This window comes from Hyla sarda, chromosome 6 (assembly GCF_029499605.1).
Source record: "Hyla sarda isolate aHylSar1 chromosome 6, aHylSar1.hap1, whole genome shotgun sequence".
In the NCBI taxonomy this organism is placed as follows: Eukaryota; Metazoa; Chordata; class Amphibia; order Anura; family Hylidae; genus Hyla; species Hyla sarda.
This window is the reverse complement of record NC_079194.1, coordinates 139,668,260-139,740,259: the sequence shown is the minus strand read 5'-3', so window position 1 is coordinate 139,740,259 and position 72,000 is coordinate 139,668,260. Positions and strand designations below refer to the sequence as shown.

At 44.6% G+C, this 72,000-nt stretch overlaps 3 protein-coding genes across 7 annotated transcripts in view; 1 reads left to right on the top strand and 2 right to left on the bottom strand.

Moving 5' to 3' along the window:
• Positions 1-23,222: 23,222 nt before the first annotated feature.
• Positions 23,223-29,001, top strand: LOC130276215 (uncharacterized). 2 transcript variants are annotated; one of them, XM_056525249.1, is made up of 4 exons: positions 23,223-23,461; positions 24,378-24,657; positions 27,196-27,287; positions 28,534-29,001. In XM_056525249.1, exons 2-4 carry the CDS (start codon positions 24,383-24,385, stop codon positions 28,770-28,772), a joined length of 606 nt encoding a protein of 201 aa, XP_056381224.1. In that variant the 5' UTR covers positions 23,223-23,461; positions 24,378-24,382; the 3' UTR covers positions 28,773-29,001. The 2 variants fall into 2 exon arrangements, with proteins under 2 accessions (XP_056381224.1, XP_056381223.1); XM_056525248.1 differs by having other exon boundaries at positions 23,236-23,419; positions 28,534-28,993.
• Positions 29,002-39,814: 10,813 nt separating this feature from the next.
• On the bottom strand, positions 39,815-47,509 carry GPX1 (glutathione peroxidase 1). The gene is made up of 2 exons (XM_056528354.1): positions 47,263-47,509; positions 39,815-40,409 (listed from the first exon to the last, which is right to left on the bottom strand). The coding sequence occupies exons 1-2, from the start codon at positions 47,479-47,481 to the stop codon at positions 40,044-40,046; spliced, it is 585 nt and encodes a 194-aa protein (XP_056384329.1). The 5' UTR covers positions 47,482-47,509; the 3' UTR covers positions 39,815-40,043.
• A 21,490-nt stretch (positions 47,510-68,999) lies between these two features.
• The window catches only part of RHOA (ras homolog family member A), a 53,137-nt gene continuing 50,136 nt past the window's right edge, over positions 69,000-72,000 (bottom strand). For all 4 annotated transcript variants that reach the window (XM_056525243.1, XM_056525245.1, XM_056525246.1 and 1 more), the window contains exons 2-5: positions 71,502-71,659; positions 71,290-71,410; positions 70,922-71,052; positions 69,000-70,539 (exon numbers count right to left, since the gene is read on the bottom strand). In XM_056525243.1, coding sequence (XP_056381218.1) covers positions 70,366-70,539; positions 70,922-71,052; positions 71,290-71,410; positions 71,502-71,659 — 584 coding nt within the window. In that variant the 3' untranslated portion in view covers positions 69,000-70,365. The remainder of the gene's footprint in view (positions 70,540-70,921; positions 71,053-71,289; positions 71,411-71,501; positions 71,660-72,000) is intronic.

The following is a 72,000-nucleotide window of genomic DNA, read 5'->3' as shown; positions in this document are numbered from 1 at the left end:
GTGCATATTTCGGTAAGAATTACACCTTATCATTATTCTGTAGGTCCATATGATTAAAATGATACCCTACTTATATAGGTTTGATTTTGTCGCACTTCTGGAAAAAATCATAACTACATGCAGGAAAATGTATACGTTTAAAAATGTCATCTTCTGACCCCTATAACTTTTTTTTATTTTTCCACGTACAGGGCGGTATGAGGACTCATTTTTTGCACCGTGATCTGAAGTTTTTATCGGTATGCTTTTTGTTTTGATCTGACTTTTTGCTCACTTTTTATGAATTTTTTTTATGGTATAAAAAGTGCCCAAACACGCTTTTTTGGACTTTGGAATTTTTATGCGCGTACGCCATTGACCATGCGGTTTAATTAATGATATATTTTTATAGTTCGGACATTTACGCACGCGGCGATACCACGTTTTTTTTTTTTTTTTATTTACACTGTTTTATTTTTTTTTATGGGAAATGGGGGGTGATTCAAACTTTTATTAGGGAAGGGGTTAAATGACCTTTATTAAAGGACATCTGCAGCGGTACAAACACTTATCCCCTATCTTCAATATAGGGGATAAGTGTTTGATCGCGGGAGGTCCAAACGCTGGGGCCCCCGGCGATCTCCTGTACGGGGCCGCGGCTCTCCCGTGCAGGGGGCGAGCCAGCCGCAGCATGACGTGCAGCCAGCACTCCTCCTCCATACCTCATTCATGCATCCCCCTAAGAACTGTATGGGGACGGGGAGGAGACGGGGCGTCACCGTCGACCTCTAGGTCGACGCTACGTCACCATGGGCGCTAATGCTGGCGCCCTGTTAGGGAGATCGAGGGGGGGTCCCAGTGGTCGGACCCCCGCGATCAAACACTTATCCCCTATCCTGTGGATAGGGGATAAGTGTAATTCCGCTACAGTTGTCCTTTAACACTTTTTTTTTTTGCAGTGTTAGAGGTCCCATAGGGACCAATAACACTGCACACACTGATCTCCTATGCTGATCACTGGCGTGTATTAACACGCCTGTGATCAGTGTTATCGGCGCTTGACTGCTCCTGCCTGGATCTCAGGCACGGAGCAGTCATTCGTCGATCAGACACAGAGGAGGCAGGTAAGGGCCCTCCCGGTGTCCTGTAAGCTGTTCCGGAGGCCGCGATTTCACCTCGGCGGTCCTGAACAGCCCGACTGACTAGCCGGTATAGTTACACTTTCACTTTAGAAGCGGCGGTCAGCTTTGACCGCTGCTTCTAAAGGGTTAATATCGCGGCAATGTGTGGTATTAGCCGCGGGTCCCAACCGTTGATGAGCGGCGGAACCGACGTGATGTGACCCCGCTTCATATCGCGCGAGCCGGCGCAGGACGTAAATATACGTCCTGCGTCGTTAAGGGGTTAAGGACCCAGCCAATTTTCACTGTAGGACACGGCCATTTTTTGCACATCTGACCACTTTCATTTTAAGCATTAATAACTCTGGGATGCTTTTACCTTTTCATTCTGATTCCGAGAGTTTTTTCGTGACATATTCTACTTTGTTAGTGGTAACATTTTGTCGATACTTGCATCATTTCTTGGTGAAAAATTCCAAAATTTGATGAAAAAATTTAGAATTTTTTACTTTGAAGCTCTTTGCTTATAAGGAAAATGAATATTCCAAATTATATATTGATTCACATATACAAAATGTCTACTTTATGTTTTCATCATAAAGTTTGACGTGTTTTTACTTTTGGAAGACATCAAAGGGGTTCAAAGTTCAGCAGCAATTTTCCAATTTTTCACAAAATTTTCTAAATCAAAATTTTTTAGGGACTAGTTCTGTTTTGAAGAGGATTTGAAAGGTCTTCATATTAGAAATACCCCACAAATGACCCCATTATAAAAAGTGCACCCCTCAAAGTATTCAAAAGGTTTGTTAACCCTTTAGTTGTTTCACAGGAATAGCAGCAAATTGAAGGAGAAAATTCAAAATCTTCCTTTTTTTTTTTTTTTTTTTTTTAACACTGGCATGTTCTTGTAGACCCAGTTTTTTAATTTTTACAAAATTGTAACTCAATTTCTCTCGAGTAAGGAAATACCTCATATGTATATGTCAAGTGTTTGGCGGGTGCGCTAGAGGGCTCAGAAGGGAAGGAGCGACAGTGGGATTTTGGAGAGTGAGTTTTTCTGAAATGGTGTTTGGGGGGCATGTCGCATTTAGGAAGCCCCTATGGTGCTAGAACAGCAAAAAAAACACATGGCATACTATTTTGGAAACTACACCCCTCAAGGCACGTAACAAGGGGTACAGTGAGCCTTAGCCTTAAAAGTTTTCCCTCAAATTTTACATTTTTGCAAGGGTAATAGGAGAAAATTTGTAACCCCATCTCTTCTATGGAAATACTCAATGTGTGGACATCAAGTGCACTGCGGGCGAACTACAATGCTCAGAAGAGGAGTTACATTTTGCATTTGCAAATCAAATTTTGCTCCCATGAGTCACTGCGGGCTGTGCCGGCCTCCCAGCCCGGAGTCGGCTACTCCCCCAAAGTTAACTACTTATGCGCATGCGCAGTACTACGCAAATAGCGTAGGGCTAACGCTAGGCTCCTATCGCTGCCTACGTTAGCCCTATGCTATTTGCGTAGTGCTGCGGCATTCTTGTGACACCGCTAGTGCAGTGTTTCCCAACCAGGGTGCCTCCAGCTGTTGCGAAACTACAAGTCTGTCCGGGCATGCTGGGAGTTGTAGTTTTGCAACAGCTGGAGGCACCCTGGTTGGGAAACACTGCGCTAGTGGGCACATGGATCAGTGGGCACATGGATGGGTGGATCAGTGGGCTGGTGGGCACATGGAGAGGGCTGATGAGCTGGGAGGAGATAGCCACAAGGGAAGGAGCTGTGGGTGTTACTTTATTATAATTTATTATAATTTCCTGGGGGGGGGGGAAGAGGAGGGGAGACAGCAGCAGCTAACAGCAAGCTGGTGCAGGGAGTCATGGGAAATGTAGTCTTTATGACATGGCTGCTTACTGCTACAGGTGGCAATTATAAGAGAATGGCTGGGCCAAATTTGACAAATGAGGTATCGTTGGAAAGGTCTTTGAAAGAGCTATCAGATGAGGTAAACTTTTTTTTAAGTACCAGCGCTCCGGAGTACTCCTTTAACACCTCACAGGTGTTTGACAACTTTTGGATGTGTAAATGATTTTAATTTTTTTTCACTAAAATGCAGGTTTTTCCCCAAACTTTACATTTTTACAAGGGGTAATAGGAGAAATGCCCCCCAAAATGTGTAACCCCATCTCTTCTGAGTATGGAAACACCCCATGTGTGGACGTCAAGTGCTCTGTTTGCGCACTACGATTCTCAGAAGAGAAAGAGTCACATTGGGATTCTGCAAAGCAAATTTTGCTGAAATGGTTTTTGGGAGGCATGTCCCATTTAGGAAGCCCCTATGGTGCCAGCACAGCAAAAAAAAAAAAAACACATGGGATATTATTTTGGAAACTACACCCCTCAAGGAAGAACGTAACTAGGGGTACAGAGAGCCTTAACACCCCACAGGTGTAAATTATATATATATATTTTTTTTTTTCAACTAAAATGCTGGTTTCCCCCAAATTTTACATTTTTACAAGGGGTAATAGGACAAAATGCCCCCCAAAATGTGTAACCCCATCTTTTCTGAGTGTGGAAATACCCCATGTGTGGATGTCAAGTGCACTGTGAGCGCACTACAATTCTCAGAAGAGAAGGAGCCACATTTGCAAATGTTGCTGAAATTGGGGGGCATGTTGCATTTAGGAAGCCCCTATGATGCTAGAACATGAAAAAAAACAAAAACACATGGCATACTATTTTGAAAACTACACCCCTCAAGGCACGTAACAAGGGGTACAGTGAGCCTTAACACCCCACAGGTGTTTTATAGATGTTCATTAAGTGGGAAGTGAAAAGGAATTTTTTTTATTTTTTTTACACTAAAATGCTGGGGTTACCCCAAATTTTTCATTTTCACACGTGGTAAAAGGATAAAATGTCATTGTAAATTTGTAAATACATTTCTTTGGAGTAAGGACATACCTCATGTCTGGGCGTAAACAGCATGCACACTGGTCTCAGAGGTGCCGGAGATCAGTCAGGGTCCTTGAGCTTTGCATTTCTCCTCCCTAACCTGTTGCCTCAAATGCGCACCCTGCTCAGGTGGAGAGAGAGCGCTGCGCATTTGAGGCAACATAAAAAGTCCCGGAGATAGTGACTCAGTGACCCATGACCCATTTTTTTGAAAAAATACCCCCAGAGGTCTAATCAGTTTGTTTGTTTTTTTTTTTTTTGTTTTTTTTTAATGAAACATCAGAGGGATGCTGGTATAAAAGTTGTCCACGTACACATGGTAACCCTTATCCAGCAATGGGTGCACAAGCTCCCAAACACCCAGAGTGGGGGAACATTCTGGGGGTTCAATACGGGAATCTCGTCCCTCATACACTCTAAACTTGTAAGTGTACCTGGAGGTACTCTCACAAAGTTTGTAGAGCTTCACGCCATACCGCGCCCGCTTCAAGGGAATAAACTGGCAGAACATGAGTCTCCCCTTTAAAACTGATAAGAGACTCATCTACTGAGAGCTCCCTGAGCGGTACGTAGGCCTCTGAAAATTTGGCCCCAAAGTGATCGATGACCGGCCTCACTTTGTAAAGCTGGTCATAGGTGGGATCACTTCAGGGTGGACATGCCTCATTATCTACATAATGAAGGCATTTCCGAATGGCCTTGAACTGCTTCCCTGTCATGGCCATACTGTAAAGCGGGGACATCCTATCCAAGTCCCCGCTTTACAGTATGGCCATGACAGGAAAGCAGTTCAAGGCCATTCGGAAATGCCTTCATTATGTAGATAATGAGGCATGTCCACCCGGAAGTGATCCCACCTATGACCAGCTTTACAAAGTGCCTGACTGGGGAATTTTTTTAACTTTTTACCCTACCTTTTCCTGGGCTGTATTCTTTCCCTGATCTATGGGGGGCTTCTTTTCTTCTGTGGGGTCTCCGATCTCGGCAGAGGGGGGGTCCCTGGTTTCCTCCAGCAGCTCTGACCGCTGACTGAACCCAGCCAGCTGCGGGAAGATGCCGTTAACCCCTCCCTTGCCGGCTGCTGTAGGCCGGACGATAGCCGATCGTCCGACCAATAGCAGCGATCCTGGGAGGGTGACAAAATTGCCACCTCCCCATAGATACAGGAGGTGATTGGGGGTGTATCCTACACCCCCAATCACCATGTATCTCCAGGTCAGCGGGTCACCCATGACCTGCATGACCGGAAAAGATGCAAATCGCAAGTGTGAATTCACTTACGATTTGCACCAATCGCCGACATGGGAGGGTCGGATGACCTCACGGGGTGCCTGCTTATCGATATCAGCAGTCACCCTGGTCCGATTCCTACCCGCTGCGCAGCAAGGACCGAAATTCCCTCGCCCGTACATGTACGTCATGGGTCCTTAAGTACCAGGGTCCCATGACGTACCGATGCAACATGTGTCCTGAAGAGGTTAAGGACCTGTAACTTCGCTCATCTCTAGAACGTACCCTAAAAACACTACACTTACACAAAATAAAAAGTAAAACACTACATATACACCCCCTTACAAAGTCTCCCCCCCCCCCCCCCCCAAAATAAAAAGCGTCTTGTACGGCAGTGTTCCCAAAACAGGGCCTCCAGCTGTTGAAAAACAACTCCCAGTATTGCTGGACAGCCATTGACTGTTAAGGCACGCTGGAAGTTTTGCAACAGTTGGAGACACCGTTTGGGAAGCACTGGTGTAGGGTACTTTGGTGGCGGAAGCAAATCCCCAATTTAGGTCTCTTGCATTGGAACCCTGTCATATTTCAAGGCAACAGTTTAGTGCCACATGGGGTATTTCCGTGCTCGGGAGAAATTGCGTTACAAATTTTGGGGGTCTTTTTCTCCTTTTACCCCTTATGAAAAGGTAAAGTTGGGGGCTACACCAGCATGTTAGTGAAAAAAAAAAAAAAATTTTTACACTAACATGCTGGTGTTATCTCATACTTTTAATTTTCACAAGCTATAAAAGGAGAAAAAGACCCCAAAATTTGTAACACAATTTCTCCTGAGTATGAAAATACCTATATGTGGGTGTAAAGTGATCTGCGGGCGCACAACATGGCTCAGAAGTGAGAGCGCACTATGTGCATTTGAGATCTAAATTGGGGATTTGCACAGGGGTGGCTGATTTTACAGCGGTTCTGACATAAACGCAAAACAAATACCTACATGTGACCCCATTTTGAAAATGACCCCCCTCAGGGAACCTAACAAGGGATATAGTGAGCCTTAACACCCTGCGGTGTTTGACAAATTTTCATTAGTTAGAGGAAAATAATTTAAAAACATAATAAAATTCGCTAAAATGCTGGTGTTACCCTACATTTTTCATTTTCACAAGGTAAAATAGGAAAAAAAAGCCCCCCAAAATTTGTAACCCCATTTCTTCCGAGTAAGAACATACCCCATATGTGGATGTAAAGTGCTCTGCGGGCGAACTACAATGCTCAGAAGAGAAGGAGCGCTATTGGGCTTTGGGAGAGAGAATGCGTCCAAATTGAAGGCCATGTGTGTTTACAAAGCCCCCATGGTGCCTGAACAGTGGACCCCCCCACATGTGACCCCCATTATGGAAACTACACCCCTCACGGAATGTAATAAGGGGTACAGTGAGCATTTACACCCAACAGGTGTCTAACAGATTTTTGGAACAGTGGTCCGTGAAAATGAAAAATTTAATTTTTCATTTGCACAGCTCACTGTTCCAAAGATCTGTCAAACACCAGTGGGGTGTAAATGTTGACTGCACCCCTTATTAAATCCACTGTTCTGGCCCCATGGGGGCTTTGTAAACACAAATGGCCCCTGACTTCTATTCCAACCTAATTCTCTCCCCAAAAGCTCAATGGCGCTCCTTCTCTTCTGAGCATTGTAGTTCACCATCAGAGCACTTTGCATCCGCATATGGGGTATTTCCATACTCTGAAGAAATGGGGTTACAAATTTAGGGGGTATTTTTCGCCTATTATCCCTTGTGAAAATGAAAAATTTAGGGTAACACCAACATTTTAGTGAAAAATAATATATCATTTTAAATTTTCACGTCCAACTTTAGCGGAAATTTGTCAAACACCTGTGGGGTGTTAAGGCTCACTGTACCCCTTGTTACATTCCTTAAGGGTTTAATATTCTAAATAGTATGCCATGTGTGTTTTATTTTTTGTTTTGTTTTGTTTTTGCTGTTCTGGCAAAATTTGCTTTCCAAAAGCCAAATGTGACTCCTTCTCTTCTGAGCATTGTAGTGCACCTGATGTCCACACATGGGGTATTTCCATACTCAGAAGAGATGGCGTTACAAATTTTTGGGGCATTTACTCCTATTACCCCTTGTAAAAATTTGGGGGAAAACCAGCATTTTAGTGAAAAAAAATCTGACAATGGAAGAACGGAGCACTCACCCATACTTGCTTGTAGTAGCTTCTTTAATATTCGTTAGAACATGCGGGATACAGCGTGCAGGGAGGCAGGTGGTGGAGACGCGAGGGGATGGGAATGGGTATGTTTTTATCAGGAGCAGGTTGCTGCGGTTACACAGGTAAACATAACGTGACCAGTTATACAAAATATAATGTGTTTAAAAACAAGCTCTTGTTGTTGCTCATAAGAAAAATTGGGAATTATTATACCAGTGGTCCTACTTCGTTTTTATCATTTAGTCCAAGTGGACCTATAGCATTAGTGCGGGTTATCCATCTGGCTTCATTGCGTAAAAGCTGTTTGTGTTTGTTCACATTACGTTCTGTGTGTTCTACTCTTTCAACAAATGCAAATGTGAATGAGCTGGGGTCACTATTGTGGTAAGTTTGCATGTTAGATATCCAACGGGTTGCGCCTATGCCTGTACGAAGGGAGCGAATGTGCTCTCTAATCCTATGGAACAGAGGTCTGATAGTTTTCCCTATATACAGGGTGGGCCATTAATATGGATGCACCTTAATAAAATGGGAATGGTTGGCGATATTAACTTCCTGTTTGTGGCACATTAGTATATGTGAGGGGGGGAAACTTTTCAAGATGGGTGGTGAACATGGTGGCCATTTTGACGTCAGCCATTTTGAATCCAACTTTTGTTTTTTCAATAGGAAGAGGGTTATGTGACACATCAAACTTATTGGGATTTTCACAAGAAAAACAATGATGTGCTTGGTTTTAAAGTAACTTTTTATTCTTTCATGAGTTATTTACAAGTTTCTGACCACTTATAAAATGTGTTCAATGTGTTGCCCATTGTGTTGGATTGTCAATGCAACACTCTTCTCCCACTCTTCACACACTGATAGCAACACCGCAGGAGAAATGCTAGCACAGGCTTCCAGTATCCGTAGTTTCAGGTGCTGCACATCTCATATCTTCACAGCATAGACAATTGCCTTCAGATGACCCCAAAGATAAAAGTCTAAGGGGGTCAGATCGGGAGACCTTGGGGGCCATTCAACTGGCCCACGACGACCAATCCACTTTCCAGGAAACTGTTCATCTAGGAAAGCTCGGATCTGACACCCATAATGTGGTGGTGCACCATCTTGCTGGAAAAACTCAGGGAACATGCCAGCTTCAGTGCATAAAGAGGGAAACACATCATCATGTAGGCCACTGGATATGCAAAATTGCTACATGATGATGTGTTTCCCTCTTTATGCACTGAAGCTGGCACGTTCCCTGAGTTTTTCCAGCAAGATGGTGCAAACAAGATGGTGAAAACATTATTTTGCTCAAAAAGGGCTAAGAAAATATTAGCAAATGCTCATGATATGGGCGTACCCCTAGCTGTACCAAGGCAATGTCTGTACCATTGGTTGTTATATTGGAAACAGTTATTATGTTATATAAAAGAGACTGCTTCAGAAATGAAGCAAATTAATTCATGGGACTTATTGGAACTCTTCAAAAACTCTTCGAGAGCCTGTACATCTGCATCATGTGGGATGCGGGTGTACAGGCTCTCGACATCAATGGAGGCTAATGTGTAGCCAGGTTGGCAGTGAAAGTCAGTGAGTGATGCTATTAAGTCTCCTGCATCCCGCACAAATGAAGGAATGTAAGGCAGAAGTGGGGAAACCAACCAATCAACATAGCTGGAGAGAAACTCAGTAGATGAGCCAATTCCGGCCACTTTAGGGCAGCCGGGGGGGGGGGGGGGGGTGTTAACTGATTTATGAATTTTGGGAACTAAATACCATTTTGGTTTTGAAGGATTCTCTGGAAGTAGGCGTTCTGCTAGTTTCTCACTTAGTACTTTAATTTCGGTATGCCTACGTAGCAATGACCTGAGATCACGAATGATTTGATGGGTGGGATCCTGTTTTAATTTGTTAATAAACTGTGGTGTTACCCAATTGATTGGTGGCTTCATGTTCGTAATCACTTTTACGCCAAACTACAATGGAGTCTCCTTTGTCTGCCTTTGACACTACTATATTGTCCCTCTCAGCAAGCCAGCATAGGGCTTCTTTCTCTTTAACTGAGATGTTCGGGTTAGAACTGGGATAGATCAAGGCTTTAACTTCTTTGCAGACATCTCTGCAAAATACATCTATGGGGCTGGGAGGCCCTTGGTGTTACATAGTTTGTAAGGTTGAAAAAAAAGAAAATCCAACCGAAAACCCTACTGTGTTGATCCAGAGGAAGGCATAGAAACCCCATGAGGCTGATGCCAATTACTCTGACAGAGGAAAAATTCCTTCCTGACTCCAACAGGTGCAGATAACCAGACATGGTGAAAGGAGGAGAGTAATTTTACTTGGAAAAACTTCAAATATTAAACTGCACTGTTTCCTAACTCCCAGGCTGTAAATGCTGTAAGAGTTTTTACTGTGTGCAGAGTAGAGGTGCTTGTTATAATGTATCAGTGACTTGGATAATGGTTTTCTTGTTAAGTAGTTCTGGACTTAGCAGTCGGGTCTAATCCAGGATATGAACTGGTCCCTACATGGAGTATGGCCTGAATTGTTTCTTACAGGGGTACTCAGATGGAAAACACTTTTTTTTTTTTAAATCAACTAGTGCCAGAAAATTAAACAGATTTGTAAATTACTTCTATTTGGGGAAAAGAAAACTTAATCCTTCCATTACATTTGTGCGACTTTTTCAAAATGCTGTCAAAAGCAAGTTTGTAAGACAGATACGGCCTGGCTTCTACTTGCGACTTTTTAAGGGGAATTGCAACTTTTTTTTTTTTTTTTGCCTACGTGCGACTTTCGCACTTGATAAATTCCCAACCACTGCAAAGGGAAAACTGAAAATTGCCTAGGTAGGGCTGATTGGTACTTCACAAAATTTGCACAAAAAATAGCTTAGGCCCACGTGCAACTTTTGTGAGCAAAAAAAAAAAAGCCGATAAATCTCAATCAATGAGACTACTACTTACAGGTCATGAATAACACAAGTTAGTCATCATGATTTTCCAGCCCTTTAAATTTTAAACTGCACCCCTTTAAATACCCCTGCCATACTTTTAAACACATTATTAGATTTATTAAAAGGGAAATGTACGTCCTGGTACTTTACGAACCCCGACGTACATTTACATCCTGTACATGACTGCGTGTCATGCACGGCAGGTCCCGGCTGCTATCAGCGGGGGGGGAATCGATCATCCGTAATGGCGGACGGCGGTCCCCTTACCTGCCTCCGTCCATCTCCAGGGGTTTTCTGCTCTTGTCTGAGAGCGAGCAGACCAGAGCAGATCCCCGATAACACTGATCAGTGCTATGCCCTATGCATAGCACTGAACAGTATTAGCAATCAAATGATTGCTATAAATAGTCCCCTATGGGGACTATTAAAGAGCTAAAAAAAAAATTAAAAAAATCCCCTTCACCAATAAAAATGTAAATCGTCCCTTTTTGGCATTTTACCCCCAAAAAGTGTAAAAAAAAAAAAATATTAATAAAACATATTTGGTATCGCCACGTGCGTAATTGTACGAACTATCAAAATATGTTTTTGATCCCATACGGGGAACGGCGTAAACGTAAAAGGAAAAAAGTCCAAAATTGCTGCTTTTTCCCCCAAAAATGAAAAGTTTCATATATGCAAATGTGGTATCAATAAAAAGTACAGATCACGGCGCAAAAAATGAGCCCTCATGCTGCCGCTTATACGGAAAAATTCTAGAGTTATAGGTCGTCAAAATAGAGGGCTTTTAAACGCACTAATTTGGTTAAAAAGTGGTACAATAATAGAAAAGTATGTAATCATGGGTATCATTTTAATAGAATTGACCCACAGAAGTAAACGTCATTTTTACCGTGAATTGTATAGTGTGAAAATGAAGCCTTCTAAAATTTGCTAAATTGCAGTTTTCTTTTCAATTTCCCCACACAAATAGAATTTTCTCTATCGGCTCCATTGGGGGACACAGACCATGGGTATATGCTGCTGTCACTAGGAGGCTTGACACTGGCAACAAGAAAAGTTGGCCCCCCAGCAGGGTATACACGCCTACAGGCACCTGAGCTAATCAGTTTTAGCTTAGTGTCTGTAGCAGGCAGACGCTGGTCTGGGGTTCCCCAGACCTGGTCTAACGTTTTTTGTTTTTTAGTTTAGGGACGTTTAGACTTTTATCTTCCTTTTCTTTTATGTTTTCAGGTGGGGACTCAGGAACATAATGTTTCCCCATTTGCGATTGAGAGGGCACAGACACCGTGGATGTACTGTCAACCCCCTCTCACCAACAGTCAGCACCTGGGGTTGTATCTCACGGTTCCGGGTCCCCCTATCTCCCTGCTCGTCTCGCTGTTACAGCCCAGCATGATGCAGGTTACAAAAGCTGACTGAAGACTTCATTAGGTAAGTTCTTCACCAAGGTCCTGGCGCCTGTGATTGCCCTCTTACAGTCTAGGGGTGTCTCGGTGATTCAGTATCTGGATGACCTCCTGATCAAGGCTCCATCCAGGACCCAGAACCTGCAGAGTATCAATCTTACCCTTCAGGCCTTGTCCCGCTTTGGCTGGACGGTCAGTCAGGACAAGTCCAACCTGACTCCCACTCAGTCTCTAATTTTCCTGGGACTCCAGTTCAACACTGCGTCCGCCCGGATTCAGCTTCCGTCGGACAAGCGGCTGGCTCTTCTGTTGGGGGTTCGGATACTTCAAACTACGTTCCATTTGCCCAATTTCATTACCGGCCTCTTCAACTGGCGCTTCTATCCTGGCGGGACCGATCTCTGTTATCCCTCGATCGCAGGATCATTCTTCCTCAGAGGGCTCGCCAGTCCCTTTTGTGGTGGCTTCATTCCCCCCTGTTTTTACAGGGGCGTTCATTTCTGCCCCTTTGTTGGCAAGTCGTCACAACGGATTCCAGTCTTTCAGGTTGGGGAGGTGTCTTCAGGGACCGGACATCCCAAGGCCTTTGGATCCCTTAGCTCTGGCCGTGGATACCCTGGTGATTCCTTTGTCCTTCCTATCTTTTCCCTCCTCTCCCTCTCCTTCCCAGGGTCCTGAGGAAGCTCAAAGCAGAGGGCGTTCCCACCATTCTTGTGGCTCCGAACTGGCCCAGGAGGGCGTGGTACTACTGTCTGATAGTACTCCTATGTGCTCTCTCCCGTCTGATAGGACAGGACTCCTCTGTGCTTTCTCCTGTCTGATAGCACTCCTCTGTACTCTCTCCTGTCTGATAGTACTCTGTGCTGTCTGATAGGACTCCTCTGTGCTCTCTCCTGTCTGATAGGACTCCTCTGTGTTCTCTCCTGTCTGATAGGACTCCTCTGTGCTCTCTCCTGTCTGATAGCACTCCTCTGTGCTCTCTCCTGTCTGATAGCACTCCTCTGTGCTCTTTCCTGTCTGATAGCACTCCTGTGCTCCCTGCTGTCTCATAGGACTCCTCTGTGCTCTTTCCTGTCTCATAGGACTCCTCTGTGCTCTCTCCTGTTTGATAGCACTCCTCTGTGCTCTCTCCTGTTTGATAGCACTCCTCTGTGCTCTCTCCTGTCTGATAGCACCCCTCTGTGCTCTCTACTGTCTGATAGTACTCCTCTGTGCTCTCTACTGTCTGATAGGACTTCTCTGTGCTCTCTCCTGTGCTCTCTCCTGTCTGATAGGACTCCTCTGTACTCTCTCCTGTCTGATAGCACTCATCTGTGCTCTCTCCTGTCTGATAGCACTCATCTGTGCTCTCTCCTGTCTGATAGCACTCATCTGCTCATTACTGAGCATAGCACCCCTCTGTACTCTCTACTGTCTGATAGTACTCCTCTGTGCTCTCTACTGTCTGATAGGACTCCTCTGTTCTCTCTCCTGTCTGATAGGACTCCTCTGTGCTCTCTCCTGTCTGATAGCACTCCTCTGTGCTCTCTCCTGTCTGATAGCACTCCTCTGTGCTCTCTCCTGTCTTATAGGACTCCTCTGTGCTCTCTCCTGTTTGATAGCACTCCTCTGTGCTCTTTCCTTTCTGATAGGACTCCTCTGTGCTCTCTCCTGTCTGATAGGACTCCTCTGTGCTCTCTTCTGTCTGATAGGACTCCTCTGTGCTCTCTTCTGTCTGATAGCACTCCTCTGTGTTCACTACTGTCTCATAGAACCCCTCTGTGCTCTCTACTGTCTGATTGTACTCCTGTGCTCTCTACTGTCTGATAGGACTCCTCTGTGCTCTCTCCTGTTTGATAGCACTCCTCTGTGCTCTCTCCTGTCTGATAGGACTCCTCTGTGCTCTTTCCTGTCTCATAGGACTCCTCTGTGCTCTTTCCTGTCTCATAGGACTCCTCTGTGCTCTTTCCTGTCTGATAGCACTCCTCTGTGCTCTCTCTCAGAGAGGGACAGCAGGGGAGTAGAGGACAATGTAGTAGACCACTCCTCATCCGACAAAGGCCCTAAGTCACCCTGCAACTTACAACAGACCAACAAGGGAAATTTCTCATGGCAAGAGTGTAACAGCTCCCCATAAAGCCATGAAATAACCCCAACAGAATACAAAACAGTGACAACCGATTCCAAATCAGCATTAATGTGGATCTCCAGCGACCCCAGCCTACCCTGCGCTTCATAGACATGACGGAGTTGTAAATATCTATAAAAAGAGGAATGCAGCAGCCTGAATTCAGTCTGGAGATCCCCACAGGCATTAAATACATTATTTGTACACAGCTGTTCTACCCTGCAGAGCCCCTTCTGCTCCCGAAACCCTGCTTCCAGGAAAGAAAGAAATTCAGGCAGGCCAGGGTTGTGCCACAGAGGTGTGAACTTCATGCATCCCGATAGACCTAGTATATTCTTGGAATGTTCCCAAGCTTTACCCAGCAACTTGGTAGTGGGCGAAGCATCATGGGGCCTGTTCAGGGAACCTATTTCCAGGATATGTATTGTATATGCCCCCCATGTTTAATCATGAATAATTTACCCGAAGAACCTAAAGTCGCCGCTCCCGCCCATCCTAGTAATTGATGTAGTTGTGAGGCCAGATAGTACACACAGGGGTTCGGCAGGGCCAACCCACCTGAAGCCTATCCCTGCTGCAGCGTCTCCAACCGGATGCTAGAATACATGCCACCCCACACAAACTGTCTAAAGAGACATTGGATTCTCTGAAAGTGCATCATCGCAATCTATACCAGAGAATTTAGCAAAATGTACAAAAGTTGGAGCATCAACACCATCTTTGCTAGATTAGTGACAGACAGTGACAGCTTGCACCAAACAGACACTTTTTGGGAATTCTTATCCAGGAGAGGTACGAGACAAAATCTTGAATGTGCGGGGTCACTTGTATCCCTAAATACTTAATGCTAGGGACTAGCTGAATATTAGATTCCCCTATCTGAGGGAACAGATCTAGGGGCATAAGGACTGACTTATCCCAGTTGATCAAGAGGCCCAAGTACGACCCAAAATCTTTAATTTCTAACCATAATTTGTTTTCACTTAGTCATAACAGTAGCACAGATGAGGTATTCTACCCCCCGCGAACTGGTTAGGACAGATGGAAGTTTATTGAAATTAAAGTAATTAATTAATTAAGCACACCCACTTCACCCTATATAAGTAGGAGGGTCACCCTCTGTTCCCTTGTGTAAAAAACAAGAAGAACCAAAAATGAAAATTCATAATTAAGTAATAATTAACAATTAGTATTAGAAAACTTAGACTAGGGAGGGAAAGTTGTGCTACTGTTAGGACCAGTAGCCCAGATGGGGATATGGCAAGCAGAATACCCTATGAGGGAGGTCTCTGATGCCTGGCAGCAGATAATACTGTCTGCCCAAATGAGGAGAAATCGGCCACTCTACTATCAAGTCTGTAATAGGTGATGAAAGTGGAGAGTTAACTCCAAGATGCAGCTTTGCATATATGTTCCAAAGGAACTAAACTCCTTTCCACAAAGGAGGTTGGTACAGACCTGGTTGAATGAGCTTTTACAAACTCAGGAGGCTCCATACCTTGGGATACCATAGAAATACGGATAGCATCCTTTACCCATCTGCTGGTGGAGGGTTTTGAAGCTTTGAGACCTCTCTTGGATCCTGTGAAAAGAATTAAAAGATTTTCATCCTTTCTTAACTCCCTGGATCTCTTTGAGTAGATCTGGAGACATATCGAGATATCGAGGCAATGAGGACGTCTTTCTTCATCGGAGGAGCTAAGACTGGAAGAGATATGACTTGGTTTATATTCTGAAAGGATGGAACCTTAGGTATAAAAGATGGCATAAATCTTAATAACACCCGATCAGACAAATTTAGTGATTCATGCGCGGAATGCGCTAGAAGTTCCCCAATTCTTTTGGCTGATGTTATCGCCAGTAAAAAAATTATTTTGATGGTGACAAATTTCAGATCCACATCCTCCATCATCTCAAAGGGGGGACATGACAATCCTTTGAGCACAACCGATAAGTCCCATGCAGGGACCGGTTGCACAATTGTAGGTTTTAATCTTGAGGCGCCCCTCAAGAATGTTTTGACTAGTGGGTCTTGAGATGAAGGCTTATTAAGAAAAGCAGAAATGGCTGATACTTGAACCTTCAGAGTGGAAGGAGACAGGTTCTTGTCTAGTCATGTTGAAGAAAGCTGAGGATGGTAGAAACAGCTGGATTTAGTCTGGAAACTTGTTTCCTGGAGCACCAAGATTGGAAAATTGTCCAAATTCTTCTGTAAGCTTTATTTGTGGATTCCACTATAGAATGCGAAAGAGTATTCAAGACCACACTAGAAAGCCCTTCTAAATGTGTAAGGGACTGATCAACCTCCAGGCTGTCAGGTTGAAGATTTGAGCAGCTGTGAGTGTCCCCCGACACTAGTGCTTGCTCTGGGGGAGGCCTCCAATATTGTCCCTGACTCATTTGAAGGAGTTGGGTAAACCAAGCCAGCCTGAACTTCCATGGGATTGAGAGAGCATAGATCGCCTCTGGGTTGTCCTCCCTCTACATGGAGCAAAATATCACCAGTTTGATGTTGAACCTTGTTGCCATGAAATCTATTTCTGGCACACCCCTCCTAAGTGTTATCTCTTTCAATATTTCTGAATGGAGAGACCACTCTCCGGTCAAAAGTCCTCTGCTCAGGCGGTCGGCTATCACATTGAGAGACCCACGAATGTGAACTGCCAACAAGTGGATTAGGTTCCTGTCTGCCCAATCCAAGATCAGACCCAACTCTCTGAGGAGTGCCTCCCTGCTTGTTGATATGCATTACAGCTGTTATGCTGTCAGATTGGATCTTTACTGCTTTCCCTTGAAGAAGGGAAGCAAAGTGGAGGACTGCTGACCTGATTGCTCGAATCTCGAGGAGATTGGAGGTTAACACTCTCTCCTGTGGAGACCAAGAACCCTGCACTGTTAGATCCAGAAGATGCGCTCCCCAACCTACAAGGGATGTGTCGGTAGTAAGTATGATTCAAGAGGGTTGGATCATGGACTTGCCGTCTTCTAGGTGAGACCATCATCTGAGGGAAGACCGGACTGCATAAGACAGGGGGTGGGGCACTGTTTTAGGCCTGATGGCCTGAGATTCCAAGTGGCATGCTCCTCTGATTAAAGAGGGCGTAGATGCCAAAGAGCCCAAGAAACGAAATCCGCGGTAGCGAACATTAGTCCCAACATCCACATGAGAGTGTGAATGGACACTCTCCGAGGCACTGAAAGAAAAAGAGCCGATTCTTGAACCCGAGATTTCCTCTTAGGAGTGAGGTCAAGAGTCATGGAGACTGTGTCGATTATGAAGCCGAGGAACCTCAATGATGTTGTTGGAAGGAAATTGGATTTGGCCCAATTGACTATCCACCCCAACTGGTGAAGGAAGGATACTGCTAACTGAAGATTTTGGGACAGGATCGCTTGAGAAGGAGCTCCAAGGAGCGAATCATCCAGGCAGGGAACTTTGCTGAGCCCCTGGAGCCTTAGAGCAGCAAGTACTGCTACCACAACTTGACCACAGATTGAACAGTTTCCATAATAAAGCGTTTGTGCTTTACGTACTGATTGAAGTATCTCAGATCTATAATCATTCGCCAGTCTCCTGTTACCTTGGGAACTAGGAATACTGGAGAATAAATTCCCGACCCCGCTCTGAAAGAGGAACACCCTTCTGGATATGGTCCAGAATGTAGGTCTCTAGTGAAGCTTGCTCGTTTGGTGGAAGAATTCTTGTCTCCACATACTGGGATGGGAGGAATTGATTCGATGTCTATTGAATAACCATCCAAGATTATTCTTGAATGTGGGGAGAAACAGTAACAAGCCCCCCCCCCCCCATATCTTCATGGAAGGGGGTCACCATCTGTCCCACTGTCCGGGAGACAGTAAAAAAAAACGCAAGGGCACAAAGGGTGACGCTCCTACTTATACATGGTGAAGTGGGTGTGCTTAATTAATTACTTTAATTTCAATAAACTTCAATCTGTCCTACCCAGTTCACGGGGGGTGGAATACCCCATCTGTGCTACTGGTTAGGACGTAAGGGAATCAGAGATTACCCGCATAATCGGAATCAAGGACCTCGCAGTAACATGTCATCAGCATACAGAGCTACTCTCTCTTCAGTGCCACCATATCGAAATCCTACTATGTCTGTAGATGAATAAAAAATATATTTCAGATTAAGGGGTGTCTGGATAAATCCTACTTTAATATATAAAAACAATGCATAAATAAACAAACCCCTTATTTAAAAAAAATGCTATATGACCTCCTTACAAAATCTAACAACACAGAAGAAAATTGGAGTAATTCATAAACTTAATTGCAAACCGCGTTGGGGTGGTGTCGCTCTGTTGTCCTAGTGCCCAAATCCCTATGTATGGCCAAGTCTAGTATTCTTATACTGCTGTAGCTGTATTGCCAAGTAATTGTTGTATCAATTAGACTGTACTTAATTTTGGGTGTGGACATTATGTAACTCTTGTATGGCCCATATTTGTGACACTTGAGTGACACCTTGTGTTTTTATCCCCCTCTCTGGGTGGAATCCCTCCAATTTTAATGTATTACCTGTCAATAAAGTTTATATAATTTGCATTATAAGTGTGAATGACTGCAATTTTTTTATGTGTTAGATTTTGTTAGGAAGTCATATGGCTTTTTTTTTTTATCAATTCTTTATTTAAGGTTTTCATATTTTAACAAAGCCATCAGCTATCCGGGCATGCTGGGAATTGTAGTTTTGCAACAGCTGGAGGCACCCTGGTTGGGAAACACTGCCCTGTGGGATTTGCTGAGGAGCAGGAAATAGGTGGCAATAAAGGGCGACAGCTGGAGAGGTGGTTTAACATTGTATCTTCTGGGGCTTTCACCTCATTCATACTCTGATTTCTTCCTTATTTGCTTAAGACAGATGTGTTGCAATTCAGGAAATGGGCGTTTCATGGTGACTACACAGAGCAGAATAAGAAGCTACAGTGACCTTCAGGCAAATGAGTGTTCCAAGGAATGTTTATTCCAAATAACATAGTAACATAGTAACATAGTTCATAAGGTTGAAAAAAGACCAGAGTCCATCAAGTTCAACCTATAACCCTAATAAGTCCCTACTGAGTTGATCAAGAGGAAGGCAAAAAATCCTCATACTAGAGGTAAAAATTCCTTCCCGACTCTAAATATGGCATCAGAATAAATCCCTGGATCAACGTTCTGTCCCTATAAATCTAGTATCCATAACCAGCGATGTTATTATTCTCCAAAAATGCATCCAGACCCCTTTTATATTCTTTTACAGAGTTAACCATGACCACCTCCTCAGGCAGAGAATTCCACAGTCTCACTGCTCTTACAGTAAAGAACCCCTGTCTGTGCTGTTGTAGAAACCTTCTTTCCTCTAGACGTAGAGGATGCCCCCTTGTAATAGATACAGTCCTGGGTATAAATAGATCATGGGAGAGATCTCTGTACTGTCCCCTGATATATTTATACATAGTTATGAGGTCTCCCCTAAGCTTTATTTTTTCTAAACTAAATAACCCTAATTCTGATAATCTTTCTGGGTACTGTAGTCCTCCCATTCTCCGTATTACTCTGGTTGCCTGTCTTTGAACCCTCTCGAGCTCCGCTATATCTTTCTTGTACACTGGTGCCCAGTACTGTACACAGTATTCTATGTGTGGTCTGACTAGTGATTTGTACAGTGGTAGAATTATTTCCTTGTCGTGGGCATCTATGCCCCTATTGATGCACCCCATGATTGTATTTCCCTTGGCAGCAGCTGCCCGACACTGGTCACTACAGCTAAATTTACTGTTAACTAAGACTCCTAAGTCCTTTTCCACGTCAGTCGTCCCAAGTGTGCTCCCATTTAATACATAATCCCAGCCCGGATTTTTCCTCCCCATGTGCATTACCTTACATTTATCAGTGTTGAACCTCATCTGCCACTTCCCAGCCCGAACCTCCAACCTATTTAGATCCATTTGTAACAGTGCACTGTCCTCTATAGTGTTTACCGCTTTACAGAGTTTAGTATCATCTGCAAAGATTGCTACTTTACAATTCAGCCCCTCTACAAGGTCATTAATAAATATATTAAATAGAACAGGACCCAAGATGGGCCCCTGTGGTACCCCACTAGTAACAGTCACCCAATCAGAATAAGTACCATTAATAACCACCCTCTGTTTCCTATCACTGAGCCAGTTACTTACCCACTTACACACATTCTCCCCCAGCCCAATCCTTCTCATTTTATGCACCAACCTTTTATGTGGAACGGTATCAAATGCTTTGGAAAAATCCAGATATAAGACATCCAGCGATTGCCCCTGGTCCAGTCTGGAGCTCACCTCCTCATAAAAGTTGATCAGGTTAGTTTGACAGGACCGGTCCCTCATAAAGCCATGCTGATATGGGGTCATACATTTATTTGTGTCAAGATATTCCAAAATAGCATCTCTTAGAAAACCCTCAAACTATTTACATACAACGGAGGTTACACTAACAGGTCTATAATTCCCAGGGTCACCTTTTGACCCCTTTTTAAATATTGGCACCACATTTGCCATGCGCCAGTCCTGGGGAACAGTCCCTGTCACTATAGAGTCCCTGAATATTAAAAATAGGGGTCTGTCTATTACATTTCTTAATTCCTTTAGAACACGGGGGTGAATGCCATCTGGACCTGGTGATTTGTCTGTTTAGATTTTTTGTAGGTGGCACTGTACTTCTTCCTGGGTTAGACAGGTGACCTGTACTGGGGAGTTTACCTTATCTCACTGTATTTCACCTGGCATTTCATTTTCCTCAGTGAATACAGTGGAGAAGAATTTGTTTAATATATTTGCTTTTTCCTGATCCCTGTTTATAATTTCTTCCTCATCATTTTTTAAAGGGCCTACACTTTCATTTTTGACCTTTTTGCTATTTATATAGTTAAAGAACATTTTGGGGTTAGTTTTACTCTCTTTAGCAATGAGTCTTTCTGTCTCTATTTTTGCGACATTTATCTGTTTTTTACATATTTTAAATTTTTCTCTACAGCTTTTTATTCTTCACTGCCGTCCTGTTATAGTAGTTTAAATGCTTTATTTTTGTCATTTATTGCTCCCTTAACATTATTATTCATCCATATTGGTTTTCTTTTATTTCTGACCCTTAATAAGTCTGTGTTAATGGGCCAGTGATCAGCCAACATTAAAATCAATGTTATCGGCCCACATCGGTCTGTGTAAACACAATTGGAGATATTTATCAAAATCTGTGCAGAGGAAAAGTTGACCAGTTGCCCATAGCAACCAATCAGATTGTTTCTTTAATTTTGCACAGGCCCTTAAAAATGAAAGAAGTGATCTGATTGGTTGCTATGGGCAACTGCTTCACATTTCCTCTGCACAGGTTTTGATAAATCTCCCCCAATGTGTGGCCGATAATGATGAATTTGAATGGATTGGGGCTTGTAAAGGTTCTACAGACAAGCGCTGATCAGTGAGATCTGCTCTTGTTATCTGGGCAGTGTCGGCCCTTGTAAAAGGACCCTAAGGACCCATTCCTTTCTGGACCTAAAGCTTCAGAATAAAAAGTTCTGGAGCTTTCCATTGGGTCTCACAGATCATGTTCATTGCGTAATTTTTGTTTTTGTATGTTTCGCAACTTTGTGGTCTAGACGCCTGGCTGATGTATCCTGCTTTACATCTAGTGGTTGGTGTATCTCTGCCTGATTAATCATTTGTGACTTTTTAAAAAGGTTGCAAAATTTTGTGCGCAATGGCTGGCACTATAGTGAGGGGCTAGCATAGACTCTTTTAATTGATAAATCTATTGATAAATCTTACATTGTATCCTTCGATTTTCTGATGCAGGGTGTTGCATGATTTGCGATACATTAAGCCCCTAGAGGACATGCGACATACATGTTAGTCGCTGTGTCCCCGTACTTAGTGCACAGCGACATACATGTACATTGCAGGGTTCAGCGATCACCACGTCTCATGACACAGCGATTAATAAAAAGTTTTGTTTTTAAAAAGAAAATAAGCCCCTACCGCAATAAAAACTTACATGACCCCTTTTTCCAATTTTACAAATAATAAAATGTTAAAGAAATAAATAAACATATTTAGTATCGCCTCAGCAAAAATGTCAGAACTATTTAGATATTATGTTAATGATCCCATTACAGTGAACAACGTAAACGTAAAAAGATACTAAATTCCAAAATTGCAGATCACATCCCTGAACAAATGGAATAAAAAGAGTTACATATATGCAAAAGTGGTGCAGATAAAAACTACAGATCATGGCGCAAAAAGTTTGCCCTCATACAGCATCATATATAGAAAAATATAGGGGGGGTCAGAATAGGGATATTGGGGGAATTTATCATTGTCGGTAGAGCGTTTTTATGTGTATTTTTGCGCCAACGGCTGTCCGGGCATGCTGGGAGTTGTAGTTTTGCAACATCTGGAGGTCCGCAGGTTGAAGACCACTGGTATTGGAGGTTATACTCATGTGTCCTCGCCGCTCCGGACTATCACCGCTCGTCACCGCTGCCCTGGATGTCGCCTTCCATTGCTGTCGCCGCATCCCCGGGGTGTCCCCAATGCTCTGGCAAGGCCTCTGCTTCCCCGGCATCCTCGCTCTCTGTCGCCGCCATCACGTTGTTACGCACGCCGCTCCTATTGGATGACAGGAAGGCGTGCGTAGCGAGGTGATGACGACGATGGAGAGCGCCGACAATACAGGGGATCCCGAAGAGGACGCGCCAGAGCCCTCGAGGACAGGTAAGTGATCGTCAGCGGACCACATGGGGCACCGTAAACGGCTATCCGGTGGCAGCTGAAGCAGTCTGTGCTCCCGGATAGCCGTTTATGCGATGGCCCCGATATACAAAAGCATCGTATGTTGATGCTGCCTTCAACATGCGATGGCCTCTGAGAGGCCATCGTATATTGAAATTATCCTATGTCGGGGCCATCGTAGGTCGGGGGGGTCACTGTATCTGAAACAGACCCTGGAGTGAAGCCACTGCTGCCCCCTGTGTACCACATGTTTGTGTTAACTCTTATTTACCGCACATTAGAAGGCCCATGTACAGGCAACCAATGAATCAGGAAACATTGTTTTATTACACACCTGTTATCCTTTATTGTCACAGCCAACACCCTGAACAATGAATAATGCTGTAAACAATCAGATATAAAAATAAAAGCAAGTGTCTAGTCATCATTAATGCCCCTTTATGACATAAGATGGCGGTTACAACATGGCGGCATGTGCTGAAATAATTTGAGTCTGTTATCTCTTATCAGCTGCACAAGCATCCCCCCCCCCCCCATCCTGCTCTCTCATTGGTTTTCACTGTTGCCATAGATACTGGTGTCCTGTCCTTGCCTACTGAAATTCCAAAGTCAACAGCAAGGATTGCCTTGAACTCTGCCCTTGTGTGTCATGGCTGCCAGCTTCAAATAAAGTAAGATCCGGATTTATGGGAACTTCTCAGCATCTTCCAGCAGTTACGTAATACTGTGTTATCTGTAATACACCAGGCTATTACATCTGCTGCCGTCTACTGCTCACACTGTTATTCACTTGACACAAAGTAACAAATCTCCTCCCCGGCCTGTCCTGAACATCCATAGAATCATGGAAACCAGAGGGTTCTGGGTGAGACTTCCCTGCTTCGATAGTGGGGACTCAGTGGCTCATAAAAGCTGTGGAATCTGTTTGGAGAAAAAAGAGAGACCGATACCGGCGCCTAGTGCATTACCCTAGGTATAGAGAGCAATAGGTCAGGGGGTTGGCCCAGAGACCATATGGGTGGCCGCTCACCTTCGATATGAAATAAACAAGCCTGTCGCCCCAGTGACAATGGGGTACTTGTAGAGACGTAGCCGCTGCTTGCCTCTTAGGGTTGTAGGATCCAGCAATGCTGCTGGCCTGAATGCAATGGAGAGAGAGGACTGAAGAAAAGAACCCTTTAGTGCTGGCGCTGCGGCTCCCTCAAATGAAGAGGATGGACAAGGAGGTATAATATATAAGGTTCACAGTGGAACCACTTTTGTTAAATAAAGAAATAAATTAATTAATTAATTAATTAAATAAAAAACAGGCGATGACGCGTTTCGGGAGGTGCCCTCCCTTCCCCTGATCTGAGGAAGGGAGGGCACCTCCCGAAACGCGTCATCGTCTGTTTTTTATTTTATTTATTTAATAAAAGTGGTTCCACTGTGAACCTTATATATTATACCTCCTTGTCCATCCTCTTCATTTAAGGGAGCCGCAGCGCCAGCACTAAGGGGTTCTTTTCTTCAGTCCTCTCTCTCCATAAAAGCTGTGGGATCTGTGATGTCGGGCAAATTATTTGCTAACCAAGTAGAGATTTACATTATGTTTTTCTCTATCTATAAGTGTTTGGTTTTGTGTTGTAGGGGTCATGTGTGAGAAACTGGAGTGGTGCCGGAAGGAACTGTTCGCTGCTATTCAAACAGCTCTGAAGGGTCCCTTGCCCCCAGCGATCACACACCTGCTGCACACTCATTCTTCCCTGATACCGTGTACAGATGGCAGCATCGGCCTGACTTCAACCATTGGTCCCTTGGCAGAAGCCCACTGTGATCATCCTGTTGACATCTGTAAACCATATTCCGAGGGACAAGATAATATGCCCCACTCCTGCATCAAATGGTCTTCAAAGAAAAACCTAGTAAGGTAACGGACTGTAGTCATGATTATCGTGACATCTTACAAGCTATGCTCCTATTAGTGTGTGACCATGGCACATGTATAGAATCAGAAATCACATTTTTATATTAAAGGAGATCTGCAGCCCTTGCACTTATCCCCTATTCGTACGGGAGATCACGGGGGTCCCTGCGGTCGGACCCCCCACAATCAAACACATATCCCCCTATCCTGCAGATAGTGCATAAGTGTCTAAGACTGCAGTACTCCTTTAAACTTATTTTTTTCTTTATTCATTTTTGTGGTGTTTGTTCCTGATTTTGCATTTTAATATCTATATTTTAAAATAATATTAAATTAATAAGCTGACATTCCTAGAAAGAAAACTTTTTAGCAGTCTAACCGTTTGTTTTAAAGGCAGCTATTTAGTAGATAGGATGGGATCAGGCCAATCACAATAGGTAATGGTCACAGCTTCCATCTGTGCACAATGACCTCTGCACAGGTCACACAGCATTCCTAGAAAACTCTCCCATAGTCAAGTAGAGTCCTTACCACTATGGGATATTCATCAAAATCTGTGTAAAGGAAGAGTGATGCAGTTGCCTATAGCAACCAGTCAGATTGCTTCTATTCATTTTTAAAAAGGCCTCTAAAAAAATGAAAGAAGCTATTTGATTGGTTGCTCTGGGCAACTGCATCACTCTTCCTCTACACATGTTCTGATAAATTTCCCCCCCTATATGACTAGAAAGCAAAGTATTCTGTGTGAGCTGACTATTTAGTCAAGGAATTGGTCCAAATTTACTGTGAGCGACTTTTGCAAAGGTGTAAATATGTAGCCCAAATGGCTTTTAAAGGGGTACTCCGCCCGTGGCATCTTATCCCCTATCCCCGGTCCCGCTGCTGGGGACCCCGGGGATCGCCGCTGCGGCACCCCGCCATTATTACTGCACAGAGCGAGTTCGCTCTGTGCGTAATGACAAGAGATACAGGGGCCGGAGCAGCGTGACTTCATGGCTCCGCCCCTCATGACATCACAGCCCGTCCCCTTATTGCAAGTCTATGGCAGGGGGCGTGACGACCGCCACGCCCCCTTCCCATAGACTTGCATTGACGGGGGCGGGCCGTGACGTCACGAGGGGCGGAACCGTGACGTATCGATGCTCCGGCCCCTGTATTGCTCGTCATTACGTGCAGAGCGATCACGCTCTGTGCAGTAATGATGGTGGGGTGCTGCAGCAGCGATCCCCGGAGTCCCCAGCAGCGGAGTCCCCAGCAGCCAACGGCTGTCCGGGCATGCTGGGAGTTGTAGTTTTGCAACATCTGGAGGTCCGCAGGTTGAAGACCACTGGTATAGGAAGTTGTACTCACGTGTCCCCACTGCTCCGGACCGTCACCGCTGCCCTGGATGTCGCCCTCCATCGCTGTCACCTCGTCCCCGATGCTCCGGCAAGGCCTCTGCTTCCCCGGCATCCTCGCTCTCTGTCGCCGCCATCACGTCGCTACGCACGCCGCTCCTATTGGATGACAGGACAGCGTGTGCAGCAACGTGATGACGATGATGGAGAGTGCCGATAATGAAGGGGATCCCGAAGAGGAGGCGCCGGAGCCCCGAGGATAGGTAAGTAAACGGCTATCCGGTGGCAGCTGAAGGAGTCTGCGCTGCCGGATAGCCGTTAATGCGTCGTATGTTGATGCTGCCTTCAACATGCGATGGCCTCTGAGAGGCCATCGTATGTTGAAATGATCGTATGTCGGGGCCATCGTAGGTCGGGGGGTCACTGTACAAACAATCTCTCATGTTTTGTTATAGCTGTAATGCAATTCTAACTGATACATATTCCACATATATCTTATTGCTTGCAGTGTTTTGCTGTTTCTGTGTTTGGATTTGCATTGCAGCCATGGCAGCATGCACCTGCATTGTTATAAAGCTATGTTCACACTTCAGAATGTCCACACAGAAAATTTCCAGAGACTGCGGGCGCCGGCATAATATGCCGGTGCTAGGACCGCACGGGAATGCGTTGTCTCATAGACAGCTATACATACATTCCATGCGGAGTCCGCAGAAAGAATAAACAGGTTCATTCTCACTACTGACAAGGACAACGGAATTTCTGTGGCAGAAACATCTGGCACGAAAATTCCGCCATATGCACAGTGCAGCAGAATCCCATTGAATTCAACTTGACTGCTGCAGCGGAATCTCCGTGTAGTATTCCATTGCGGAATTCTACATGGATATTCCGATGTGTGAACAACAGTTGTTTTGGTTGTGCTGACCATTTTTTTGTATTACCTTTAAGTCATGTGTCCACTAATGCATTCTTCTGTCACATCGAGCCAATAAAAAGTCCCCCCCCTCTCCTCTCACACCATGTAGTCTCACAGGCTTCTATTTACTCTAGATGGACATTTTGGTAACTTATGAGTTTCATGTAGAGTCTACTGTATATTTTGAATGAGCTACAGGAAATACTGTATTTAACAATTTGGTTGTCACTTCCTGTCATACAGTGACACGCCTTGTACCTCACATCTTTTCTTCCTTCCTACCAGTGAGGCATTTCATTCCTCCTTACTAGACTGTGGAAATGTTCCTCAAGATCTTAATCTACCAGACATCACTCGGGACTTGCTGGATATCATTGGTGAGCACACAAAGATGGCGGTAACCCTATGTAACAAACTCTTATGTCAGACCACCCAATACATGTTTCCCTATTAGGCAGTTCAGGGTAGCAATTTGACTAGCAATTTCTAAGTGGAAATTTCCAACCATTTATTCACAGGATTTTCTGTGAATTTAATAGTAAATAGGTCGGGTTGTGAATCCATGCCCCTGTTTTATCTGTCCGTGCCCCTTTTTCGGCTTCTCACAATGCAATGTTGGGTTAGTTAGATTTTCCTGGTGCACACTGTTTGAGAGATGTCTCAGACACTATGCACGAAAATAACTTGGAAAAACCCAACAAAAACTAGTAGGTTTTAGCTTAGTAAATGAGGGGCACTCTGTTGTTCCAAGTTAGGGTGCATTTACACCACATTTCTTACATAAGGGGACCCGATCCGGCTGGCAGATGGGAAATCCGGGCGCTCCCGTATCCCAGCCAGCCCCAATCTCATTTATTTGAATAAGCCGACTGGAGTCAGATAATGCCAGGTCATTTTTGCCCCGTATCCGGTTATGTGACTGGAATAAACTGTGGTATACTGCTGTTTTAGGTTCGTTCACAAAACTGGATATGGGGCAAAAATGAGCCAACCGAAGTCACTATCTGACTCTGGTCGGCTCAATCAAATGAAAGAGATGGGGGCCGGGGCCAGCTGGGATACGGGAGCGCCTAATTTTCCCATCTCCCAGCCGGATCCGATCCCGGTATGTAAGAAACATGATGTGAATGCAGCCTTACACAGTATCAAGATCTGGTGAAGGTAGACTACAGCCATTTAGTAGACTATGTGGAGAATAAGACTCCTAAATATGACTTCCACATAGCAAGTCAGTGGCTCCTTTCATGTAGCCTTTACATTCAGGCACTGCCAGCCGTTAAAGTTACTATTAGTCCTACTATCCCACCTTTTAATTGTTCAGTCCTTGTTTTAAGGGGGCAGAGTGATTAGTCATCACATGGTCACTCATTTAAAGGGGTTATCCAGGATTAGGAAGACAGAGCTGATTTCTTTAAAATAAATAAATAAAAATATCACCACATCTGTCCTCAGGTTGTGTGTGTGGTATTGCAGCTCAGTTCCATTGACAAGAATTGAGCCAAGTTGTAATACCCCACATAAACTGAGCACAGGTGTGGTGCTGTTTTTGAAAGACAGTAGCTCTATTCCTGGATAACCCCCCTTTAACTTGCTCAAATTTCCTTTTATCTTGTTGGACATTAGAGAGCACCAGCTCCCCAGTAATGGCTGAGATCTCACAGAATTTGGACTGGAGCGAGGCTTCTACGTTTAGTCTGGATGTACTGAACCGGACAAAAGATGAAAGGCCACCGACCGCTAAGGCCATCACAGAGTCAGCACCAGGGACTGACCAGGTCATTGAAATTGTTCTGGATCTTGAGGATGACTACAACATCTTGGAAGGAATCAGTAATGTTCTACAGACAGGGACTTACGACTGATACTTCCACCTCTCCCTGGTTTTGTCAATTCTATTTGTTCTCATTTTAATTGTGCAGCCATAATAACAGACTTTTTAAAAATCTACTTGTGTGCCAAAATAAGGCTGTAATTTGATGTGTATTTTGTGGCCTTAAAGGGGTAGTCCAGTGGTGAAAAACGCATCCCCTATCCTAAAGATAGGGGATAAGTTTGAGATTGCGGGGAGTCCGATCGCTGGGGCCCCCTGCGATCTCTCTGTACGGGGGCCAGGCTCTCTGGCCAGATAGCGGGTGTCGACCACCGCACAAAGCGGCGGCCGACATGCCCCCTCAATACATCTCTATGGCAGAGCCGGAGATTGCCGAAGGCAACGCTCCGGCTCTGCCATAGAGTTGTATTGAGGGGGCGTGTCAGCCGCCGCTTCGTGCGGCGGTCGACACGCCCCCTTCCCGCGGGCTGTCGGGGCTCTGTAAAGGAGATCGCAGGGGGGGGGGGGGGGCCATTGGTCGGACTCCCGCGATCTGCAACTTATCCCCTATCCTTAGGATAGGGGATAAGTTGTTCACCACTGGGTTCACCACTGGATATCTTCTTTAACTAGTTTCTAAATGTGTTTTTTTTGGACTATAGTATTTGCTGTAGCCCCCCCCCCAAAAAAAAAAAAAAAAAAAGGTACAAATTATGACAAAAAGGGCTGCAAACCAGTCCAGAAGAACAAAAATGCCTAAAGGACATATGGATATAGCCTAAGCCTACAAGGGGGTAGGATACAGCAGTTTCCTGTTCTCTTGTCACTTTCCCTCATACACAGCTCACTCCAGCAGGAGGCAGTACTGAGCACCAGAGATTGTATGGGTTGTCTAGAACAGTGGTCTTCAACCGGCGGACCTCCAGATGTAGCAAAACTACAACTCCCAGCATGCCCGGACAGCCTTTGGCTGTCCGGGCATGCTGGGAGTTGTAGTTTTGCAACATCTGGAGGTCCGCCGGTTGGAGACCACTGGTCTAGAACATCTTCCCCATAGGGCTCAGCAGACAATGGAGATGCACCTTGGCAGGGTTCTCATATGGTGGCTATGATCTGCCCTACATCAAAGTCAGTCTGGTTTCAGTGTTATTTCTGTTGAAGACAGTTAACTCACGCCCAACTCAAATATATGGTCTGCCGCTAAACCGCACATCCATTGAACATTAAAATGCTTGCTGCTCAAGTTAAGCCCTTAAGGACCAGGCCAATTTTATTTTTGCGTTTTCGTTTTCCCTCCTCGCCTTCTAAAATCCATAACTCTTTCATATTTCCATCTACAGACCCATATAAGGGCTTGTTTTTTGCGTGACCAATTGTACATTGTAATGAAACCTCTCATTTTACAATAAAATGTACGGCGAACCCAAAAAAAAAATAATTTTGGGGAGGAAATTTAAATGAAAAACCACAATTTTGCACATTGGAGGGTTTTGTTTTCACACTGTACAATTTACGGTAAAAATGACGTGTTCTTTATTCTGTGGGTCAATATGATGAAAATGATACCCATGGCTAGATACTTTTATATTTTTGTACCGCTTAAAAAAAAAATCTAAAACTTTTTGCACAAAATTAGTAATCAAAAATCGTCCTATTTTGACCACCTACAACTTTTTCATTTTTGCGTATATAGGGCGGTAGGAGGGCTAATTTTTTGCGCCGTTATCTGAACTTTTTATCGATACCACATTTGCATATATAAAACTTTTATATAATTTTTTATAAATAATTTTTTAATAAAATGTGACAAAGAAGCAGCATTTTTGTACTTTTTAAAAAAAAATTACGTTTACGCCGTTCACCGTACGAGATCATTAACTTTATATTTTGATAGTTCGGATATTTAAGCACGCAGTGATACCAAATATGTTCATTAAAAAAAATGGACGCTTTTTGGGGGTAAAATGGGAAAAACAGACAATTTTTATGGGGGAGGGGATTTTTCCAATATTTTTTTTTTTTTACACTTTTTATGTATTTTTATGATAGGGGACTATCTATAGCAATCCTTTGATTGCTAATACTATTCAGTGCTATGCATGGGACATAGCACTGATCAGTATTATCGGCTATCTCCTGCTCTGGTCTGCTCCATCTCAGACCGGTGTATGACGCCGGGAGACAGCTGGAGCCAGGTGAGGGGACCTCCGGCCGCCATTACAGATGATCGGATCGCCGCGGCAGCGCTGCGGGCGTTCCGATCATCTATTTTATTATGCGCATTGCCGCAGATGCCGTGATCTATACAGATCACAGCATCTGAGGGATTAATGGCGGACATCCGCGCGATTGCGGATGTCGGCCATTACTGGCGGGTCCCCGGCTGCTGATAGCAGCCGGAACCTGCCATGTATGACGCACCGCTCCAATGCTCGCGGTCATACACAGGACGTAAATGTTCGTCCTGGTGCGGGAAGTCCCGCCAAACCAGGATGTACATTTACGTCCGTGGTCGTTAAGGGGTTAAATAACCCCACTGACTTGCTTGTCAGCCACATGTCATCTGCAACATGAGAATCCAGCCTTTACATCCATGGAAGAGCATGACAGTGACTGATCCTCTGGCCACCAGGAACATGAATGAGCAGAGTCATCGTGAGTCATCACCAACTGGAGTAACAAGGAAATTCCATTAACTACAACCTAAACAATTGGGATTCTGCCAGAAGGTGCAGTTAAGAACTCAGTTTCCAGAGACTTCCATCATACAGGACATGCCGTTCCTTTCAGCCTGATCAGGCTCTGCTGTACCCTTATCATCCCTAGGCAGGAGGCAGTGACAACTTTGGGGTGGTACCTGCTTAGCAAGGATAAGAAGTATCTAACAGGGGAGAGTGCAGTATATATCCACATTGCCCCATATAAACACAATATAGTCTCCTACCAACCCATCTTTTGTAAAGACCACTTTTAGAATGCATTTTTGGGTGGTCATCTCACAGTGCATGGGTGCTATAGTGAAATATCTTATCAGCTCTTACAGAATCATGTGACTGGGAGAGATATTGAAGAGGTAGTGACATGAAAAGAGGTAAGAGCTAAAACAGAATAAAGTGAATCAAGCACTGTTGTCCCATTATATACCACACGTCTAGTTTAGTGCCTGGTGTGAACACAATTTACAATGCAAAACCCCAGACACTGAAACAGCAAGGGTTTACAGGTAAATGCGAAAAAGTTAACACTAACCCAGTTCAGCGTACGGATTTATAGACCCGCATCAAAGCTTTTTTAACTGGTCAGAGTATTCAGACCCCAATCTATTACTAAAATGAGCAGCAAATATCTCCCTGCTCCGTGTCTGAGGCCAGCATGTCCCCATATACTTACTTTATAAGTCTGTACTGGTGATTAGCAATGAGCAGCATAGACCATATTCAAATTTGCAATATTTAGCGAATATATTGACAAATATTCATCCTATGTTCACGAATTTTGCATAGTCGTTCACTTTTCCATGTGAAATTCGTAATGAAATTGGCAGAGTGCACGTGAGTGATTATATCTTTCAACTAATTACTTTCCTATTGGTTGCTAGGGATGTTGCTCACCTCAGACAACTGTATTTTCATACTTATTGGCCCACAGGCTAAAAGGAGGGAGGGATCAGTGTCCTTTAGAAGTGCTGATATTCACGAATTTTCACAAACAAAATATTTGCGCTCCACATCAAATCACATAGTAAATACTGGAGCCTTCTTTTGGAGCACAAGCTGGAAGCAGGAGGGGGGGGGGATGATCACTTTATTTACACAATATACATCATTGTGATGTGTACTGTGAAGAAAAAAAAAATGAATTAACGTCATAATAGTTCTATTCTGTATATTCGCAAAATCACGAAGTGCCGATATTTGCGGTAAAAATTCACAATGAGGGGCATTTACTAATCTTTTACTATGTAGTCTGGTTTTTACCCTGTTTTTTTCTACTTCATTTTTGACTATGTGCGACAAATTTACTAAATTGCTGCACGGCATTAATAAATTTGGCACACATAGGCAAAAGTGGGAAATTTACTTCATGTAGTAGAAAAAATAGTCTGTTCCTTTTTCCTGCTGTCTGAATAGGTTTGGCTGCTGGTTTCCTTCTGGATCTTTTGTTTTAGAGTTTTTTTTTTAGCTTTTTCACCACATCTAAATAATTCAATAACTACAGTGGTACCTCAAGTTACAATATTAATTGGTTCCAGGAAAACCATTGTAAGTTGAAACCATTGTATGTTGAGACCATAACTCTATGGAAACGTGGTAATTGGTTCTAAAGGCACCAAAATGTCATCCAAAATAGGAAAAAGTGACCAAGAAAAATAAGTAGATAACTGATATAGATAAAGCAAATCCTTACATATAAAAGTAATAAAGATCTGCTGGGAGCTGTAAATCACTGTCTATGTCAGTGTTTCCCAAGCAGGGAGCCTCCAGCTGTTGCAAAACTATAACTCCCAGCATGACTGGACAGCCAAAGGCTGTCCGGGCATGCTGGGAGTTGTAGTTTTGCAAAAGATGGGGCCACCCTGCTTGGCAAACACTGGTCTATGTAGAGGACAGGAGCTTCTTCAGGGGTCCTGTACAGTACAGGCAATGTCCCAAACAAGTAATGGAGTCGCCCTCACCTGGTGTCCAAAAGAGCAGCTAACCCTGATACAGGTAAAGTGTACAGAACATGTAATACCAGACACCAGTCAGTGCATACACTTCAGTAATACAGGGGTTTTACCAGTGAATGCCCATTTTGATTGGTTGGTTCTTCCAGCCATTGACACGTTTTACAGATCTGGACTGTCTGTAGCATTGTATGTTGAGTCTGGTTTCAACTTACGATGGTCCAGAAAAGACCATTGTATGTTGAAACTATTGTATGTTGAGGCCATTGTAAGTTGAGGGATCACTGTAAATTGTAGTCATGGCTCAGAAGTGGTAAACGGCGTTTAGTGTGTGTGTGTGTGTGTTTATTACATTTTTTTAACACAGTTTTTTTCTCCCTAAATGTACTTACACTTTTTTTTTTTTTGGTTACTTCTTCTACAGATCTGTGTATCCTGTGGACTCCTTCGGATTCAGTGGACTACTTCGATGACCAGCGTTTTTCTTTGCTTGATGTTAATAAAATGGTTAACGAGGGCTTGTGGGGGAGTGTTTTTTGTAATAAATTTTTTTTAAAACCTGTTGTGTTTTATTTTACTTTACTAGACAGGCTTAGTAGTGGAAGCTGTCTTATAGACTGAGTCCATTATTAAGCCGGGCTTAGCGTTAGCCACAAAAACAGCTAGCGCTAACCCCCAATTATTACCCCGGTACCCAACACCACAGGGGTGCCGGGAAGAGCCGGTACCAACAGGCCCGGAGCATCAAAAATGGCGCTCCTGGGCCTAGGCGGTAACAGGCTGGCGTTATTTAGGTTGGGGAGGGCCAGTAACAATGGTCCTCGCCCACCCTGGTAACGTCAGGCTGTTACTGTTTGGTTGGTATTTGGTTGAGAATAAAAATAGGGGGACCCTATGCGATTTTTTAATATATTTAATTATTTATTTAAAAAAAAAACGCATAGGGTCCCCCCTATTTTCATTCTCAGCCAAATACCAACCAAACAGTAACAGCCTGACGTTCCCAGGGTGGGCGAGGACCATTGTTACTGGCCCTCCCCAGCCTAAATAACGCCAGCCTGTTACCGCCTAGGCCCAGGAGCGCCATTTTTGACGCTCCAGGCCTGTTGGTACCGGCTCTTCCCGGCACCCCTGTGGCGTTGGGTACCGGGGTAATAATTGGGGGTTAGCGCTAGCTGTTTTTGTGGCTAGCGCTAAGCCCAGGTTAGTAATGGACTCTGTCTATAAGACAGCTTCCACTACTAAGCCTGTCTAGTAAAGTAAGAAAAAAACACAAATCAAACAAAAATCAAACAAAGAAAAACGCTGGTCATCGAAGTAGTCCACCGAATCCGAAGGAGTCCACAGGATAAACGGATCTGAAATGAGAAGAAAACAAAAAAAATGGGTTAGTACATTTATTATCACCTGCTCACACATCTCCCGCCCCGCATGACTACAACTGCCAGCATGCCCTTACAGTAAGGACATGCTGGGAGTTGTAGTTGTGTGGTGCAGGAGATGTGTGGGCAAGTGACAAGCTTGTCCCCTGCCCCCAGCTGCAGGACTACAACTCCCAGCATGCCCTTACAGTAAGGTGGGGCGGAGGCCGGGCACAGTGTTTCCCAACCTGGGACTTGTAGTTTTGCAACATCTGGAGGCACCCTGGTTGGGAAACACTGTTTTAGGCCAGTGTTTCCCAACCAGGGTGCCTCCAGATGTTGCAAAACTACAAGCCCCAGCATGCCTGGACAGTCAAAGGCTGTCTAGGCATGCTGGGAGTTGTAGTTTTGCAACATCTGGAGGCAACCTGGCTGGGAAACACTGGCCTAAAACAGTGTTTCCCAACCAAGGTGCCTCCAGATGTTGCAAAACTACAAGCCCCAGCATGCCTGGACAGTCAAAGGCTGTCTAGGCATGCTGGGAGTTGTAGTTTTGCAACATCTGGAGGCAACCTGGCTGGGAAACACTGGTCTAAAACAGTGTTTCCCAACCAGGGTGCCTCCAGATGTTGCAAAACTACAAGCCCCAGCATGCCTGGACAGTCAAAGGCTGTCCAGGCATGCTGGGAGTTGTAGTCTTGCAACATCTGGAGGCACCCTGGTTGGGAAACACTGGCCTAAAACAGTGTTTCCCAACCAGGGTGACTGTTTTAGGCCAGTGTTTCCCAACTGTTTTAGGCCAGTGTTTCCCAACCAGGGTGCCTCCAGCTGTTGCTAAACTACAACTCCCAGCATGCCTGGACAGCCAAAGGCTGTCCAGGCATGCTGGGAGTTGTAGTCTTGCAACAACTGGAGGCACCCTGGTTGGGAAGCCTGCGCAACTTACCGACTTCCGTAGGATCCAGCGCTGCACGACACTGCCGCGCGACAGTGCCGCGCTACGATCTCCGACAGCGATCGTCGCTGGAGCCTCGGAAGGGTAAGTGAACTTCTTCGCCGGTCCCCTTCAGCTGTTTAGTTTTGCAACAGCTGGAGGACTACAGTTTACAGACCACAAACCAGTGGTCTGCAAACTGTGGCCCTCCAGCTGTTGCAAAACTACAACTCCCAGCATGCCTGGACAGCCAATGGCTGTCCAGGCATGCTGGGAGTTGTAGTCTTGCAACATCTGGAGGCACCCTGGTTGGGAAACACTGTTTTAGGCCAGTGTTTCCCAACAAGGGTGCCTCCAGCTGTTGCAAAACTACAACTCCCAGCATGCCCGGACAGCCAAAGGGTGTCCAGGCATGCTGGGAGTTGTAGTCTTGCAACATCTGGAGGCACCCTGGTTGGGAAACACTGTTTTAGGCCAGTGTTTCCCAACAAGGGTGCCTCCAGCTGTTGCAAAACTACAACTCCCAGCATGCCCGGACAGCCAAAGGGTGTCCAGGCATGCTGGGAGTTGTAGTCTTGCACCCTGGTTGGGAAGCTTGCGCAACTTACCGGCTTCCGTAGGATCCAGCGCTGCACGACACTGCCGCGCGACGATCTCCGTCAGCGATCGTCGCTGGAGCCTCGGAAGGGTAAGTGAACTTCTTCGCCGGTCCCCTTCAGCTGTTTAGTTTTGCAACAGCTGGAGGACTACAGTTTACAGACCACACACCAGTGGTCTGCAAACTGTGGCCCTCCAGCTGTTGCAAAACTACAACACCCAGCATGCCCTGACAGCCAAAGCCTATGGCTCTCAGGGCAGGAGCCCGGGCTGACATTACAGTGCAGCCGCCCGGGCTCCTCATACGGTCTCCCCGCTACCCCCCTTGTCTCCCGCCCGGGCTCCTCATAAGGTCTCCCCGATACCCCCCCCCCTCCCCTTGTCTCCCGCCCGCGCCGCTCAGCTCCCGCTGCTACAAGACTACAACTCCCAGCGTGTCCTCACTGTAAGGCCATGCTGGGACTTGTAGTCTTGCAACAGCAGACAGATGGGAGTTGTGTGGCGCTGGCAGGTGAGAGGGGGGGGATGTAAATCACTGTAGTGTCCCGGAGCGCAGTGAGGGTAGCGGGGAGAAAGTATGTCGGGGCCCGGGCGGCAGCAGCTTTTCCTGCTCCATGTTGGAGCTGGAGTAAATTTAGTAAATTTTTATGGCCGTTGCGACAGTTTATTGCGCAACTGCGACTGTCTCAGTTAATAAATTCCTGACCACTGCAAGTCAAAACTGAAAACTTGCGTAAATTAAGCGGGAAATTTTTTTTTGACTTTCTAGCTCTTGCTAGGGAAAGTCGCACAATTTATAGGGTAGGCGCAATTGCGACAATTTTGCGCCAAAAATAGTCAGAAAAAAATGACTAAACCCCTTAGTAAATGCCCCCCAATGTGAATATTTGCGTTCAACACTACTGGTGATGTAACAGCTAAGCACGCACTTCTCCTGGCATGTGATCCGTCAGGGTCTGAACACAAACATCAACCAATCTAAAAAACTACAGGTCTACATCATTTTTCTGAAGTAACATAATATCAAACGGCTATGAAGTCAGCTTGTGACTGCCTCCTAAATACTGGTGTACAACAATAAAGGGACCACTTTGTCAGGGCATTGGAGTCAGCGTCAAACAAAATTTTGGGTACCTGGAGTCAGCAAACAATGCACCAACTCAATTTAGATTGGAATAAAAAAAAAAAAACGCAAGTTTAAATGTCCCAATTCACAAAGAGTTCTAATTAATGACATCTCTACTGTAAGAATAGAGACCAATGCATGCAGTGCCTCGTGTAACCACAAAAACACGTTAAGTCACCGTGAAGAAGCACTTTTCATGTGCTTTACTATATGGCACACAACAACAATTAGGAGCGGCAATACTTCTACTTCCATAGTGTTGTGTCCTGCTGTTACAGGGAACCCATGTGTAACCTAGCCTCTCACTGATAAGGGGTTAAGTAAATATGTTTTTTGTAGGACTAGAGACACTTGTATAAGTGAATGGAATGGAGGGTCAATAGTTCAAGACTGAAGCTGTAAACTAGAGATGAGCAAACTTACAGTAAATTCGATTCGTCACAAACTTCTCGGCTCGGCAGTTGATGACTTATCCTGCGTAAATTAGTTCAGCTTTCAGGTGCTCCGGTGGGCTGGAAAAGGTGGATACATTCCTAGGAAAGTCTCCTAGGACTGTATCCACCTTTTCCAGCCCACGGGAGCACCTGAAAGCTGAATTAATTTATGCAGGACAAGTCATCAACTGCCGAGCCGAGAAGTTTGTGACGAATCGAATTTACTGTAAGTTCACTCATCTCCACTGTAAACCATTGGAAAAACTGCTGCCATTCAGCAAAGGCTATAAAAACTTGTAAACTCGATTGTTAGCTTAAAGGGGTACTCATTAGAGATGAGCGAACTTACAGTAAATTCAATTCGTCACGAACTTCTCGGCTCGGCAGTTGATGACTTTTCCTGCATAAATTAGTTCAGCTTTCAGGCACTCCCGTGGGCTGGAAAAGGTGGATACAGTACTAGGAGACTCTTTCCTAGGAATGTATCCACCTTTTCCAGCCCACCGGAGCACCTGAAGGCTGAACTAATTTACGCAGGAAAAGTCATCAACTGCCGAGCAGTTTGCGATGAATCGAATTTACTGAAGTTCGCTCATCTCTAGTACTCCTCCCCTATCCTTTGGATAGGGGGTAAGATGTCTAGGGGTGAACATTTCAGATCCCCATGGTCCCGCTGTTGGGGACCCCCGGGATCGCCGCTGCGGCACCATGCTCTCATTACTGCACAGAGAGTTCGCTCTGTGCGTAATGACGGGCGATACAGGGGCCGAAGCATCGTTACGTCACAGCTCCGCCACACGTGATGTCACGGCCCGCCCCCCTCAATACAAGTCTATGGAAGGGAGAGTGGAGGTAGTCACGCCCCCTGCCATAGGATTGCATTAAGCAGGTGGGCCATGACATCACACTGCTCCGTCCCCTGTATCGCCAATCATTACGCACAGAGCGAACTCGCTGTGTAGTAATAAAAGCGCGGTGCCGCAGCGGCGATCCTGGGGGTCCCCAGCAGCGGGACCCTGACAATCTGACATCTTATCCCCTATCCTTTGGATAGTACCCCTTTAAACATGACTATGGGATTCTACTACGGAAATGTTTAATAAATGCTCCTTCCTGGATCCTCCCACTGCCCTATCTTCAGCAGCAGATCAGCACACAAACTGTTCAATACAGTAGATTGTTGGCTTCCCAGCCAGTAGTCCTGTGGTAATGACATGTATGTTGCCTTTCTTTCCTTCAAGGAATGTATAAAATACATTTGCATATTAATACAGAGGAGTCGGGAGTACAAAAAAAAAAAAACTCTGAGTCGGAACATCTACCGACTCCACAGCCCTGCTTTATGTGCTTCATCTGTGAGTGCGAGAATGCGAGCTGAAAATTCTTAAAGGGGTACTCCGGTGAAAACCTTTTTTCTTTTAAATCAACTGGCGGCAGAAAGTTAAACATATTTGTAAATTACTTCTATTCAAAAATCTTAATCCTTCCAGTACTTATTAGCTGCTGAATGCTACAGAGGAAATTCCTTTCTTTTTTGAACACTGATGACATCACGAGCACAGTGCTCTCTGCTGACATCTGTCCATTTTAGCAACCATGCATAGCAGATGTAGGCTAAGGGCAGCATGATGGCTCAGTGGTTAGCACTGCTGCCTTGCAGTGCTGGAGACTTGGGTTCAAATCCCACTAAGGACAACAATAAATAAAGCGTTATTATAATAACGTCAGCAGAGGGAACTGTGCTCGTGATGTCATCAGAGAGCATTCCAAAAAGAAAAGAATTTCCTCTGTAGTATTCAGCAGCTAATAAGTACAGGAAGGATTAAGATTTTTTAATAGAAGTAATTTACAAATATGTTTAACTTTCTGCCACCAGTTGATTTAAAAGAAAAAAGGTTTTCACCGGAGTACCACTTTAAGCCAGTCATTTATGATGATGACATTTATCCCCACATGCACCAGTCAGAACAATAAAGAAAGTGTAAAGAATCTTTATTAAGGCATACCCTCACACACAACTCCCCCCATTATCCATCCCCCACAGACTGTCTCCAGGTCCATCAGCTTCAACTCTGCACAAATTTTGAGAAGAAGCATCATACGTGACAGTCCAATGGCATCAGTTCTAATGGCTGAAGAGTCAGAGCGATAGAAAGCATGCGGTTTTATGCCAGACGCCACCAGAACAGCGACAGATTGCCGCACTTACATCTTTTCATCAAGATGAACATCCTTCAGTAGCTTTGCAATGTCTTCCCGAATGTTGATTGTCTCAAAACGGCGGCCATATCTCTTGTATGGGACGCCATCTGGTGCAATCAGGAATTTCTCGAAATTCCAGGAGATGTCATTCCTGCGAACCGGGGACCAGATGATGCATTGGGGGTCGCCCATAAGAGACACAGGATCATCACTGGGGTACGGAAGCTGCTCCTTCAGGAAGGTGAAGAGGGGGTGCTCCTTCTCACCGTTCACATCGCACTTCTCAAACAGGGTGAAGTTCGGCTCAAAACCACCACCCGGGCGTACGTGCCGCAGAGAACTCAGGATCTCCTGGTTACTGGTGTTCTCCTGCAGAATAAAAAGAAACTATGCAGTTCACATACAGACCATAGCCTGCACTATATGGCTCCCCATATTATATCCCACTGTAAAGCTTCAGACCACCACAACATTATTACCTGAACTAGGGGTGCTCCATCATAGGGATTTAAAGACAGCTCCAGCCACTCACTTACCCTGTATATTATACTCCTACCTCTATAATTAAGCTATTGCACCCCCTATACCATATATTCCTCCCCTATGTGTATAGTTAGCATAAGCCCCCCCCCCGTCCATTCCTCCCCTATAATAAAGTTAGTATAAGCCCCCCCCCTGTCCATTCCTCCCCTATAAGTTAGTATAAGCCCCCTGTCCATTCCTCCCCTATAATAAAGTTAGTATAAGCCCCCTGTCCATTCCTCCCCTATAATAAAGTTAGTATAAGCCCCCCCTGTCCATTCCTCCCCTATAATAGTTAGTATAAGCCCCCTGTACATTCCTCCCCTATAATAAAGTTAGTATAAGCCTCCTATACATTCCTCCCCTATAATATAGTTAGTATAAGCCCCCTGTCCATTCCTCCCCTATAATAGTTAGTATAAGCCTCCTATACATTCCTCCCCTATAATATAGTTAGTATAAGCCTCCTATACATTCCTCCCCTATAATAAAGTTAGTATAAGCCTCCTATACATTCCTCCCCTATAATAAAGTTAGTATAAGCCTCCTATACATTCCTCCCCTATAATAAAGTTAGTATAAGCCTCCTATACATTCCTCCCCTATAATATAGTTAGTATAAGCCCCCTGTCCATTCCTCCCCTATAATAGTTAGTATAAGCCCCCTGTACATTCCTCCCCTATAATAAAGTTAGTATAAGCCTCCTATACATTCCTCCCCTATAATAAAGTTAGTTTAAGCCCCCTGTCCATTCCTCCCCTATAATAGTATAAGCCCCCTGTCCATTCCTCCCCTATAATATAGTTAGTATAAGCCTCCTATACATTCCTCCCCTATAATAGTTAGTATAAGCCTCCTATACATTCCTCCCCTATAATATAGTTAGTATAAGCCTCCTATACATTCCTCCCCTATAATAGTTAGTATAAGCCCCCTATACATTCCTCCCCTATAATAAAGTTAGTATAAGCCTCCTATACATTCCTCCCCTATAATAAAGTTAGTTTAAGCCCCCTGTCCATTCCTCCCCTATAATAGTATAAGCCCCCTGTCCATTCCTCCCCTATAATATAGTTAGTATAAGCCTCCTATACATTCCTCCCCTATAATAGTTAGTATAAGCCTCCTATACATTCCTCCCCTATAATATAGTTAGTATAAGCCTCCTATACATTCCTCCCCTATAATAGTTAGTATAAGCCCCCTGTCCATTCCTCCCCTATAATATAGTTAGTATAAGCCCCCTGTCCATTCCTTCCCTATAATAGTTAGTATAAGCCCCCTGTACATTCCTCCCCTATAATATAGTTCGTATAAGCCTCCTATACATTCCTCCCCTATAATATAGTTAGTATAAGCCTCCTATACATTCCTCCCCTATAATATAGTTAGTATAAGCCCCCTGTCCATTCCTCCCCTATAATATAGTTAGTATAAGCCCCCTGTCCATTCCTTCCCTATAATAGTTAGTATAAGCCCCCTGTCCATTCCTTCCCTTTAATAGTTAGTATTAGCCCCCTGTCCATTCCTCCCCTATAATAGTTAGTATAAGCCCCCTGTCCATTCCTCCCCTATAATAGTTAGTATAAGCCTCCTATACATTCCTCCCCTATAATATAGTTAGTATAAGCCTCCTATACATTCCTCCCCTATAATATAGTTAGTATAAGCCTCCTATACATTCCTCCCCTATAATATAGTTAGTATAAGCCTCCTATACATTCCTCCCCTATAATATAGTTAGTATAAGCCTCCTATACATTCCTCCCCTATAATATAGTTAGTATAAGCCCCCTGTCCATTCCTCCCCTATAATATAGTTAGTATAAGCCCCCTGTCCATTCCTTCCCTATAATAGTTAGTATAAGCCCCCTGTCCATTCCTCCCCTATAATATAGTTAGTATAAGCCTCCTATACATTCCTCCCCTATAATAGTTAGTATAAGCCTCCTATACATTCCTCCCCTATAATATAGTTAGTATAAGCCTCCTATACATTCCTCCCCTATAATAGTTAGTATAAGCCCCCTGTACATTCCTCCCCTATAATATAGTTCGTATAAGCCTCCTATACATTCCTCCCCTATAATATAGTTAGTATAAGCCTCCTATACATTCCTCCCCTATAATATAGTTAGTATAAGCCCCCTGTCCATTCCTCCCCTATAATATAGTTAGTATAAGCCCCCTGTCCATTCCTTCCCTATAATAGTTAGTATAAGCCCCCTGTCCATTCCTTCCCTTTAATAGTTAGTATTAGCCCCCTGTCCATTCCTCCCCTATAATAGTTAGTATAAGCCCCCTGTCCATTCCTCCCCTATAATAGTTAGTATAAGCCTCCTATACATTCCTCCCCTATAATATAGTTAGTATAAGCCTCCTATACATTCCTCCCCTATAATATAGTTAGTATAAGCCTCCTATACATTCCTCCCCTATAATATAGTTAGTATAAGCCTCCTATACATTCCTCCCCTATAATATAGTTAGTATAAGCCTCCTATACATTCCTCCCCTATAATATAGTTAGTATAAGCCTCCTATACATTCCTCCCCTATAATATAGTTAGTATAAGCCTCCTATACATTCCTCCCCTATAATATAGTTAGTATAAGCCTCCTATACATTCCTCCCCTATAATATAGTTAGTATAAGCCTCCTATACATTCCTCCCCTATAATATAGTTAGTATAAGCCTCCTATACATTCCTCCCCTATAATAGTTAGTATAAGCCTCCTATACATTCCTCCCCTATAATATAGTTAGTATAAGCCTCCTATACATTCCTCCCCTATAATAGTTAGTATAAGCCTCCTATACATTCCTCCCCTATAATATAGTTAGTATAAGCCTCCTATACATTCCTCCCCTATAATAGTTAGTATAAGCCTCCTATACATTCCTCCCCTATAATAGTTAGTATAAGCCTCCTATACATTCCTCCCCTATAATATAGTTAGTATAAGCCTCCTATACATTCCTCCCCTATAATAGTTAGTATAAGCCTCCTATACATTCCTCCCCTATAATATAGTTAGTATAAGCCTCCTATACATTCCTCCCCTATAATATAGTTAGTATAAGCCTCCTATACATTCCTCCCCTATAATAGTTAGTATAAGCCCCCCGCCCATTCCTCCCCTATAAAAGTTAGTATAAGCCCCATGTCCATTCCTCCCCTATAATAGTTAGTATAAGCCCCCTGTCCATTCCTCCCCTATAATAGTTAGTATAAGCCTCCTGTACATTCCTCCCCTATAATATAGTTAGTATAAGCCTCCTATACATTCCTCCCCTATAATATAGTTAGTATAAGCCTCCTATACATTCCTCCCCTATAATAGTTAGTATAAGCCCCCTATACATTCCTCCCCTATAATAAAGTTAGTATAAGCCTCCTATACATTCCTCCCCTATAATAAAGTTAGTTTAAGCCCCCTGTCCATTCCTCCCCTATAATAGTATAAGCCCCCTGTCCATTCCTCCCCTATAATATAGTTAGTATAAGCCTCCTATACATTCCTCCCCTATAATAGTTAGTATAAGCCTCCTATACATTCCTCCCCTATAATATAGTTAGTATAAGCCTCCTATACATTCCTCCCCTATAATAGTTAGTATAAGCCCCCTGTACATTCCTCCCCTATAATATAGTTCGTATAAGCCTCCTATACATTCCTCCCCTATAATATAGTTAGTATAAGCCTCCTATACATTCCTCCCCTATAATATAGTTAGTATAAGCCCCCTGTCCATTCCTCCCCTATAATATAGTTAGTATAAGCCCCCTGTCCATTCCTTCCCTATAATAGTTAGTATAAGCCCCCTGTCCATTCCTTCCCTTTAATAGTTAGTATTAGCCCCCTGTCCATTCCTCCCCTATAATAGTTAGTATAAGCCCCCTGTCCATTCCTCCCCTATAATAGTTAGTATAAGCCTCCTATACATTCCTCCCCTATAATATAGTTAGTATAAGCCTCCTATACATTCCTCCCCTATAATATAGTTAGTATAAGCCTCCTATACATTCCTCCCCTATAATATAGTTAGTATAAGCCTCCTATACATTCCTCCCCTATAATATAGTTAGTATAAGCCTCCTATACATTCCTCCCCTATAATATAGTTAGTATAAGCCTCCTATACATTCCTCCCCTATAATATAGTTAGTATAAGCCTCCTATACATTCCTCCCCTATAATATAGTTAGTATAAGCCTCCTATACATTCCTCCCCTATAATATAGTTAGTATAAGCCTCCTATACATTCCTCCCCTATAATATAGTTAGTATAAGCCTCCTATACATTCCTCCCCTATAATAGTTAGTATAAGCCTCCTATACATTCCTCCCCTATAATATAGTTAGTATAAGCCTCCTATACATTCCTCCCCTATAATAGTTAGTATAAGCCTCCTATACATTCCTCCCCTATAATATAGTTAGTATAAGCCTCCTATACATTCCTCCCCTATAATAGTTAGTATAAGCCTCCTATACATTCCTCCCCTATAATAGTTAGTATAAGCCTCCTATACATTCCTCCCCTATAATATAGTTAGTATAAGCCTCCTATACATTCCTCCCCTATAATAGTTAGTATAAGCCTCCTATACATTCCTCCCCTATAATATAGTTAGTATAAGCCTCCTATACATTCCTCCCCTATAATATAGTTAGTATAAGCCTCCTATACATTCCTCCCCTATAATAGTTAGTATAAGCCCCCCGCCCATTCCTCCCCTATAAAAGTTAGTATAAGCCCCATGTCCATTCCTCCCCTATAATAGTTAGTATAAGCCCCCTGTCCATTCCTCCCCTATAATAGTTAGTATAAGCCTCCTGTACATTCCTCCCCTATAATATAGTTAGTATAAGCCTCCTATACATTCCTCCCCTATAATATAGTTAGTATAAGCCTCCTATACATTCCTCCCCTATAATAGTTAGTATAAGCCCCCTATACATTCCTCCCCTATAATAAAGTTAGTATAAGCCTCCTATACATTCCTCCCCTATAATAAAGTTAGTTTAAGCCCCCTGTCCATTCCTCCCCTATAATAGTATAAGCCCCCTGTCCATTCCTCCCCTATAATATAGTTAGTATAAGCCTCCTATACATTCCTCCCCTATAATAGTTAGTATAAGCCTCCTATACATTCCTCCCCTATAATATAGTTAGTATAAGCCTCCTATACATTCCTCCCCTATAATAGTTAGTATAAGCCCCCTGTACATTCCTCCCCTATAATATAGTTCGTATAAGCCTCCTATACATTCCTCCCCTATAATATAGTTAGTATAAGCCCCCTATACATTCCTCCCCTATAATATAGTTAGTATAAGCCCCCTGTCCATTCCTCCCCTATAATATAGTTAGTATAAGCCCCCTGTCCATTCCTTCCCTTTAATAGTTCGTATTAGCCTCCTATACATTCCTCCCCTATAATATAGTTAGTATAAGCCTCCTATACATTCCTCCCCTATAATATAGTTAGTATAAGCCTCCTATACATTCCTCCCCTATAATATAGTTAGTATAAGCCTCCTATACATTCCTCCCCTATAATATAGTTAGTATAAGCCTCCTATACATTCCTCCCCTATAATATAGTTAGTATAAGCCTCCTATACATTCCTCCCCTATAATATAGTTAGTATAAGCCTCCTATACATTCCTCCCCTATAATATAGTTAGTATAAGCCTCCTATACATTCCTCCCCTATAATATAGTTAGTATAAGCCTCCTATACATTCCTCCCCTATAATATAGTTAGTATAAGCCTCCTATACATTCCTCCCCTATAATATAGTTAGTATAAGCCTCCTATACATTCCTCCCCTATAATAGTTAGTATAAGCCTCCTATACATTCCTCCCCTATAATATAGTTAGTATAAGCCTCCTATACATTCCTCCCCTATAATATAGTTAGTATAAGCCTCCTATACATTCCTCCCCTATAATATAGTTAGTATAAGCCTCCTATACATTCCTCCCCTATAATATAGTTAGTATAAGCCTCCTATACATTCCTCCCCTATAATATAGTTAGTATAAGCCTCCTATACATTCCTCCCCTATAATATAGTTAGTATAAGCCTCCTATACATTCCTCCCCTATAATAGTTAGTATAAGCCTCCTATACATTCCTCCCCTATAATATAGTTAGTATAAGCCTCCTATACATTCCTCCCCTATAATATAGTTAGTATAAGCCTCCTATACATTCCTCCCCTATAATATAGTTAGTATAAGCCTCCTATACATTCCTCCCCTATAATAGTTAGTATAAGCCCCCCCGCCCATTCCTCCCCTATAAAAGTTAGTATAAGCCCCCCGCCCATTCCTCCCCTATAAAAGTTAGTATAAGCCCCATGTCCATTCCTCCCCTATAATAGTTAGTATAAGCCCCCTATACATTCCTCCCCTATAATAGTATAAGCCCTGTACATTCCTCCCCTATAATAGTATAAGCCCTGTACATTCCTCCCCTATAATAGTATAAGCCCTGTACATTCCTCCCCTATAATAGTATAAGCCCTGTACATTCCTCCCCTATAATAGTATAAGCCCTGTCCATTCCTCCCCTATAAAAGTTAGTATAAGCCCCCGTCCATTCCTCCCCTATATGACATCATTAGATCCATTATAGTGACGTCAGGCGTGTACAGCAGCCCGCGTTACCTTCTCACCTGGTGTCCGAACTGATTGCAGGGAAAGCCCAGGACCTGCAGACCCCGGGCGCCGTACTCCGACTGCAGCCCGTTCATCTGCGTGTAATCCCGGACAGTCGTCCCTCAGAGAGACGCCACGTTCTCAATGAGCAGCACTTTCCCCCGGTACCGGGCCAAAGGCACCAGTTCCCCGGACAGGAGCCGCGCCGAAAACTCATACACTGTACGAAGCGACATGGCGGAGTGTGAATAGCATGGGGGAGCAGCCTCTTATATAATGAGACGAGGAGACACACCCACCTATCAGAAATTGGCCAATCACAGGAGAGCTCTTTGTAAAGGGGCGGAGTGAAACATATAATCTGTAGAACTATAAATTCGAGGAGTCGCGCATACTATGAGGGATCATGGCGCGGGAATCAGTCCCTCAGAATGCCAGATTTAGGGGCTCTCTATAGAGAAGTCAGTGCGGAGAAGAACATGACAACTACTCTGGCAGCCATTGTTCACCACTATAACAAACTGTCGTCACCACATAGTGGACCATTTCATTTCCTCAAGAACTGTGCGTGCTGTCAATGACTGGAAACAAGGGTTACCTTCAAAAGCTGGAATCCCCCTCTGGCTTAGCCCTGTTCACATAGTTGAGGGTTCGTAGCAATATATCAACCATTAGTTTGGGGAGGGCTATCTGGTGCAGAATTTATATGAGGGTAAAAACACACATGAGTGCAGTTGCCCATAGCAACCAATCAGATTCTTCAATTGTTAAAAAGGTGTCTGAAAAATAAAAGAAGCAATCTGATTGGTTGCACAGACTGCATTGCTGCCCCCATAGGGTATGTTCACACTACGGTATTCCGCGGTGTGAATTCAACCAGGCTGAATCTCTGCTCGCGGAATTCTGCGAGCGGAGATTCCGTTCACACTCTGTAGTGTGAATATACCCATAGACTGCAATGCATTTCTGGGTGGATCTTTTGGAATATTTGCTCAGAAATGCATTGCCATCTATGGAGACGGCATTGTAGTCCGAGCGGTCCTAGTGCCGCCAGTTTGATCTCTGGCAGAAATTCCTCAGTGTGAACCTAGCCATATGATGGGGTTGGTCACATGCTGTACGTACTTCAGAAATTCTGCTGTTAGGCTCCATTTTTTTTAAAATATTTTCCAGTTTTCGTGATTTAGCAATTCGGGTGTAGTTGCCAAAACTGGCAAAAATTTAAAAAAAAGGCAATTTAACCACGGAATCACAGAAGTACTTACAGCATGTGACCAATCGTGACACAACTGCATTGGGGGAGATTTATCAAAACCTGTCCAGAGGAAAAGTTGCAGAATTGCCCATAGCAACCAATCAGATCACTTCTTTAATTTTTGAAAAGGCCTCTGCAAAATGAAAGAAGCGATCTGATTGGTTGCTATGGGCAACTGGCCAACTTTTCCTCTGGACAGGTTTTGATATATCTCTCCCATTGTGTTTTTTTTATTCTAAAGGTATGTTCACATGACCATTGTTCTATGAAGAATTTTATGCACATTGCATTTTGTATAGGTTACAATGTGGATTCTGCTTGGTCTTGCAGACTGTAGATTTTCTTCTCAGAAATTTTTGGGCAGAAAACTAAAAATTCTGCTCAGTAAGCAAAAGTCCTTGTATGATGGCAAAAACCAAAACAGAAACAATTCCGAACAGACGCTCGGAAAGTCTGTTGTGTAAACCCACCATAAGGGTTCTATTAAGGTTTGCTACGGATTTGATGCTCCATTGACTTATTTGGTTATATTAATTTACACAGCATTAAAGCATTAGTGTCATTAATGAGAACATTTAAAGAAAATGTCAGTGTAGTAATGTGCCCTAAGACCTATATGCATAATAATATGCATGTGTTAATATGTAAAATGCCTTTTGATCTATGTATTACTGTAATGAGTCTTTCTGAATTTCTCTGAGAGGCTGAGGGGGCGTTTCTCCTGGAGTATGATGAGCTCCTCTCCCCTCCCCGTCATGAGGTCTGCACAAACATTTTTATATTTTCAAAACTTTGCAGCCATGGTGCAAGGACAGAAGAAAAACCTACATTTTGTGCCAAAAAATAAAGATTTGTGACCTCAGCTTTGTGCATGCTTTTTATAACCCTAAAGCAGCCATGTGGAACCTATATGGTGAAAATACACAAGAAATAAGTTCATAAAATGACCAAAGAAAAACCGTTTTGAACATAAATAATAGTTAAAGGACAACTGCAGCGCTAGCAAATTAGGTCCCAAATGTAATAAGATCACAAGTTATATAAGTTTATAGATGGGATCCATTACCTGGCTGGTCCCGTTTCTCCGCTATGCCGCCACCGGAAGTAATCTCCTGGTCCCCTAACGCGCGTAGCGTTGACCTATTATTCTCTATGGAGCCGCCATCTTGGTCAATGCTACGTCACAAATGCCCATAATGCGACGGGGGGATTGCTTCACTCCCCCTGCCGCTCGTCGTGCTGGCCCCTCTCCTCCCATCTTATAAATATTCATAATGTTATTATGCGCTCAGCCCTGATTGGTTGAGCGCACAGTAGGGGCGGCTAGTGCTGGGCGGTGTCAAATGTGCCCCCGCGAGCGCGATCACTACCATCACCGCTAGCGGGGTCCCTGTGCCCACTAGCGGTGACACAAGAATGCCTCCCGCGAGCGCTACCATCACCGCTAGCGGGGTCCCTGTGCCCACTAGCGGTGGCACAAAAATGCCTCCCGCGAGCGCGAGCGCTACAATCACCGCTAGCGGGGTCCCTGTGCCCACTAGCGGTGTCACAAGAATGCCTCCCGCGAGCGCGATCGCTACCATCACCGCTAACAGGGTCCCTGCGCCCACTAGCGGTGTCACAAGAATGCCGAGCGCTACCATCAGCGCTAGCGGGGTACCTGTGCCCACTAGTGGTGTCACAAGAATGCCGAGCGCGGCTCTGTTCCCCGTCCCTGTCAGCTCTCAGGGTACGGGAACAGATTTAAAAGCCTCGCGCGCAGCTAATAGCGTAGGGCTGATGCTAGGAGCCTGCCTACGTTAGCCCTACGCTATTTGCGTAGTGCTGCGCCTGCGCAGTACTACGTTAGCCGCGCGCGAGGCTTTTAAATCTGTTCCCGTACCCTGAGCGCTGACAGGGACAGGGAACAGAGCCGCGCTCGGCATTCTTGTGACACCGCTAGTCCCTGTCAGCTCTCAGGGTACGGGAACAGATTTAAAAGCCTCGCGCGCGGCTACCGTAGTACTGCGAATGTGCAGTACTACGCAAATAGCGTAGGGCTAACGCTAGGCTCCTAGCGCTGCCTACGTTAGCCATACGCTATTTGCGTAGTGCTGCGCCTGCGCAGTACTACGGTAGCCGCGCGCAAGGCTTTTAAATCTGTTCCCGTACCCTGAGAGCTGACAGGGATGGGGGAACAAAGCCACACTCGGCATTATTGTGACCCCGCTAGCGGTGATGGTAGCGCTCGCGGGAGGCATTCTTGTGACACCGCTAGTGGGCACAGGGACCCCGCTAGCGGTGATGGTAGCGCTCGCGGGAGGCATTCTTGTGACACCGCTAGTGGGCACATGGATCCCGCTAGCAGTGGGGATGGATCGTGCTCGCGGGGACACTGGCTGACAGGCGCAGCGGGGGGACACAGTAAATGGATTAGCTTCTATCAGGCCACAGAAGCGCACTTGGACAAGTGAGGGCGCCGCGCTGGGCTCTACAATTCATCCGGATGGAGAGGGAGGGGCCCGATGAGCTGGGAGGGGGAGGATGGGAGGAGATAACCACAAGGGAAGGAGCTGTGGGTGTCACTTTATTATAATTTCCTGGGGGGGGGGGAGGAGAGGAGGGGGAGAGAGCAGCAGCTAACAGTAAGCTGGCACCGGGAGTCATGGGAAATGTAGTCTTCATGACATGGCTGCTTACTGCTACAGGTGCAATTACAAGAGAATGGCTGGGCCAAATTTGACAAATGAGGTATCGTTGGAAAGGTCTTTTTTATGTATGAGCGCTGCAGATGTCCTTTAAGCACCTTGTATTGCTTATCACTGTGCATGTGAATGCTCCTCTTCTTAACCCTTAATTGTTGGGGACGGAGGGCGTATGGATACGCCCTCACTTCCCGTCACTTAAGGACGGAGGGCATACCTGATATCTATCAGCAGGCATCCCGTGGCAATGCCTAGGGGGGTCCTGAGACCCCCCCATTTCGGCGATCGCGACAAATCGCCAGTCAATTCAGACCGGCAATTTCGGGCCAATGGGGTAATTGGTGACAGTATCGCCCGGAAAATAACAGTGATCGGAGCTGTCACAGACAGCTCCGACCATGCTAAAGGATAGGAGTGAGGTGGCAGTGCAGCCACCTCCTCCCATCCCCTGCCATTGGTCGATCAGGCTGACGACCAATGGCAGTTGGGGGCAGGAGGGTTAAAGTTTAAAACAGAGGGGGAAGACCGGACTTACTGGAGCGGCATTAGTGGCAGCGGGAGAGATCATCGGGCGGCGGCTGCCGAGACATCAGGAGTGCGGCTAGAAAGTGCGACGGAGGAGGCTGCAGTGAAGATTGCTGGTAAGTGATCTTCACTGTGGCCTTCTAAAAGTTGCAAAACTACAACTCCCAGCATGCCCAGACAGCCTTTGGCTGTTTGGGCATGCTGGGAGTTGTAGTTTTGCAACATCTAGAGGGCCACAGTTTGGAGACCACTGTGTAGTGGTCTCCAAACTGTGGTCCTCCAGATGTTGCAAAACTACAACTTTCAGCATGCACTGACTGTCTGGGCATGCTGGGAGTTGTAGTTTTGCAACATCTGAAGTGGCACAGTTTGGAGACCACTATACGGTGTTGCAAAACTACAATTCCCAGCATGCCCAGACAGTGAGGGATGCTGGGCAGTGTAGTTCTGCAATATCTGGCCCTTCATATGTTGCAGAACTAAAACTCCCGGCATGCTAAAACTGGGTCTACAAGAACATGCGAGTGTAAAAAATGAAGATTTTGAATTTTCTCCTTTACCTTGCTGCTATTCCTGTGAAACACCTAAAGGGTTAACACACTTTCTGAATGTCATTTTGAATACTTGGAGGGGTGCAGTTTTTATAATGGGGTAATTTGTGGGGTATTTCTAATATGAAGACCCCTCGAATCCACTTCGAAACTGAACTGGACCCTGAAAAATTCGAATTTTGAAAATTTTGTGAAAAATTGGAAAATTGCTGCTGAACTTTGAAGCCCTCTGATGTCTTCCAAAAGTAAAAATATGTCAACTTTATGATGCAAACAAAGTAGACATATTGTATATGTGAATCAATATATAATTTATTTGGAATATTCATTTTCTTTACAAGCAGAGAGTTTCAAAGTTAGAAAAATGCAACAGGTTGAGAGAGGTTTCCGCACGGTTGAGAGAGGTTGTGCAGTGCGGGACCTCAAACGAAGGGCCTTCTCTCTGATATTTATGCTACGATTTTAGCCCCCCGAGATGGTGAAGCCCCTTCTCATAGGTATATGTCCCTCTGGGAGGAGACCTTGTGCACTACCATTACTCTACCGCAATGGAGGTTCATCTGGGAGAGGGCATCCAGGGCTTCCATTTGTACAGCCTATAAGGAAACCCAATTTAAGCTGTTAATGGGCTGGTATCACACGCCCGCCCGTGTTGTTGAACATTCTGAATCCTAGTATTCCCCCTCAGTGTTGGCGCTGCAGAGTTGGCCTGGGTACAGTCTTTCATATTTTCTGGTCTTGCCCGCTGATTGTGCCCTATTGGGAAATGGTGAAGTGGGTGGTGGGGGAGGTCTTGGGGGTCCAGGTTCCTGTGGATTCCTTGGTCTATTTATAATTTCTCTCTTTTAGACCTCTGGCTAGGAGGCCCTTTAAGCTCTTTATGCAGATGGTCCTGGCGGCCAAAACGCTCATTGCTATGCATTGGAAATCCCCCCTTCGAGGCAGATCTCGTGGCTAGAATACGGGAGATGTGTTCTCTAGAATCTCTCACTGCCTCCCTTAATAATACTGTGTCCTTCCTCCTGACAGTTATGAAGCCCTGGGATGACTATGTGGACCGGCAACCTCCTTAACTGCCTGACACCGCCCCCTCCCTCCCTTCTGGCCTGCCTATCCTTTCTCCTTTCCCTTGTCTGTTGTGTCTTTTTTTCTGTTGTCTATAGTTTGTCCTTGTCTTGTCTGTCTGTTGTGTTGCAGTTAACCACCTATGTGTACCTATTGCTAGCTGGCGAGGTACGATCCTGGAGGAATATAATTTCCTGCCTAGCTTATTTCCAGCTCTCGTTCTCTGGGAATGTTTGAATTTTACAATGTTGTCATTTGCACCCCTTATGTGTTCTCTTACTTCTGTATTGGAAACTTCAATAAAAATTTACAGTTGAAAAAAAAAAAAAAATTGTCATCTTTTTATAAATTTTTTTATGATATAAAAAGTGACCAAAAATACGCTATTTTAGAATTTGGAATGTTTTTGCGCGCACACCATTGACCGTGCGATTTAATCAACAATATCTTTTTATAGTTCGGACATTTATGCACGCAGCGATACCACATATATTTATTTTTATTTACACAGTTTTTTTTATGGGAAAAGGGGGGTGATTCAAACTTTTATTAGTGAAGGGGTTAAATTACTTTTATTAACTTTTTTTCACTTTTTTTTTTGCAGTGTCATAGCTTCCATAGGGACCTATAGCACTGCACACACTGATCTTTTACCCTGATCCCTGCAAAGCCATAGCTTTGCATGGATCAGCGTAATAGGAGGTTGATTGCTCAGGCTTGGAGCAATCAAACGCTGATCGGACGCGACGGAGCAAGGTAAGGGGGCCTCCGCTCGCGTAATAGCTGATCGGGACATCGCGATAGTCCCGATCAGCCTGATTGAGCTGCCATTTTCGACATGGCAATCAACTTTGATCGCCGCATCTGAAGGGTTAATAGCGCGTGGCACAACGGTCGGTGCCGTGCGCTATTAGCCCAGGGTCCCGGCTCTGAATAGCAGCCGGGACCGACCCGGTGTGATGCAGGGTCACAGCGTCAATCTGATTACATACACTGATAAATGCTATGCCATAGCATAGATCAGTGTTATCAGCGTTCTGCTGCTGCAAAGTTGATTGCGGCATCTAAAACGGGAAAACACTGTTGCCAGTTCACTCAGTGGGCTGTTTGGGACATTCGCGGTGTCCCGAACAGCTGAGAGGGCAGCGGGAGGGTGCTTAACTTCCTTTCCGCTGTCGGATCGTCACTCTGCTGCTCCTTGCCTGAGATCCAGGCTGGAGCAGCAGAGCACCGATAACACTGATCAATGCTATGGGACTAAAATCAATCAATCCTTTTGGGGACTAAAAAAAAAAGTGTAAAAAGTAGAAAAAGTTTGAATCACCCCCCTTTTCCCATTTAAAAAAAAAAATAAATCTAAATAAAAAATAAACATAAGTCGCATCACTGCCTGTGTAAATGTCCGAACTATAAAAATATAATGTTAATTAAACCACCATCAATGGCGTACACGTAAAAAAATTCCAATGTCCAAAATTGCGTATTTTTATATAAAAAGTGATCAAAAAGTCCCATCAAAAACTAAAAAGGTACCGATAAAAACTACAGATCACGGCGCAAAAAAATCAGCCATGAGAAGATGACAATTTTACACACACTTATTTTGGTGCATGTAGTTAGTAAAATAAAACCTATATAAATTAGGTATCCTTGTAACCATATGGACCTACAGAATAAAGATATGGTGTCATTTTTACTGAAAAGTGCACTGCATAGAATTGGAAGCCCACAAAAGTTACAAAATTGAATTTTTCTTTCCAATTTTGCCCCACATAATATTTTTTTTCTGGTTTCGCCTTCGTTTTGTGGTGAAATTATTGATGCCATTATAAAGTAAAATTGGTGGCGCAAAAAATAAGCCATCATATGGGTCTGTAGGTGATGAGGAAAAAACAAAAGTGCAAAAATGGAAAAATCCTGGATCCTTAAGGGGTTAAGGAAGTATTAAAGGGGTACTCCGATGCTAGGACATCTTATCCCCTATCCAGCTATCAAGCCCCCTCCCGTAGGCTTACATTGAGGAGCAGAGCGTGACGTCACACGGGGGCGGAGGCGTGATGTCACGCCGTCGGCCCAGTGGTCGCCGGGAATCAGACCCGGAGCGAACACGCTCCGGGGACTGATTACAAACGGGGTGCCGCGTGCAAGATCACGGGACTCCCGCGATCTGGCATCTTATCCCCTATCCATTGGATAGGGGATAAGATGTCTAAGCACCGGAGTACCCCTTTAAATGGAAAAAAAAAGTTGTTTCTAATGAAAGTAACGCTTTAAATCCGAAAAACATGGTACGTGTGAATATATACTTAAGGCTTGTTCACACGAGTAGATTTAGTTTCAAACTCCGCTGTGAGTTTGATAGGTGCGGGCTGTCCGCAGCTAATTTTCAGCAGAAGAATCTCTGCTGCAGACCCCATTAACTTTAATGGGGTCTGTGGCGGACTCTCTGCAGCAGAAATTCTGCTGCGGACATCCCGCCCCTTTCAAACTCGCAGCGGGAAACCTGCTGCGAGTTTAAAACGAAATCTGATAGTGTGAACGAACTATAAGACTACGTTCACATGGCCGAAATTGTGTGGAATGTCTGCTGCAAAATATGGGCAGACGTAACGCACTTGACCACTCGGAAATGCGCCGTCTACGTAGACAGCAATTTATTTCCGAGCAGAGGGGGAGATTTATCAAAACCTTTGTAGGAGAAGAGTGACATAGTTGCCCAGGCCTCTGAAAAATTACAGAAGCAATCTGATTGGTTGCTATGGGCAACTGCACTACTCTTCCTATACACAGGTTTTGATAAATCTCCCCCAGAATACACAGAAACATTGAACAGCTTCAATGCCGTGTGAACATAGCCTAAGGGTTGTCATGATGAGTGCTGATCTCACCTTTATATGGCTCAATTATCATCCAAGTGGGGCTCCAGAGTTAGCTGATTGCACTGGGCCTTATAAGCCAATACTTAGCCCATATAATAGGGCTCTAAGGAATGCTTATACACAAGGCAGTGCCAGTGGACCTCATGGCTCAGTCCAGAATTTCCAGCCCAAGCTGTAATGATAAATAAATAATCTTCTATGCACACCACCAACCTGTGTGGCACCTAATTCTAGTCACAGGTCAATACGGATTCCTTTATTGCAGTCACTGGTGCGCAGGACACCAACCGCTCCAGGGGTTAATTTCTTTGTTTACACTGACGTAAAGTCATAAAATCGTAATTGTTCTCTGGAAGTTGAGTGGGAGGGGAAGGGTCATTGAGTGGATACAGAGCATCACGAGAAAAAAAAAAAGTATTAAGGGCAATATTTCTTTTTATGGTCCATGACAGCAAAAGCCAAGATGGTGGACTATAAAATGGGAATTCATAAGGAGCAGCAGTTTTCTGATAATCTTTATTTTATCACCAACCTCTTTACCTGTAGTTTATAATCATCTGTCCTTTCTCATTTCATTTACTGACCTCACATAGTAGCTGAACTGCAGTGTAAAGCAAGGAGGAGGGACAAAACAGTTGACTAGTTCCAGAGATATAGGACCTCATCAGGGGTAACATGTCTGACACAAAATATGCACCACTGGGGCTCACAATCTAAATTCCAAATTACGCTATCAGTATTGGGGGGGGGGGGGTATTTATAAATTTTGCCTGTTGACAGTTTCTTTTTACCCTTTTTTTTTCACTTTGGTTTTCGTGGACATGCACCAAATTTATCATTTGGTGCAAGTTGTTAGTAATTTTGGCACAAATGTTGAAATCAGCTGTTCACAGCGCCTTTTACACAGAACTTGCCGCCACAGAGGACGCGTATTTTACCCTGTAGAGAAGCCATTTCGGAGTCCCTCCTGCAGTATATCAGCAAGTGACGTGAGTTATTTTCTTTTGTGGGGTTTATAGCCACCATGTGAAATGGATTTTATTTTCAACTTAAGTAGTTTTTTTTTTTTGTTACTTTAGTGCAGTGGTTTTTAACCTGCGGACCTCCAGATATTGCAAAACTACAATTCCCAGCATGTCGTTGGCTGTCCGGGCATGCTGGGCGTTGTAGTTTTGCAACATCTGGAGGTCTGCAGGTTGGAGACCACTGCTTTAGTGCTTACCTTTCCTGAACCTGTTTGGCCATGTCCAATGCTGACTCAACGGAGGGTGAAGGTTCCTCAGAGACAACTATGTCGCAGGATAGTATTGAGCAGCCCTGGAGGCATCGCTGCTTTCACAAAAAAGGGATTTTTGTCTTACCGTAAAATCCTTTTCTCGGAGGATCCATTGGGGGACACAGACCTTGGGTGTATGCTGTTGTTGCTAGGAGACTTGACACTAAGGAAACCAAAAAAGTCGGCTCCTCCCAGCAGGATATACCCGCCTACAGAGCCTGAGGTAATCCGTTTAATCCCCAAGTAGTAGGAGAGGACCGAGAGGCAGAAACTAAGACCAGTCCGAGGCAACGAGAACAAAAAATTTACTGAACACACCCTCGGACAGGTAACCAAAAACCGTAACACCAAAGAAAGGGCGGAAGCTGTGTCCCCCAATGGATCCGCTGAGAAAAAGGATTTTACAGTAACACAAAAATCCCTTTTTCTCTATCGGTTCCATTGGGGGACACAGACCTTGGGACGTACCAAAGCCATCCCTAGGGTGGGTACAGAAAACAATCAAGGGGCAAGCTGGCCACCGCCGCCTGCAACACCTTATGGCCCATACTAGCATCAGCAGATGCAAATATATGGACCTGGTAGAATCCAGTAAAAGTGTGCAAGGACGACCAGGTAGCCGCCTTACAGACTGAGAGGCTGAAGCCCTGTTATGGAGAGCCCAGGAAGCTCCGACAGAACGCGTGGAGTGAGCTGAAACCCTGAAAGGAGGGGGCGTCTGGTTGTGGCGGAATGCAAAGAGGTCCACATCTGGAGTTCCCCAGAGGTCGCAGTGAATTGCCGAGATGGCCGGAACCCTAAGTTCCGCCCAAAGAAGAATCCTGGAAACCTCGGCCATCGCCTCCAAGCTGCGAGTGCTGCCCTGGCGATTGATGTACGCCACTGCAGTAGAGTTGTCCGACTGGACCCCGAACTGGGTGGCCCTGGAGAAGGATCTCCCAATGTAACAGGCAAAGGTAGATTGCCCTCAGTTCCAAGATGTTGATCGGGAAGTGTGTCTCTCTGGGAGACCAAAGGCCCTGGACTGTCCGGTCTCGGAAAACACCCCCCCAACCCGAAAGGCTGGCAGCCGTCGTGACCACCAGCCAATGGAGGGGCAGGAAGAAGCGCCCCTGAAGAAGTAGGGGGGAGCGGAGCCACCACAGAAGGGAGCGGCAAGATGTCCAAGGAAGAACAATCTTGTGATCGAGGAACAAGGGAGACTTGTCCCACCGTGATAGAATCGTGAGTTGAAGGGGTCAAAGAATACGAACCCCCGACAGAAGGGTCACCCGTTTGTCCGGCGGGAGGTGCACCCGGGCGGACTGGGTGTCAAACTGAAGTCCCAGGAAAACCAAGGACTGAGTGGGGGATAAGACGGACTTGTCCTGATTGACTAACCAACCGAAGAGAGACAGAGCCTGAAGAGTGAGACTCTCTAGATTCTGGTCTCTGGACGGAGGTTTAATGAGAAGAATGTCGTCCAAGTAAGGAAAGTTGGTGAATGCCCTCGGAGCTGTGACCAGGCCGAAGGGGAGAGTCACAAACTGAAAATGACCCTCCGGAACAGCAAAGCGGAGGAACCGCTGGTGTCCCGGAAAAATCGGAACATGGAGGTAGGCGTCCCTGATGTCCATTGAGGAGAGTTCACCGTGTCGGTCATGTCTGTGCGGTCTTCTGAATCAGAGGCAGGAGCCTCATCAACTAGTTCTCCAGGAAAGTGGGAACAGTGGAGGCAGCTTTAGAAGAAGGAGACACTGACCTGGTGCGCCGTTCAGGGGACCCAGAATGGCGACTCGGGGAGCGTCTTAGAAAAGAGCGACGCTTGCGGAAAGACGTAGCAGAGGGGCGATGCTCATGAGAGGAGCGCCTATGTCTGTACAAAGACTCCAGAGAGGAGTCAGAGGAATGACCCCTATTACGCCTGTGAGAGCGTTTAACATAGGGTGAGGGAGAGCGAGTCTCTCGAGGAACAGTGTAAGGAGGACCCTTTCAAGGCAGTCACCACGGGACGGGAGACCTGCACCAAGTCAGAGAGACAGAGAGGGATGACACCCATATTGGAGGGGCAGCAGAGCCCACTGGGTCTGGGGGAACATCCTGAGTAGGAATACCCGGGGGGGGGGGGGGGGGGGTCAGGAGGTGCAGTGGTGCAGGGGGAACAGGTGGGCTCAACAGACCCAGGCATTTTAGAATTGCAGTCCTTGCCAGAATAGTAGGTGACCAGGGCCCCAGGTACCTGCTTAGAGGGAGGAACAGTTCTGGGCTCGGACATGAGTAAAATAAAACAGTCTCATCAGCGTCCGTGTCAACTACCAGGCAGCTGCTGTGAGAGAGAGAGAAGCAGGGGCAGCAGGACCAATGAGAAGAGAGGGGCCGGGTTAGACTAGGGCGCCTCCGATTGGTCCAAAAGCTCCCCTGCCTGTTCCCATTGGCTGTAGTGATTTTGCGCCTCTGCACTCACAGACTCATAGACTACCAGGGAAGGTAGCCCAAAAAAAAAAAAACCCTTTATTTCCCATATATCAAGAAAATGTGAATTTAAAAGTGCAATCTTTATTGGATTCGGGTCGCACTTAATGGTGTTTTAAAAATATAGAGCACCATATCGTCCTACTTGTTAGATTCTATATATATATATAAATTGGACCAACTGGTCTATGGATTGAATGCACACTGGAGCGGAGAAGAGGTGCCTGCAGACCACCTACATTCAGCGCTATTGTAGGACAATGGAGCTCAAAGTTAAAAACTTAACATGGCCCCCCTCGACATGTTTCACTGCCTCAGCAGCGTTATCAAGAGGTAGATAGGCTACCTTCCCTGGTAGTCTATGAGTTAGTGGTCAAATTCCACCCTCCATATATTGGTCTCTACCAGATATGTTGTTCTGCACTCACAGGGCGCGAACCCCGCCGTGAGAGGAATGATGTCATCGTGGAAATGGCGAAAGCACCACCGGCAGCTTACTGCCGAGAAAGTGAAAGTAAACTGTGCCCCGAACGCATCGGCACACGATGCGGCCAGAGCACAGGAAATAGGCAGAGTGAGACAGCAGCCGTGGCTGCTGAAGAAAATACAGAACTGCCAACGTTAAAACACTGGCGTCCAGAGAGGAGCTAACAGTCTTACACCACTGACCACCAGCCCCCCAATAAAGTAATAGGAAGCCCCTGCCTAGATAGAAAGAGAGGGGGAAGAGCAGAGCCACCTCAGAAATGCACACATTAGCTGATAATAAAGAGGAGTGGAACTAAAACAGGGGGTCTCCAGAGGTTGCAAGTCCCCAACCTGTAAGAAAAGGAGGGGGGGAATACTCACCTTAGTCAGAAGAACTTACCTAATGAAGTCTTTTGATGAAGTCTTCAGTCAGCTTTTAATCACCTGCATCATGACGGGCTGTAAAAAGCGAGACGAGCAGGGAAAAGTGGGGTACAACCCCAGGCGCTGACCGTTGGCGAGAGGGGGTTGACAGTACATCCACGATGTCTGTGCCCCCTCAATCGCAAATGGGGAAACAGTGAACGCTATTGTTCCTGAGACCCCACCTGAAAACAGGAAAATAAAAGGAAATAAGAAACTAAACGTCCCTAATCTAGAAAAATAAAAAAAGTTAGAGCAGGTCTGGGGAGAACTCCAGACTAGTGTCCATCTCCTGCAGACACTAAGCTTAAACGGATTACCTCAGGCTCTGTAGGCGGGTATATCCTGCTGGGAGGAGCCGACTTTTTTGGTTTCCTTAGTGTCAAGTCTCCTAGCAACAACAGCATATACCCAAGGTCTGTGTCCCCCAATGGAGCCGAGAAAAACATTGTTTTATGTATTTTGACGCCTTTACATTTTCTGACATTGCTAATTGTGTTTTCCATGTGCAAAATTTCTTGGCGGTGATTTGCGCCAAAAAAACGGGATTTGCGCCAAAGATCGATTGGCGCAAATGATGAATTACTGACTAAAGTTAAAATCACACACAGGACCATGTGATTTTGAGAAAGTTGTAAAAATTACAGTGGAGAAGATGTGCCAAGCTTTGGCACAAAAAGACACTGCGCCAAAGTATTGCGCCAAAGTTATGTGAAAAAAAAACAACATAAATCCTTTGATAAATACCCCCCTATATATTTGGAGTAGGAGAAAACTCATGGAAACAAAACATCCAAATTTTTTGGAAATGTTGTCTTTAGTCAGATTCTTCCTGGCCACGATCTCTCCTCTTCTTGTCACTTTGCAGGGGGAGGTAATATAAATAATACATAATCCATAAAATGGAGGCACGTTACCCTGATCTATCACATATGCTGCTCCCACTGCCATGTTCTGTGGCACACTAGAAAGTCTTAGGAATCATTCTTCTATATGCGGATAAGAATCCTTGAAGGAAAAAAAATGTTTTAGCATTTACCGGTAATAACGTTTCCTCAAATCATGGTCCTAGAATGTACAGGAAACACGAGAGGTTAAAAGCCCCTCCTCTTCTTACCATTTGCCACTAAAAAGTGCAGGATTTTACATATACGCCACTGACCGTGCAGTTTCCCCACGATCGGCCCAATTAGCTCCGCTGAACTACAGTGTATTTTTGGAATTTTAGATGCTGGGATCAACTTTGATCACAACGTCTAAAAGGGTCAACGCCCTGCATCGTCCCGATCACCGGTGTCCAGCATTAGCCACAGGTCCTGGCTGCTGGTAGCAGCCGGAACAAAACAGATATGAAGCAAGCTCAGCTCCTGAGCTTGCTCCATAGACCCGCCGTGCGTCCGTGCTGTATATATATGTATATGGCGCAGGACATTAAGAGCTCATTTAATAAAGAAAACTGCTCATGAAAATCCCACCACTAGGGGTCCCCATACCTACTAAATATTGGTGATAGGCATAAAAATAGATGTATATGGTAAGGATTAGGTGCTGAGAAACACTAACTTTTTTAAGTTATTTTTGTAGGATCAGACAGGTATGCTCTCAAGTGCCACGTTGTGCAGAGTGTCTCTTATGCATGTACGACGTTGATAAATGGCAGTAAATGCCAGCGACACGTTATTGTGCGGGTCTCTGGTGATGTTTGAGTAATAAGATAGGATCAAGTTTTTTTTTTTTTTTTTTTCAAGAATAATTTTTATTGGGTTTCATAATGCACAGACAGCCGGGAACACCCAGTGAGGGTCAAATAAAGAAAAAAAAAAAAAAAACATAAATGAACAAACAGCATGATGCAGTAACATCTCTAGTGTCCATCCTGTGATAAGATATAGCCATAGAAAGTGCAAAGTCCACAACCTGTGAAAAGGCAAATAATACGCAAGGCATATTGTACCCAGTAGGGCACTAATGGAAACTGAGTGCCAATGGGTCTAGGTCGATGTTGTAGAACTCGACAGGAATCAGGGAGGGTAATAGAGAGGTCCGGGAGAGGGGGTAGAAACTGGATCGGGACGGTAGTAGGGGGGGGGGGGGGGCGGAAGGGTAGGGGCGGGAGGTAGGGGGGGAAGGGTTAGAGGAAAGGAGGGGGAAGGTTCGTTAGAGGAGAAGGGTCAAGGAGCGTGAAAATATCGGGAGGATATCCAAAAGGACCATTTAGTTTCAAACTGCTGGTAGGAGGAATTACCGAGTGAGATTATTTTTTCATAGGAGCATGTGAGATTGATGGTGGCTATAACATCTAATATTGTAGGGACTTTCGTGGACTTCCAATCTCGTACTAATACAGTCTTAGCTATGGCACACATAATGCAAAGGAGACCCCTGATTCTGGGTGGAAGCATAGCAAGACCCAGTAGAAGGAGCACCTGTTGGGGAGACCAGTTAACATAGTCAGGGAGGACCTCAAGGAACAGGTCCCTACAAGCTATCCAGAAACTTTGAATCATTGGGCACGACCATAGTATGTGGAACAATGTGCCTTTGTCACCGCATCCCCTCCAACAGTCGCTAGAGGTCAGGGGGTATATACGGGCTAGCCTATCAGGCGTGTAGTACCATCTAAGCGTTGTTTTTGTGATAGCTTCAATGTGGTTAGTGCATTTAAGATGTTTCCTGGTCATGTGAAATGCCGACATCCACTCCTCCTCCGTGAAGTTGCATCCCAAGTCCCTCTCCCAGCTCCTTAGTATATGAAATTTGCGAAACTGTGCAGTCTGTTGGAGAATGTTATAGAGGGGTTTCAAGCCTTTCCTACCTCTAGAGACATGCAAATAGGTGATCGGGTCTCTATAGAGGGACGAGTGTGTCAGAGAAGTTACCAGGTGTCTAATTTGTAGGAATTTAAAAAAATCAGAAGGGGGAAGGTCGTAGGTGCAGCTTAAATGGGAAAAGGTCTGGAAGTTATTGGAGTCCATCAGATCCCCCACTGTAGACACCCCCCTATTTGCCCAAAGCCTAAGGTCCGTGTCAGGCAGCATAGCTTGTAAAAGGGTGAAGGGCAATGCTTGTTTCAAGTGGGAGACATGTGAGCTTGCAGTGCGGTGAAATAGTGACCAGGCTCCTAAGGAAGCGGAAACCACAGGGCCCAGGTGTATGGGGGCAGGTATGTTCCAGAACGGTGTCAGGAGTAAGTCAGGTAGAGAAAACGGGTGGGACATGAATTTCTCTATCTGAAACCAGGGGGTAGAGTCAGTCAGCGTAAACCATCCCGATAGGGAGGACACCATTGCAGATAAATAGTATGATTTCAAGTCAGGTAAGGCTAAGCCTCCCACCCTTCTATCCCTAGTTATGATGTTGCGGGCTATCCGTGGTTTCCCATGGGCCCAAACAAAGCTCGTAAGCATAGAGTGGGCTCGGCGAAAATAGTCATCTGGTACACGCAACGGCAGGGTGCGGAAGATATACAAAAATTTGGGTAGGAGTAGCATTTTGAAGGTAGCTATCCGTCCTGTCCAGGAGATGTCGTGTTTGGCCAATCTAGTCAGTTCCATGTGCGTAGTGGACAGAAGAGGCAAGTAATTCAGTTTGTAAAGGTCAGTGGGAGAGCGGGTTAGGGTGATGCCTAAGTACTGAATCCCTGTGGATTGCCAGTCAAATGTGTAAGTGGATTTCAGCGTGGAAAGTATTGCAGGAGGGATATTGACCGGAAGGGCTTGGGTCTTGGAGGAGTTTAGGTGGTAATATGAGAGCATGCCGAAGTGTTCAAGCGTGGACATTACTGTCGGTAGGGAACGGTCTGGGTTGGTGAGCGTGAGGAGTACATCATCCGCATAAAGGGATATAGTGTGGGGCCTCCCTCCTATCTCCACTCCAGTGATGTGTGGATTTTCCCGAATAGCTTGAGCTAAAGGTTCCAATGCCAAAATGAATATAAGGGGGGACAGGGGGCAGCCCTGCCTCGTGCCATTCGTGAGAGCAAAACTAGGGGAAAAGGCCCCATTAACATACGTCTTGGCGGAGGGATTATTGTAGAGGGCTGAAATCGCAGTGAGAATAGAGCCGCTAAATCCCATTCTCCCCAAAACCGAGAAGGCGAACGACCACCGGAGGCGATCGAACGCCTTCTCGGCGTCAAGAGCGAGGGCTAGAACAGGGAGGTTCCGGGCCACAGCATGGTGTAGAACCCCCAACACTCGTCTGGTATTATAATAGGGCTGTCTATTAGGTACAAAACCAACCTGGTCTGGAGCGATCAAAGAAGGCAACAGGACGGCTATGCGATTGGCGATAATTTTAGCAAATATTTTTATATCCAGATTAAGTAGGGAGATTGGGCGAAAATTGTGGGCAAGTAGGGGGTTTGCCCGGTTTAGGGATGGTGACTATAAGTGCTTGCATGTTTTCACCAGGAAATGCACCAGAGTCCAGCACCTCCTGGAAAAATCTGCAGAGATGGGGGGTAAGAACCTCATTAAATTGCTTATAATAATGGCTAGCAAACCCATCTGGTCCGGGGGCTTTACCTCTGGGGAGTTTTTTGATCACTAAAGATATTTCTGGAGGAGTAATAGGGGCATTGAGGGTGAGAAGTTGTGAAGGGGTCAGGGAAGGGAGATGTAGGGAGGACAGAAATGTGTCAGTCAGGTCTACGATATTAGAGGGGGTTGGGATAGAATCCCGTAAATTGTACAAATCAGCGTAGAAATCTCTAAAGCTGAGCGCAATTTCAGAGGGAGTATACAGTTTAGCACCCGTGTGTGGATGGAGGATGTAGGGGATCCTGGATCTAGTGTGCTGCACTTTCAGGCATGCAGCCAACAATTTCCCTGCCTTATTGCTCTGTGAATAGTGGGTTGCTTTAGTTTTACGAAGTGACTTCTCGTAGGAAACTAAGAGGAGGGTTCTCAGATCCTGTCTAAGGGATTGCAGTCGTGTCGCTAGGTGGGGAGAAGGGTTATTCATGTTTTCTCTCTCCACTTGACGCAGAGCAAGGAGAGTCGCTGTCAACTGGTCGCTTCTCTGACGTTTCAATAATGTCCCCTGTTTAATGAATGACCCTCTGATGAATGCCTTATGTGCGTTCCACACTATACTTGGGGGTACCGGGGAGGATTCGTTTAGTGTGAGGTATTCGGAAAGGTCTTTCTCAATTTGGGACCGAGAGGGGGGGTGGGAAAGGAGAAAAGGATTGCTGCGCCACAGGAAGGTAGGGGGAGAGCTCAAGTGTTCAGCGAGCGTGAGGGTGATAGCAGCATGGTCGGACCATTGGATAACCTCAACAGAGGAAGAGATAGCTAGGGGAAGTACTTCTCTATCCGTGATGAACATGTCAATTCTGGAGTACACATTGTGAACCCCAGAGTGGAATGTATAATCGCGTTCCAGCGCATGATGTGCACGCCAAATGTCAGAGATCTTCTCTCCAAAGGAGATCAGCCAGGGATGGGGGATGTCTGGAGAGGGAAGATGTAGTGTCAATATGAGGGTCTACTGTGATGTTGAAGTCTCCACAAAGGATCAACTTACCCTCTCTCACAGAGTTAATTTTACGCATGAGGGAGCGCAGAAAGCGTAGTTGGAAAGTATTAGGTGCATAAAGAGATACTAACTTATAAGGAACATTGTTAAGGGTGCACACTAACACAACAAATCTACCCGATGGGTCATCAATTTGTGTGGTAATGGAGAAGGCCACTGTATCTCTAACCGCTATCGCTACTCCTCTCGTCTTGGTATGGAAGTGGAAAACAAGGGGATACAGTCTGTGGGACAGTCTGGGAGCGTCTCTAGGAAGCAAATGGGTCTCCTGAATGCAAAGAATATCCCCTCCTAGGGCAATAGCTTGTCTCCACATATGGGAGCGTCTCATCAGGCTATTGAGGCCATTGGCATTCATACTAATAATTTTAAGGACCATTATACAGTAATAAAAAAAAGATAGCATGAATAAAATTGAAGGTCTGGCAGCATGGAGAGGGGTCGCCTCCCAGCGAGGGCTCCCCCATCTCAACGACACAGGTTGGGTGCAGCACAGGAAAACAAGGATGGCTAGCATGGATGCAAAAGTTTAACAACAAAAAACCAGAACTAAACACAATGTAAAGGATACACAAGATAGGATCAAGTTTTATAATACAGTTATCAAGCACAATAAGAAAAGGATGACATTTAGCTAAAAAAGCTTGTCTTTCCACTTACTATCCTAAAAATAGCCCCTAGAAAAAGGGAGCCTCCAGCTGTTTCTAAATAACTCCCAGCATTGTAGTTCTGCAATACCTGGAGAGTCCCTGTTTGGGAAACACTGCTCTAGTGCATTTTAGATAAATTACAGCACTGGGCACAACATTATCTAAATGGGATGATGCATTTCACATCTGCCACCTAAATGCCCGATCAGGGCACCATTCTTCCTGCTCAATATCACTTTCTTCTGCACAATACCAAGTGCCATTGAATCACATTACGCTGTTTCTCACAATGGGGATGGCTGCTTTGGGGACGGAGAGTAGCTCAATCTTATGTCGATGGGATCTTGAACAGGTACATCCTTAATTTGATACATCTACTATATTGAACTCCCAGGCAGTCAGAGCATTTACTCACTGTGACCTCTTAAGTCTAAATAAGTCAATTTTGACCATTTCGTTCTTCCAAGTTAAGAAGCGGTGTATATGTGTGTATAATATATATATATATATATATATATATATATATATATATATTTATATATATATATTTATATATATATTTATATATTTATATATATATATTTATATATATTTATATATTTATATATATATATTTATATATATTTATATATTTATATATATATATTTATATATATATATATTTATATATATATATATTTATATATACACATATATATATATATATATATATATATATATATATATATATATATATATATATATATATATATATATATATATATATATATATATATATATAGTGCCCCATCTTTGAGTTTGTTCTTAGACTTGGCACACTAGAAAGTGCCTGCCAGATTCACACTTAATGCACCTGTTGCAACCTCAAAGTGACAGTCTCCTATACACCAGGTTGAGCTTGTAGCCAATATCTAGGGCTGGGCAGTACGACCAAATGTGTGTATCACTTTTTTTTTTTTTTTTTACTTTCGGCGGTTCCACGGTACTCCCCCCTCCCAATTATCAGCCCAGCACTTTTTCCATCAGGGTAAATACTCACTTGTCACCCGCTAGCGCTGCCCTCCTCGTGCTGTTTGTTGTGGCCGCCGGCGCTGACACAAGGTAAACAAAATAAACGAATGGCATGTTCCGACGTCATCCTTACGCTGGGGACGAGAACGTCGCCGCAGCGATGTTCTGCCTCGGCCGCTGATAGGCTGAGCCCACTGTTATGTAAGGAGCTCTGGGTGGCTTCTTACATAAGTGCGCTCAGCCCTGCCCTACCAATCTCCATTTCAGAGTGTACAATTAGACTCAGTTTACAGCATACTTCCATATGACCTGTATATAAGTCACCTAGTGGCAGGCAGCTACTGTATGCGAGTCATAATTATGTACTTTTCACTGCATCTGTCACTTTTAATTGCACTTGCACTTTTTCTTTTTTAAAGCACATCAGGCCCACCATTACCTTTTGTCACATGCATGGTATGCTTTTCTGATTCTAATATATAATTACAGCCAATATGTGCTGTTTACCACACTTTCACTGCCTTGGAATTTCACGTGAATGCTTCATCGGTTGCTGCTTTGTCCTTTTTATGAATTGTGATTTTATATATATTTTTTTGATTAATAAAGTATACGACTATATAGTACGTGTGGTCAGTTACACCAATTGTTTGTAGGTTGGTAGGCCATAATAAACCTGGTGATATTTTAGGCTGCATTCTGCCATCTATTATCTCCTTAACAAAACAGCAAACCAGACCTACAACAGCGGAAAGGAAAAAGCAACCCTTCATTAGACATGTGGCTCCCTCACCACAGTGCACATGTATATGGCAGGCTGCTATGATAGCCCATCCCTAAAGGCTTTAGGATCACCCTAGCTTACCTGTACAATGACTGTGCAGAGCAGCACAATGGCACCACCAGCCAGTACCCATTTTTGACCCCAGGTTCCCTTCTGCCACATTCACAACATATAAATGTCATTCTCACAACTCTTCTTCAACTCTTTTTTATTGTCAAAAACACTTTATTAAAAAAAAAAAAAAATCTTACCCAGAGATTACAAGTAACAGTTAGAAATTCCAATTATACAAAACATGAGCGCTACATTTGCCGGAGACAAGAGAGCGGGGGAAGAGCAACATGTTACCAAAAAGGAGACTACTCCCAACATGTGGGGGCTGCAGGCAAAAGGTTCAGGCCTCTGCTAAATGAACAACACAGCATCGCCTCTTGTCACTAACCGTGGGAATCACTTTCAGCACCTATACTAGAATCCTTGTAACAAACCAAGTTCTTTACCTGCCCTGCAGCTGATGCCAAACTATCCCACTGACTATTCATGTCTGATATAAACAAGTCTATAGTGACCCTGCATTATTAGACCATCTGCTCGAGTTGGACAAGTCAAAGCTTCATGCGAAGCCTCCTGTACAGTTTTCTTTAACAGTGCTTGTCACGAACCACCTCTGCCAGATCCTTACATTGCTCTGTAACTGTTTGCTATATGCAGCACTGGAGAAATGTTGATCCCCCAATCCTCACTGTGTGCTATAAAGAAACTCCCTCCCCCGTGGCACCTGAATATACACTAAGAACCACCCCCCGCATCGACCTCTGTCTGTTCTTATGGATTGTGGCTACAAATAACCCTCATCTGCATTCCAGGTAACTTCTCCATGACAAATGCAATGTCACAAGACAAAATTATTTTATTTACCAGTGCCACATAAAAAAAAAAAAAAAAAAAAATTATAACTCACAAAATGAGCCTTGCAAATTAACCCTTTCAAGGCCAGGGAAACTCCTTTATTACAGGTAAACCACAGTACTCAATATCCAAAAGCTGCATTAAGTAGCAATCCAAAAAGTAATGCAACTTGCGTAGTGCTGCACTGCCCATCAACATGAGCATCTGTGAAGGGTATCCATGAACAAAAACTTAGTGGGGGAGGCAACTAAGGGAAACACATTGTAGCAGCGTCTGACCAATCAGTAGGCTGCTCCTGAACCAACAGCGCCAGTGGTGGGTGGGGTTCTCACAATGCAACTGAGGCCCCGGGCACATGCGCCCTCATGACTCGGAATGTAGGAGTTAGTCTGCTGCTAACAGTGAAGTTACATAGAATAGATTTATATATAAAGAAAATGTTGACTTTAAATACTGATAGCAAGACGACTTTTTTTCTTATAAAATCTCAACTCATTACAGAATAAATGGAAAAGACAGAGGCCGGTAAGAACACTCTAAAGATTAATAAACATCACTTCAGGGGTTCCTGTGACAGATGCTGTGCGCTGACGTCCTGTCTCACAGGGGGAGGGGGAGGTGTCATGTGGTGTGCAGGATGGTCATCCATTAGATCAGAAGGCACGTAGTTTTCTTCTTGCCACGTCTTGCTTGCAAGGCAGCCCGCGTGGCCAGCTCAAACACTTCCCTGACGCCGTCCTTTGTCTTTGCGGAGCACTCCATGTAGCCATAAGCAGAGATCCTGTTGGCCATATCACGTCCTTCTTCAGGTTTAACTGGTTCCTGATATGAACAGAAGAATGAGAGAAACCAGAAGTTCAGATGCAGCAAACCACCATCTGCTAATTATACAGATGTTCCTTGGAAGTGTGGGGGCCAAGAAAAGAAAAGCTGTCCCCCACAGTAACCAATCTGGTTGCAGTTTTTTTTACTGGAATCTGACTAGTCCCTGCACATAACTCCACTAGAGCTACAGGGAGGAAAAGCTGTGTCATTTTTCATACAGTCTGAGGTAATGTTAGCCAACAATTAGCTGTGACAATATTGACTAGCATTTATAAGCCCAAGGAGGAGACATCCTGCGTTTGCTGACAACATACAAAACCCCCACACATCACATTGATGTCAATATTAAGAGGAACACACATTGTCCCCTTCTACGCACCTGCTTCATTTTTGTCAGCTCCCGGCGAGTGTGCTCATCATTGCGCAGATCCTTCTTGTTTCCAACCAGGATAATGGGCACATTAGGGCAGAAGTGTTTTACTTCAGGGGTCCATTTCTCTGGGATATTTTCTATGAACATAGACATTACAAGTTAAGAGAAGAAGACTGACCAAGCAATAAAAACAAAAAGGTACAAGAACTGCCCCAAATGATATGTATACATCTGATGCCGTCACAAGACAATAGCCACAGAATTGAGAAGACAAGTTATAACTCCTTAGTTTAGTGGCTCAAAGTACTCACTGGGAGAAGGTCCAAACACAGGGCAGCAGTACCATTCCCAGAGCATGTGTACCTGACACTTACCTAAACTATCTGGACTGTCAATTGAAAAGCACATTAATATAACATCTGTGTCTGGATAAGACAGGGGCCGCAACCTGTCGTAATCTTCCTGTCCAGCTGTGTCCCAAAGGGCCAATTCCACCTAAGAGCAACACGCAAAACAGTTAACCATTGGAGACCTGTACAATAGCACTCCCCACCTACCCCAACCTGGCTCCAGCCACAAAACCTACCTGCTTCCCATCCACTTCAATATCGGCCACATAGTTTTCAAACACTGTGGGTACATAGACCTCTGGAAACTGGTCTTTACTAAACACAATCAGGAGACACGTTTTTCCACACGCTCCATCACCGACAATCACAAGTTTCTTACGAATGGCTGCCATCACTGCATAAAAAAACAACACAATGTCAGTAAGGAGCAGACAAAGCAGCAATCATGGTTTATACAGACTACTCCATGGTGCATAATTTTTCAGGTTGATTCCCACATACAGCACAGAATTATCACTCATCATTATTAATAGATCCAACACCTACTGCAAAGGTTAAAAATAATGTTTTTGCCTACAGCAACTGGATTTTAGACATCATGTTAGTACAAAACCAGAAGAAAAATGTGAAGCATTGCAAAGAATCTCATGTTCTGGGCAATGCAGCATTACAGCTGAGGCCTTGATGTACACAGGTTGAGGTCAGAGGCTCAGAAAACCCCATAGGTCCTGGACA

What these genes read in the sequence shown, in the direction of transcription:
- LOC130276215 (XM_056525249.1), top strand. Translation starts at nt 24,383, where the DNA reads ATGTGTGAGAAACTGGAGTGGTGCCGGAAGGAACTGTTCGCTGCTATT. An exon ending in TCAAAGAAAAACCTAGTAAG is followed by an intron (nt 24,658 to 27,195) that starts GTAACGGACTGT and finishes CCTTCCTACCAG; the next exon opens with TGAGGCATTTCATTCCTCCT. An exon ending in GGACTTGCTGGATATCATTG is followed by an intron (nt 27,288 to 28,533) that starts GTGAGCACACAA and finishes GTTGGACATTAG; the next exon opens with AGAGCACCAGCTCCCCAGTA.